This window comes from Canis lupus, chromosome 13 (assembly GCF_003254725.2).
Source record: "Canis lupus dingo isolate Sandy chromosome 13, ASM325472v2, whole genome shotgun sequence".
Classification (NCBI taxonomy): domain Eukaryota; kingdom Metazoa; phylum Chordata; class Mammalia; order Carnivora; family Canidae; genus Canis; species Canis lupus.
The window spans coordinates 4,870,399-4,922,082 of NC_064255.1; the positions used below are offsets into that span (position 1 = coordinate 4,870,399).

At 39.1% G+C, this 51,684-nt stretch overlaps 1 protein-coding gene and 1 long non-coding RNA gene across 9 annotated transcripts; one reads left to right on the forward strand and one right to left on the reverse strand.

The window, feature by feature from the left end:
- Nucleotides 1–1,350: 1,350 nt before the first annotated feature.
- LOC112662099 (uncharacterized) lies at nt 1,351–7,831 on the reverse strand. 2 transcript variants are annotated; one of them, XR_003138211.3, is made up of 2 exons: nt 7,769–7,831; nt 1,351–1,605 (listed from the first exon to the last, which is right to left on the reverse strand). It is a non-coding gene; the product is annotated as an uncharacterized LOC112662099 (long non-coding RNA). The 2 variants fall into 2 exon arrangements; XR_003138210.3 differs by lacking the exon at nt 7,769–7,831 and adding an exon at nt 6,715–7,006.
- Nucleotides 7,023–47,915, forward strand: FZD6 (frizzled class receptor 6). Of its 7 annotated transcripts, none has more exons than XM_025450425.3 (7): nt 7,023–7,202; nt 8,089–8,424; nt 37,142–37,338; nt 40,906–41,923; nt 43,232–43,380; nt 44,554–44,982; nt 46,439–47,915. In XM_025450425.3, exons 2-7 carry the CDS (start codon nt 8,248–8,250, stop codon nt 46,605–46,607), a joined length of 2,139 nt encoding a protein of 712 aa, XP_025306210.1. In that variant the 5' UTR covers nt 7,023–7,202; nt 8,089–8,247; the 3' UTR covers nt 46,608–47,915. The 7 variants fall into 7 exon arrangements, with proteins under 7 accessions (XP_025306210.1, XP_048949263.1, XP_025306212.1 ...); XM_049093306.1 differs by having other exon boundaries at nt 7,027–7,202; nt 8,113–8,424; XM_025450427.3 differs by lacking the exon at nt 7,023–7,202 and adding an exon at nt 7,428–7,751.
- The last annotated feature ends 3,769 nt before the right edge of the window (nt 47,916–51,684 follow it).

Sequence of the window (51,684 nt, forward strand, 5' to 3'; positions counted from 1 at the left end):
GACGTGGGACGCAATCCCCCGTCTCCAGGATCACACCCTGGGCTTCAGGTGGCGCTAAACCACTGCACCACTGGGGCTGCCCTGCTGGCTGTTCCTCTTAAACCACTTTTCTTACAGAGCAGAAGCAGGATGTGGCCCTACTTACCAGCAAGACTTAATACAGATCATGATCCAAAACCCACCAGTAAGCTGCCTGAGCTGCCTGCCAATTTTGACCAATTAGGAGGAGGCCCTTCCAGCCAATCAGAATGAGGCACCCCCCCCCCCTTTTTAAAGATTATTTATTTGTTTATTCATGGAAGACACACACAGAGAGGCAGAGACAAGCAGAGGGAGAAGCAGGCTCCCTGCAGGGAGCTCGATGCCAGACTCCATCCCAGGACCCTGGGATCAGGACCTGAGCAGAAGAAGGCAGCTGCTGAACCACCCAGCCACCCAGGTGCTCTTCCCCTTCCTCTTGTTAGTAATATCAGATGGTGAGAACCTGCGCTGCAGCTTTCTCTGTATAGACAGGACCCCCCTCAATTGGTGGAAGCCAGCTTGACTAGTTTTATTAGTGCTGTCTCCCTTCATCTTGAGCTGTAGCCCTAATAAAGCCTTGCCTGTGCCTTTGATATTTGGGTCCAGCCCTATGTCTATCCATGTCCAACTTTGGTAACAAGTGGATGTTGTGGATGTTGGCCTTCCTAATAGGTGTATGGTGGTAAATTGTTGCTTTTACCATTTTTATTTCATTTTTGTCCTTTGCTGTTTTATATATACTACATTGTGAAATTTTTCTTCAGAATATTTTTATAAAAGTAATATATATTCAGTAAGAGTAGCCTTTGCACATCAGCCTCTGCCTTAGACTCTATTTATTCCGATCAGTCACAAGGGACCCAATGTCAATAGTTTCTTATAGCTCCTTGGAAATATATCTTGTTATCTCTCTGCTCCATCTCTGACATTCCTCCCCACCACCCCATGCTGATCTCACCCAACTTAAATATAGACCTGCCAATTGTGTCTTTGGTTAAAACCAATTGAAATTTATTTAGGAAAACATTCTATAACTTTCATATTTGTCTTGTAACTATAATAAGCTCTGAGAACTGCTTTTATAATCTCAAGTGTCTATGGTTGTTCAACTGTCCACATAATTCTTAGTGTCATTTTTGCTAAAATAGATTTGTTAATCAAATTAAAATGCAAGTTTCTTTTATCCAAGGTTTTTACTGAAATGAAAATATTCTACTCATGAAGTTCCTGTTTAAATCATCTTTCTCTCTTTTTAATAAAATACCATCCTTAAGGTTATAATCCATTCAATTTGAGCAAAAGTAGAGTCATTTAAGCAAAAGGCATGTCTTAGCATTAAAATGAGTGACCATCCAGAATCTTATTTACAAAGAGACCAAAATTGACCCACATTTGTTGTTTGTTTTGAGGCAAAATTGGTATACAACATGAGTTTCAGGTATACAATATTGTAATCGTGGCTTTAGTTGTCCATTAGCAGCTTCATTTGGAGGCTGAATTCACCTTGAGTGTGGATTTTCACTTTTGGATATAGCAGTGAGAGAAAAAATCCAGCCCATGGGAGAAGATAATGAAGAAGACTTCCTGATGGAAAGAAATTCCTCATCATAAATGGAGAAGGGGCAGGCCAAGTACTATGGGAGAAGCATTTCTTCTTCCCGGGGACTCCCCACTTCCCACCTCCCCCCTTCTGCCTCCAGAAGGAGGCAGAAGGAGCCTCCAGGTTGGAGAAAAGCAAGGGACAGAGATGGGGAGAGCTTATACTGGCTTGAAGATGTGTGCAGTAAGGAACTTGCGTATCCATACTGCCCAGCTCTATTGCCCCTCAAATACACACCTACATACATCTACACCTACACACATAAATGTCTTGAGTTTTGTTAAAGTTATACAAACAAAAGTTAACTAGTTCTACAAAGTGTATTATTAATAAGAACACAAGTCGGCAGCCTCCCCTTCCACTGTTCCCCCTTTCTTAGTTGAAATCAGCTCTTGCGGTTGTTATTAACTGCCTCAAATTCTGAGTTATTCCATTTCCCTGGTCTCCACTATACTATTTTCCTCCTTTCAGGAAAAGTACAATTTTAGAGGTTCTTTAAAAAAAAACATAAGATTTAAAATATAGAATTAAAGCTGTAGAAAGGTCCCTCAAGTTTAAGCTTCATTAGCTTCAGGGCAAATCTCTGCCTCTGCCTTCAAGCAAAAATACACAAGATCTATTGTATTAAATTATCCCGTAGCTCCCTCTAAACATTCACATGCCATATTTGGTACGTCAAATCTCTTTATAATGTTATATTCATGTTGCTCCTCAAAGTCCACCTCTTATATAACATTTTTCTATTGAGCTGCAAAAATAATGTTTCTTTAATTCCACTTTCTGTAAAATTTAATTTATATTTTCCTTTGTCTCCCAGTAACACATACTTATCCCATTTGTTTTTAAGACAATTAAAAAGATATATTAAGTCATTAACAGCAGATAATGCACAATTAGGGGTAAAGTTAGTTTTGCATATCAAAGGAAATGAATTTAGCTATTATTTATATTACTAAATTTGAGACGGAAGTCCTTTCTCCTAGATGCTACAAGCTTTAGAGGAAAATAATCATTTCTAATATTGGACTTAATACAACTGCTTTGCTAGAAAAAAAGGATAAGATATTCAATATTAAAGGTGACCAGATGGTAGGTATTGAAGTCTCTAAAAGTAAAATCAATCACAGTAAACTCATAGGTACAAAATATAATTCAAAGTGTTAGTAGAGCTGAAGCTGTTTTTCTTTGGCATTATGAATCTTTTTATTTGCAAATGACAATACCAGAGCTCCAAAGACACAATTTTACACATCAAACTGTTATTAAAAATATGTAGCTCTTTCCTGCAGTGTCATGTTACTACTGAAATTTTTATTTCCCAGTAATATCGAAGGTAGTCATTAGAAGGTGCATTATTTCTAGCCAACCATAATGGATTCAATCACAGCAAAAGGTTAATGGCTCTGCCTACAGATGCTGCAGCAATTAGCTTTTAGAGCAGGGAGTGACAGGCCATGCACTTCAAGTGAAAGTTTTTAAATAAAGGCTATCCTCTACTTTGTGTTCATAGACTCCTCCAAATTAAGTCAGTAAGCCATCGAATTCACACGTGTTACTTGGAGGGACTGCAGCCACAGGCAGAGCAGAGCGTTCAAGGGTTAGGCAAACAAGAGTTTGGGAGGGAATTTCAGGAGGGAAGGAACCCTGAGAACCTAAGTTCCTTTCTCCTTCTGTTGCTTTCTTTGCTCGAGCTCACCCAGCCTCCTCCTGCTGGGGTCCCCCTACTGCTGTTTGCTCTCTCCACTCCTAATGCCTAGGCATCAGGTCAAGGATTACAAGTAGGTCTACCTACATGATGTGGGCAGACTCCAGGCAAGAGTACAAAGGACACCGTAATCCATGTCTACATACCAAAAAGCCCTAAAGAAAGCTAACAAAGTGTTAAATAAAATATGTTCTGCCTCCCTACCTTTATCACAAAATTAAAACAATTTTAATGTATAAAGCTATATTTTAATGAGTAGGCAAATTACCAAGTTCAAGAAATGTAATTATTATTATGTGCATCTGCTTAGCCTGGTGATGGGCCAGAGATGTTTGGATAAGTAATAAAATAAAAACTTAATGCAATTTACCAATGGTATATTTACTCTATAAAATTTATATTCTTCTCTTCATTTTAGTAACATCACCTAATTTTGTTATTAGAATCATGGTTTTCATATAATCAGTGTTCTATTAACAACAATGCTAAATTATATAACTTTTCTGAGTTGTTATAGCCCTTGGAACTTTTGAACTTAATTCAGAGAAACTTTGTCCTGCTAAGGCAGTAGCAACTGAAATATTCATCAAAGTCTTAAAGCAATACTTATTTTAGAAAATGAAGAAATAGAGTTTCTGGTCTGGGGATGGGAAAGCCTGAACTCTTAATTGCAGAATTTCTGGAGACTCGTTATGGACACGTCTAAGAGTGAAAAACCGCACGGGGACCCAGTCTTCAGGGAACTCCCACACCTTGAGCTTTACTTCCTGAAGGTCTACCAGGTTCTGACAATAACTGGTGGAGAAAAATCCCCTCACATTCCTACCAGGGGAAGGAGGAAAAATATCGTATTGAAATATGCCTGAGCATTCTGTTCTTCTTAATAAGACTTGAGAAATTATCTTGCCAAAGCTTAACCTATTGGGATTCTTTCTATCAGAGCTTAACTGACCTGAGAGAAGAAAAATACCTGACCCCTCTCAGCCCACTCCGGGGATATTGTCCCACCTGAGAGGAATATAAACTGATGAGCTCTTGTAAAATTCACAGGCTCCCTAAAAGACTGAGACCTAATCATAGATCTATGGAATGTTTCCCTACTCCACTCCCGCCCAACACCACATCACTGAAGCCTCATTTACCACTATTCTTTTTCCTGGTACATTGTGTCTGGCTTTCAACAAAAAGTTACAGGGGGTAGTACAATGCAGGAAGACTCAATCTGAAGAACCAGAGCAAGCCTCAGAACCAGACTCAGATATACAGAAATGTTGGAATTATCAGACCAGAAATCTAAAATAACTACTATTAATATGCAAAGGGCTCTAAGGGAAAAAATAGCATGTAAAAACAGATGGGTAATGTAAGCAGATACAGGCACACCTCAGAGACACTGTGGGTTGGGTTCCAGACCACTGCAATAAAGCAAGTCAAATGAATGTTTTGGTTTCCTGGTGCATATAAAAGTTATGTTTACACTATGCTGTAGTCCAGTAAATGCGCAATAGCATTATGTCTCAAGAAACAATGTACATACCTTAATTAAAAAATACTCTACTGCTAAAAAATGCTAACCTGGTCTGAGCTTTCAGTGAGTCATAATCATGGATCATAGATCACCACAACAAATATAATAATAATGAAAAAGCTTGAAATAAATGGAGAATTACCAAAATATGGCACAGAGACATGAAGTGAGCAAATGCTTTTGGAAAAATAGTACCAACAGACGTGCTCAAAACAGAGACAGGTGCTGGGGTATGGGGCAAGTCCAGGGCTGGAAGCCTGTACAAGGTGTGTATGTTGGAGGGTGCAGTTACTTTTGATCCGGGGCCCACAGTCTCCCTCGCCCAGACATTCTGTCACCGTCCTTGTCCTGCTTTGTTCACTATGAACAGAATAGAGAGTCCAGAAATATATCCATATAAATATAGCAACTCATCTTTGACAAAGGAGAAAAGACAATACATGGAGCAAAGATCATCTTTTCAACAAATAGTCCTGGAACAACTGGACATTCACATGTCAAACAATAAATCTGGTCACAAATCTTACACAAAATCTTCACAAAAAAATTAACTCAGAAGAGATTATAGACCAAAATGTGAAAAACAAAACTATAAAACTGCAGGTGCCTAGGTGGCTCTCATTGGGCTCTGTGCTAGGTGGAGAGTCTGCTTCTCTCTCTCCCTCTGCCTGCTGCTCCCCCTACTTGTGCACTCTCTCTCTCTGTCAAATAAATAAAATCTTAAAAAAAAAAACTCAACAATTATAAAACTCCTAGAAGATAACATAGGAGAAAATATAGAAGTCCTTGGGTTTGATGATGACTTTTTCTATACAACACCACAGGCATGATCCATGAAAGAAATAATTGATGGACTGGACTTCATTAAAATTTAAAACTTCTGCTCTACGAAAGACAGTGTGAAGAGATTTTGAAGATAAGCCACAGACTGGGAGAAAATATTTGCAAAAGATATATCCGATAAAGGATTGTTTTCCAAAATATACAAAGGACTCTTAAATTCCAACCATAAGAAAACAAACAGCCCACTTTAAAAACTGGCCAAAGACCTTAACAGAAACCTCATCAAAGGAGATACACAGATCACAAATAGTGTGTGAAAAGATGTTCACATCGTATGTCATCAGAGAAGTGGAAATTAAAACAGCAATGCGATTCCACTGTGCTCCTATTAGAATGGCTGAAATATAGAACATTGACATCACCAAATGGTGTTGAGGATGTGGAGCAACAGGAACTCTCGAACTTTGCCATTGGGAATGAAAAATGGTAGGACCCTTTGGAAGACATTTTGACAGTTTCTTATAAAACTGACTTGGTATTTGCCCAAAAGAGTTGAAAACTTAACATCAACACGATAACTTACTCACAGGTGTTTACAGGAGTTTTAGTCACAATCACCAAAACTTGAAACCAACCAAGGCCTCTTTCAGCAGGTGAATGGATAAATAAACGGTGGTACATCCAGACAATGGAATTTTATCCAGCACTAATGAGAAATGAGCTATGAAGCCACGAAAAGACACTGAAGAATATTACTAAGTGAAAGAGGCCCAATCTGAAAAAACTACATATTTTACAATTCCAACCATATGACATTCTAGAAAAGACAAAACAATAGAGACTAAAAAAATCCTTATGTTCCTTATGTCTTACTTAGGAAGAAAGGAGGGATTAATAATAGGTGAGATGATGTGAGGCATAGCTAGTACTAAACACTAGACTGACTTCTAAAGTAGTTCAACTATTAGGGTTCTTGTGGGACCTGCCAGAGCTAGAAGTGCACCTGTGCCTCAGGTGGGTGGCTGGACGCCCAGAATTAACAAAAGGGATTTTTTTTTGGGGGGGGGGGACAGTTACCCAGGAAGTCACCCACTTTCCAACCAACTTGGACAACTGACTTCACGGAGCAAATCTGCCCCCTTCGAGAATTCTTTTGTGTCCTGAAATCCGAAAGGGAGTGGGTTCTCTTCAGGGATCTCTCAAAGGCCCTTGGAGGCCGAAGCCCTCTGGCCCGGGACAGCGACACGCGGGGCACAGCCGTGCGGGGGCGGCCGCGCGGGGCGCACAGCGGGGCCCGCGGCCGCACACGGTCCCTCATGGGGCGCCGCCCGGCCGCAGCGCAGGCGGGGCCGGGGGAGGGCCGGGGGAGGGCCGGGGCCGCCGCCGCCGCCGCCGCCGCGAGCCCAGACCTGCCCGCCCGACCTGGCGGCGCAGTCTCGCGGGATCGCTCAGCCCTCGCTCCGCGGGCCGCTCCGAGGCAGCCGGAGTCGCGACGCCTCCCGGAGCGCTCTCCGGGCGCGGTGGGCGCGGTGGGCGCGGTGGGCGCGCGTGGCGGACGGCGGGAGGTGAGGCTCCTCGGCCGCGGGCTGGGGGCAGGTGCCCCGGGGGCGCGGCGGGCCTCGGGGCGCAGGTGCGGGGGCGGCGGGGGCGGGCGCGGGGGCGGGGGGCAGGCCCGAGTGTGCGCAGAAGTCGGGGAGCGGCTCGTGGGGACGCGGGGCAGGTGCGGGGGTGGGGCGGGTTCCCGCGCCCGGAGCTTGGCCCCGGGGGGGGGGTGGGGTTGGGGTGCGGCTGGTCGGCCTCGGGGGCCCGCAGCCCTTCCTCCCCCAGGCACCCGTCGCCCTCTCGGCCCCCCTTTGTTCCTCTTCCCTTGGGCGGGGTCGCTGCTCGCCCCAGCCCGGGAACGCGACCTTCGTCCCTCCGGGAGGAGTCCTAGACGGCTCGCTCTAGCCGGGCGCGTGGAGCCGCCAGCGTTACTGCCCGAGGCCGCCGCGAAGCCGGGCCCCTTGGAGCCCCTGAAGAGTTTAGGGACTCGCTAGGTCCTCAGGAATTTCCCGGGGACTCGGCTTTCTAGTGCGCGAGAAGATACCCGACAGGGCCCCTCGGAGTCGACCACGGTAGATGCCTCTCGTACCCGCCGCTTACTCCCGAGCCCCGCGCGCTTCTCCCCCCTTTTGCTCGCCGCCGCCCCCGCCCCCGCCCCCGCCCCCGCGGTCTCCGCGCGCTCCGGGCGGGCCCCGCGTTCTACCGCCGGTTCCCTAGAGACGGGGCTTCCTCGACCAATTAAACCTTCTGCGCGAAAGCAGGTGGGAGACTGTCAGGAGGGGACGGACTTTTCCGTCGTTTCTCCAGGGTTAGTTACCGACGGTGAAAATCTTAACTCTGCACTTCGATGTCCACGTGGGAGCTGATGACCGGGGTTGCAGAATCACTTCTCTTGGTTGTTTCTTACAGCGATTGACCCAGAACTCATTTCAGGAAAAGAGCTTCTCCTTCAAAATGGCCAAATGATGAAAGAGGAATCTGAACATTTTATTTTCGGATGGAAATCTGAGAATGAAGAGATCGAGCGATTAATCCAAGCCATGTGCTAAAACCAGGAAGTTGAAGAAAATGGAAATGTTTACATTCTTGTGGACGTGTGTTTTTCTACCCTTCGTAAGAGGGCACAGTCTTTTCACTTGTGAACCAATCACTGTGCCCCGATGTATGAAAATGGCCTACAACATGACGTTTTTCCCTAATTTGATGAGACATTATGACCAGAGTACAGCTGCTGTGAAAATGGAGGTGAGTATTTCTTCGTACATTTGTAGAGAAATAGTTTATGTTATGCCCTGGAATAAACTATAAATGTGACTTTTTTTTTTTTTTAAACGCAGTAAGGGATTTCTTTGGTTGTGCACAAGTCATATTTTGAATACATCCTTTAATTAGTTTCCCCTACTAACTTATGTTTTGTGTAGATTTGTGGCCCTTGTTAGTGGATTTGCTTAAGATACGGTTTATTTTACATGAGGTGTAGCGATGATTTTGCAATATCTTGCTCCTGGCAAATATTTTGCCTTGCTGAATCAACTGTGGTGGTTCCTCTGGAAATGTGAATTCTGAATTTTTCCTAATTCATTGAACGTATGTTCTGTATTGCCTGGATTAAAAGTGCTTGAACTACATACGTATATTTTCATAAGTAGTTATAATGTTTACCTGGCACAGTTTTTCTGAAACAAATCAATTACCGGAAGACTCGGGAGCTATAGTGTTTTTTTTGCTAAAAAGTGACTTTTGTAAAAGCATAGCACTTAAGTACTCTTTTTAGGATACCTGTAGCTTAATTAAAGTGTTTGATTTGCATTCAATTAAAAGAAACCACATCTGGGGAGGAGCAGAGTGACACTAAAGACTGCCTTAGGTATTTCTGTTACCTGCCTCTGGTTTAGAGATATGCAGATTGCCAGGGATGTGTGGGAAGAAAGTTACCTGTAGAGACAGGAACCTGCCCTACTGCACAGATCTGTTAGGTTGATAAGTGTCATGAAGGAAAGAATACAAATATTGTAGTTTTTCTTCAGAAGCAGGGTCCAGCGGTGGTAAAGGCTTTTTTCCCTCATTTTCCCTCAGAATGTTGCTAAGAGATGAAACTCCTACAATTTTAATATAGATAATAATTTAAAAGGTGAGTAGATTTAACTTTGTGCATTCAAAAGTCTTCTACTGTTGTTTAGTTGAATAGTTTTTCAACTACCCCATTGGATTCAGGTCAAAAAGAGCTGAGCATTTAAATACTAAGTACATGTACTTTAAAAGGATACTATGAATTACATTATGGTAATCTTCCAGTGGTTTTTCAAACCAATGCAAGAAATCATTTGAGCACTGAGCAAATAATGCAGCGATACTTTCATTGATTAATCAGAACCATTTTGATAGTTTAATCTGAGCAAAATAAAGTATGTAATGAGTACCTTCAAGGAATAGGAGTACCTTCAAAGAATAATTATATCATTCATCTTTTCTCTGATAATATGTTTTATAATTCATGTCTTATAGAGTTCTTTAAAATATTTTTGTTTTTAAATCTGATTTCCTTTCTGTATAGTAGCTACAGTGTTTAAATTATAACAGTGGCCTTATAAATTTACGTCATTTGGAGTTCATTATCAGTACCATTGTAGAGAGAGGGGAGAGATGCATCCTTGCTATTAAATCCTGTAATTTCAGGATGAGAAGAACTACATGTTGTCCCACATGTCTTTTAAAAAACAATTGTTTCTGATTAAAAGAAAAAGTTGTTGGGCAGCCTGGGTGGCTCAGTGGTTTAGTGCCACCTTCAGCCCAAGATGTGATCCTGGAGACCAGGATCGAGTCCCACGTCAGGCTCCCTGCATGGGGCCTGCTTCTCCCTCTGCCTGTGTCTCTGCCTCTTTCTCTCGCTCTCTCTCTCTCTCTCTCCATGTCTCTCATGAATAAATAAAATCTTAGAAAAAAGAAAAGAAAAAGAAAAAGTTGTTTTTTATTTACCTAGCTTCTTTTTTTCCCCCAGGTAGTTTTGTGTCTGAACATTATGAAGGCATTTTTGTTCTTACCACCTTTATTTGATTGCTGACATTAGCAACCTCATTATATAATCTTCCCCATATGCTAAGCGTTTTCATAGACTTTACTGTTAAGTTTTATTCTATAAAATCATGCTTCAGTAAGTTTAAGGACATAAGAGAAGGAAGCCATCAAGCAGTTGTTTAATACAGCATTAAACTACAAAACAGGAAAAGGACACGGAAAAGCAAAGAATATAAACCTTTGTCAGACTGTAAATCCCTGTGTATTCTTTTATTTTATTTTTTGTCCATGGTGTTGTGCTTTTGCTAGTGCCCCATCCATATTTGTCCTTAGCCAGAGACATTCTCTTTTAGTTCCTATAATGAATGTCCAAAATCCTATAATTTGAGAGTTGTGACATTAAATATCATGCAGAGCTGCTTAATCTTTTTTTGTACCATTGACCTCTTCTCAGAATAAGAGAATGATTTAAAATTTAATTTAGATGAGTAGCATTACAAAGGAAACCAATTATATCGAGATATACTTCTGTTTATAGCCCAGATCAAGAACCCTGAACCCTTCATCATATAGGTAAAGGAACTGAAGCTCAGAGAAGTTATAATTTGTTCAAGGTCTGAGACTAGAATCTGACAAAGTCTTCTCTGTCAACATAGACCAGATGTCTTCTTTAAGTGTTTTTTAGCCTTTGGCCTTATTGGATAAAAAAAGAAAATATTTCCTAAATTCAGAATGTGATGTGTTAATTTCGGTCTTTGCTGCTTCTTTGCAAATTTCGTTTCTACAAAAATTAAGCTGGGAATTTTTTTTTTTTAACCTCTATTCAGACCTACTTCTCTTTCTTCTTCTCATCTGTGCCATGAATGCAGAGTCTCCTCACAGTTTTCACCAATTGCTCTTCTCTGGTGATTTTATTAAAATGCAAATCCACATGGTCCATGTTGGGGGTGGCATTCTTGACCATTTCCCTAGAGCTAGAAGAATAAACCTAACTTTAGTGTGGCACTCAAGGCTCTTCATATGCAACCCTGCCTTCCTGTCCAGCTTCCCATCTTGTCCCTTCAGCTGTTACTCTCTGCTTCAGCCAAACTGACCTGTTTGTAGAAGTCACATCAATAGTACTCTCTCACTTCTGTACCTTTGTACACATAGTATCCACTGCTTCCTCGGCTCTCTACCTCTCCTTCACCTGCTCAGTTTCTGCAGCAGTGCCCAGTGAAGCCTTTTTTCACCTTCCTCCGAAACATAGGTAATCTCACTTCCTACACTTTGATGGTACTTAAAATATACAATGGTCCTTATACATATTAGTCAGTATTGCAGTTAGTTATGTGGCTCTCACTAGATTGCAAGTATGTTGAGAGGAAGGATGGTGTTTATTTTTTTTTTCAATTTTAAAAAAATTATTCATGAGAGAGACAGAGAGGCAAAGTCACAGGCAGAGGGAGAAGCAGGCTCCCTGTAGGATCATGCCCTGAACCGAAGGCAGATGCTCAACCACTGAGCCACCCAGGTGCCCCTATTCATTTTTTTCCCCCTAATTCCTAGTATAGTGCCTCAGAGCGTGGTAGATGCACAGTAAAAACTGAATAAAGAAAAAAGGTGGTGTTTCCTGTTCTAATAAATCAGCAAAGAGAATTTTACCTCCAAATCTTTATCTTCTACCTCTATCATCTGCAGTATCCAAGAGAAGGAAACTGATAGTTTTAGGTGGTTTACGTATCACCCACTCTTGTTCTACCTGAGCCTAGTTCTAATAAAGTGTGTTAGTTGACATCCTCTGTGTTCTTTCTGATATTGGCATGACGCATGTTTCTTAGAATTAACTTAAACTTTATTTTTGGGGCACCTGGGTGACTCAGTCAGTTGAGTATCCGACTTGGTTTTGGCTCAGGTCCTGATCTCAGGACCAGGGGATCGAGCCCCACATAGCTCATCGGGGAGTCTCCTTGTCTCTCTTTCTGCTCCTCCTGCTCACACAATCTCTCTCTCCCTCTAAAATAAATAAATAAATCTTTTAAAAAAAAAGATTTTTCTCTTTAACCTTATTATTATTTATTTATTTATTTATTTATTTATTTATTTATTTTAAAGATTTTATTTATTTGACAGAGAGAGTAAGAGAGCATACAAGCAGAGGGAGTGGCAGGTAGAGGAATAGGGAGAAGCAGGCTCCCAGATGAGCAGGGAGCCCAATGGTGGGGGGCCTGATCCCAGGACCTCAGGTTCACGACCTGAGCTCTGAAGGCAGATGCTTAACCGATTGAGCCACTCAGGCACCCAACCATTTATGTTTATATGGAATGAAAGAATTCATCTTTTGATTGGCACATTGTATTATAAACCATATGTCTCAGATTTTTTTTTTTCAAACGTTGTACTATAGTCAAATACTAAATCATACCTGCATATAGCCTGGCTTTTTCTTAAAAACAAAAAAGCATTTTATAACTTCTCTAAACTACAGACTGGGTTTTACACCTCCAACCCCATTGCTTTCAGTTCCTGCTGGTCCATGTTGCGTTTCCAGTGTTCACTATGAATTAATGTTAGGAAGAGGGATTGAAGAATTATCAGCTGATCATGGCAACCAATTGTGCTTTCTTAGCTGCCAAGAATTCCATACATCAACAGATCTCCCTCCTCTTTTACACCTTAGTTTTTATTTTGTGGCTATCCTGTCTTATACTACTAGAGTTCATAGCATCTGTTGTCATTGCTCATCTGTGATTATATGAGATGGTTTAGAGTAGTGATTCTCAAAGTTCAGTTCATAGACCAGCACCTCTGAGCTTGTTAGAAATGCAAGTTTATGGACCCCATCCCAACCTAATGAATCATGATCTGGGAAGTTAGAGCCTAGGTAGCTGTTTTAACAAGCTAAGTATTTCTTATGAACATTAAAGTTTGAGACCCATTGGTTTAGAGCAAGGAATGTAAACTTTCTGTAAAGGACCAAATAATGAATAGTTTTAGCTTTGCAGACCATACAGGCTGTCACAGCTATTCAACTCTGCAATTGTAGCAAAAAAGCAGCCATGAACAGTATGTAAACAAGTGAAGGTGGATGTGTTTTCAGTAAAATTTTATTCACAAAAACAGGCAATGGGCCATTTTTCCCCAGGTTTGGACAAAGTATGGTTTAAAGTATTTGAAAGTGTTCTTAAGGATTGTACACACAGAGTATTGTAATAAGTAAACATTATTGGGCATTCTTGTTAATATATTACCTGAGCTATATGTTATTTACTTCCCACATAAATTTTTCTTAGGCCAGATTTATCACAGAGCACTGACTGTGATATTCTGGTTCTTTGGTTTTGTTTCAGAGGTTGCTTGAAATGAGGGACTTCAGATTTTTCTTTTATTATCTGAAGCTGAAGTCACTTGTATTTCAAAGAGTTAATTTATAATTCTGAATAGTAACTTGGCTCGGTAATGAAAAGGATGTTGTACAGCCTAACTCTCCCAAGTAGAAAAACAAATGGCTGCTGGTTTTCCATTGTGCTCCTTTTTGTTTCATATCTAGACCATTGTTTCCCAAATTGTGAGGTTGATGTCCCATGAGAGAGTGATTTCATCCAGAAAGAGCTGAGACTGATCTAGGGAAAATGGAAACAGGAATATTGTATTTTTCTTTTTGAATTGCCTTCATTGAGGTCTACGCAAAAGCAAAGTTATGTATTGTGTTTGGAACAGCATGTGGTCTCATTCTACTTTTGAACCGTCTAAAGGGAAGTAAGCCAAAAAAACAACAACAACAAAAAAAACAAAAAATGCTTTCCTTTCCACCTGTTAATATGGAGCACTAAAATGTCTCTCTATCCAATTAAAAATAAAGGGATGGAGAAAAACTATATAAACAAACTTCTAAGGAAAAAAAAAAGACTATTTCTGCTGGGCAGTGGTTTTTAAACATTTTCACTTTCCTGCTTGTAGAAGAGTCCAGCAACCCTTTCATTTCCTCTTTATTCTCTCCTCTTATATCCCCATATGCAAGGGAAGAAAATGTTTAGTTGACTAACTTTTGTTTTTCAGGAAAGACTTTCTCAAAATAGCTGTAACTATTCTGAAAATAAGTCGAGTTATTAAAAACGAGACATATTCAAAAGTGTTCCAAGTCAGTGTGTGTATGGAGGCTGCTGTTGTGTTTTGTTTGTTGTGTAAATGTAGAACTCACAAACTTACCTTCCTTTGTGATGTAGTGTTGCAGTAATAATGTAGGAAAGATGTTAGGGTTCAAAGCTGAAAAGCCAAGAAAGAATTCCTGAGACAACTTTGGTGCAAAAAGGTGGTTTTATTAAAATATGGGGACAGGAGCTGTGGTCAGAAAGAGCTGGGGGGGGGGGGGGCGGGGGGATGGGAGGGGGCTTGAGGAGTGGCCCATTATGTACTTTCAAGTTGGGAATGGGTTAGGGAGAGCCTAAGCCTCCCAGGTATTTTGGAAACAAGGTTTCCAGGACCCTAAGGGGGCTAGCTATTGTTGGGGAAAGGTCATTTTTTACTGTTTAATACAAACTCAGTCATGAGACTCTTTAGAGGTGTATCAGTGGGTCCTATGTGTGCTCAAAGGATGATTGCCAACATGTATCTTGGGGGGCGGGTAGAGATAAAGGAAATTTCTAAAGGAATTTTTATATGTTAGAGTAGACTTACAGGATTCCTGGGGGTCGGACTAAGGTTGCCTTTTGCCCTTAGCAAAATATTAACATTGAGGCAGCTAAGTCCCTAGAGGAATGTCATTGACTATTTTAAGGACTTATCAGTGAGCTATAGGTAGTAAGGGAATTTAATAATTTCTCTTCTGCCTTTGTTTCCCACTCAGTAGTAGGAAAGTACTGAGTGTTTCTGCATCTGCAGATTCAGGGCTAGGCCGGTATGTGAAGAGAGAACAGTACTTCTCCTGGGAGGCGCTGCTGGGAGGCACAAGGTTCCTGCAGGCTATTCCTTGATATTCCACGGTCTAGGATATTACTAGTTCTGCCTGCAGGAGAGCCTGTCCACAAGGAGACATGAGAAGACTGTAGCGTTGTGGTTATTTCCTTTCCTTGAGAATGTGACGTAGTGAAACCTTAATGTGACATATAGATGATGAAGCCTTAGTACTCTGGTTTGTATATTTGTCATTAATATTTGTTGAATGTGTACCTGAATGTGTAGTTTCCCTGGAGTTAGAGTTTTTCTAAGCTACAAGTTTTAAATTAAAAAATTGACTCTTGGGGTGCCTGGATGGCTCAGTCAGTTAAGCATCTGCCTTTGGCTCAGGCCCTTGATGGAGCCCCTTGTCTGTCTCCCTGCTCAGTGGGGAGGGAGTCTGCTTCTCCCTCTCCCTCTGCTGCTCCCTCTGCTTATGTGTTCATCCTCTCTCTTTGTCAAATAAATAAATCTTTAAAAAAAATGGACTCTTTACTGGACAGATTCTTTTGTAGTGTCAACCAGTTATTGTCTAATTTCCAAAATAAACACTCTTTTGGAGAAATAATTAAAAAGTTATAATGCTAAGAACTACTTTAAAAATAACAAGCAAAAAAAAAAAATAATAACAAGCATTCCATTGTGGAAATAATGTAAATTCCCGCTTTTTATTCTCTTATGTTCCAGGCTCTACTTTGTATTATTTAAAGAAGCTCACTTGCCTAATACTGGTCACATTCATGAAAATAAGTGACGAAGTTTGCATCACTTTATTTTAATTTTTTTTTAAATTTTTTTTTAAAATTTATTTATGATAGTCACACACACAGAGAGAGAGAGAGAGGCAGAGACACAGGCAGAGGGAGAAGCAGGCTCCATGCACCGGGAGCCCGATGTGGGACTCGATCCTGGGTCTCCAGGATCGCGCCCTGGGCCAAAGGCAGGCGCCAAACCGCTGCGCCACCCAGGGATCCCGCATCACTTTATTTTATTGTAGTCCATTAACATTCTCATAGAATTTACTTGAGATCTCTGTAGCTACTTTATCAGTATTTACTCTCTGAGGTGTAAATATTGAAAGATCTCTTTAGATCTTTAGTGACTCTGTTGTCTAGGTAAGGCCTATCACTTTTTTTTTTTTTTAATCATTTTTTACACTTCACTTTCCTCCAATTCTCATTACCATCACTAGAAGTTAGCTTTGGTTTGGTGCTATTTTAAAATAAGGAGTAAAGCTTTTATCACTTCTTGAGAATTACTGTGTATTTTATCATGAGTAGAAAGCACAGATCCTGAGCTGAGAATCAGGTATTTTATGGCACTTGGTCTTGTTCAGTAATAAAGTAGCTGGCTTCCTTGCTTCCATGGGGGATTCATGTTTCAGCAAAGTGACAATTGCTTATATGTATCCACTTACTTTTAGCTTAGTAGTACAGGAGTCAAAGTATAGCTAAGATACTGGCACAGGTCCACTCTGCTTAGGGGTGGTAGCTTTATGTGTTTTTTAAAAAATCACAATATCTTTCTTCTTTTGATTGTTCTCTAGTAAAATTCTAAACCTAACTTTCTCTTCAGGATCTTTACAGTGCCACCAATTCCAGGCTTATATTATGGTTCCTTCCATCGTCATGTCATAGCTGGTATGTCATAGCATGGGAAGCTAGCTGGTATTTTTTTTTTTTTTTAGCTGGTATGTTTTAAGGAAAAAGACAGTAATATGGAAGAAGCAGGTGTTCTGAGAGTATAAGCATTTACTCATGCTACTTTCCCATGTCTTTAATAGCTGCTCAGGCCACTTAAAGATGGAATGCTATTGGGTATACCTGGTATCATGAGTGGGTGAATTAGAGAATACCCAGCTTGTGAGAGGTAGCTTCTGTGGTTATCTCTAGATGTCCCATAGTTGTGTCTAGTCCTTACCAGAAACTATTAGCAAAACCAAAATGGAAGCACCTTTTATTTATTTAGGGTTAATCTCCTCATTGGAATATATCTATGGCCTTAGCAGCTTTATGTCTTAAATATGGTGGGCCAACGTGATGTCCTATGAAGCAGGGATATGGTCAGAGTCTCTGATGATGAACTTAAGGCCCAGAGCTAATGTTACTCTGAGGTGGTGCTGCTCAAACTTTGAAATGTGCATGAGAACCATTTGAAGAGTTTGTGAAAATACAGATCACTGCTTCCACCCCCAGAATCCTTGAATCTGTAGGTCTGGGATGGAGAATTTGAATTTCTAAGAGGTCCCCTGGCTGCTGCTGCTTATTCAGGGAACATTCTTTGAGAACTACTGTTCTAAGGCAAGTTGGTAAAGATGTGTTGCTGTTCTTCCTAGATGAAAGTAAATGGCTTTGGAGGCAAAAAGTATTGACCAGATTAGCATTGGCCTGCATATGAGGTGCCTAGGCTGTACTAATTTGCTACAATAGAGATCATATCTGGAAAAAGCTTCTTAGCCATCTGTTTAAGGTTGCTTAAGACAATCTGTTAATAACACATTCAGTTGTGCTGGAGAGTCAAAATGGACAGGTGCTAAGAAGTACACCCCTAAATATGTTTTCAGTGCTGTTGCTAGTCTCTGAAAGTGCCTTCCCCTGCCCCCCACCCCCTTTATAGTTTTACTTTTGATTTTCTTTCATGGTAGAGGGAGACTTCTAGTGGTTTTTATTTGGCCCCTTCTACCATGATATTGTTTATCCACGAATCCAGTATGATGATCATGCTGTTGCTAAATACGGCTCTTTGAAGCATGCATGCATGGACTTGGGAAATTACAATGGATTGGGTTTGGGGTCCAACAAAGCCCCTGTCATAAGTCCATTTATCAGCTGACCTCCAGAAGCCCAATTTCTGAAACTAGCACATTGAATCTAGAATGAATACACCAGTATCAGCGTATCTTAGCCCTGTCTAATATTCTGTTCTTTCCTCCTCAATCCAACATACTCAGAAACCCAAATTTAAGTGAACAGTGTCTTACAAATAATGTATACTCCTCTTTTCCAGATTTGATTTTGACTTGACCTTCCCAGGGCTTGCTAGGGTAGAACTCTACTTATAGGTTGAGACATTGAAGGGTGATTGGCATGTGGTATGAAGCCATTTATTTTCTCTTACAATGTAAATCTTTCAGATGAGGAGCATCTGTCCCAACAGACAAGGGATGGGGGTGTGCTGAGGTCTTCAGGTTCAGAGAGCCTGTGTGAGTACTCTGAACCTTGTCTTGTATCCTCGCTTCAGATCTGGGGGTTCCACTGCTTCCAGATCACAATATTTCTCCATCTCATATGTAAAAGGGAAGGAAATTTAACTGATATAATTTGGCAACCTGCAAGATAAAACTGTGCATTTGGCTTTCAACTTCTTAAACTTTAAATCCTTTTAATCCTTGTATTTCATTCCACTCTTCTAACCAAGAATTGATGGATGCCAGTTTTCACTCTTTTCCTAAGGTAAACAGTACCCCTAGGAGCACTCACCTCAGCCCACAGTCCATGAATTCCTCACATTTTCCACACTTTCCGTACTTTTGGCTTCTCTGGCAGTAGCCACTCAGTTTACCTTTACTGGGCACATAATTCTAAGGCGTTCTGGGAATCTAAGTGATTTCAAGGATAATGCAATTAACTGGTATACCATGGGTTGCCAGATTTCTATCTCCAAATGCTGGCAGAGTGTTCACTGCTTTTGCCTCACTTAGGCCAGAAAACCAGTTCTGGGATTCCTCCTGTTTCACTGAGGTCACTTACAACCCATTTTTTATATAATTGCCATACCAGTCAGTCTTCTTGGTTGCAACCAGTAGAAACCAACCTGTACTAACTTAAACAGAAAATGGACGGATATTGGATAGCTTCTTGAGTCACTGGGGAGACCAGAGAACCAGATTCAGAATAGAGAGGGGAGCAAAGGGAACCGGGACACAGCTAAGATCATGCCATAGGATCAGTCTGTCACCAGTGCCAGCGCCATTGGATGCTTCTAGATCATTGTCTCTGGATACTTATTTTGACACTCTGGGCATTATTGATGAAATAATATGACTTTATCTGTTCTTTTGCATAGCCCTATCCCCAAGAATCACAACACTTGGAGCATCCAAATGGCCACTCTTAGATTACATGCCAGGTTGCATCCCTGCATCTCTTCTTAAGCTTCTGTAGCATCTCACCTACTTTAGGATTCCCCACATAGGGCTGCTGAGCAGATGGAAATGATAAGCATTCACTCCAGAGCTCAGTGTGAGACAGGATTATCTATCAACGAGAAAATTTCATTGTACCTACAGTTGTTTTGAAATTTATGTCCAACTCTGTTACTGAAGTCTTTGTTATCTTCTTCATAAACTTTTTGAGTCATAAAAATGTCCTTAGAGATTATCCACTGGTTCATCACTCTCATTGTACTGTCAAATGGCTTAAGCCTCCAACACAGAAAATGCTCTGCTAAGGTAGCACTAGTAGTTAATGGCAGAGCTAGAACTAGAATTAGAATGCTGACATTTTTTTTTCCAACAAAGGATTATATAAAATACTTTGCATATTTTGGTTCTTATCTTTTTTTATCATAATTTGACTTTGGTTGTATTTTAGAACAGAGGCATCGATTGCCTTCTTAATTACCCTCTTCTTCCTCATCTCTGCTGGTACTGATAGTAGCTACCACAGGATTTCTATGAAGGGCTAACCATTTCCTTTAAGGAGGCTACCTTTTATTTTTCTGAATGTTAAGACTATAATCAACTGGACTGTTTAGTTACTATTGAATAGTAGAATCTCAAAAGCATTGATATTTTATGTTGTGGTTAGTTACTGGATGAATTTCTGAGTCTTCTTTGAGAATGAAATTTGAAAAGAAGAAATTCATGAGTGAGACCATGAGGGCTCTGGTTTACTTACTGACACACTTGAAAGAGCTCTGTCACTAAGGGGGGAGAAAGGGAGGGGACTGATCAGACTAGAAGTTTGAATTGGTGCTCAATTCACCTATTTACATAGCACTTGTCCTGCTAAATATAAATACTAGTTTAATAATATGATGGAATTCAGAGTGTAAGATGATAGGCATAAGAAATGTCACAGTGAGCCAAGTTAGTAATTTTTCCATCTTGGGGTTTGGTTTCTGAGAAACCCAGGACATTTTATGGAAAACCATAAATGATTCAAGTTTTTGAGTTCAAATGATTTGGGGAAATCTGCTCATTCTATTTGTCTGTTTTCACCCAGTTGGGATGAGTTCAGTAACAGGCTAACTACCCATTATTTAAAGTGTTCTTATTTGGGGATCCCTGGATGGCGCAGCGGTTTGGTGCCTGCCTTTGGCCCAGGGCGCGATCCTGGAGACCCGGGATCGAATCCCACGTCGAGCTCTCGTGCATGGAGCCTGCTTCTCTCTCTGCCTCTCTCTCTCTCTCTCTCTCTCTCTCTGTGACTATCATAAATAAATAAAAGTTAAAAAAAAATAAAGTGTTCTTATTTGTTTAAAAAAAACTACCTGCCTCAGGAGGTACATGCACCATCTGATATGTGATAAACATAATTTGAGGTTTTATATGCTTTGATTATATGTCCTGTGAACATTTATTTTTCAAACTGAAGACTTTTGTTTCATGTAGATTACCAGCCCTCTTTTGATATGTTTTCCCCTTCATCCTTATTAGCCTTCTTTTTTTTAAGATTTTATTTATTTATTTATTCATGAGAGACACAGAGAGAGAGACAGAGACAGGCAGAGGGAGAAGCAGGCTCCATGCAGGGAGCCCGATGCGGGACTCGATCCCAGAACCCCAGGATCATGCCCTGAGCCAATGGCAGCTAAACCGCTGAGCCACCCTGGGATTCCCCCTTTATTAGCCTTCTTGCCAACCTTCTTGTAGTTTGGGGAAGGTAGTTGGATGAAAGTATAGTATCAGGGTTAAAGAGGACATACTCTGGAGTCGTATGGACCTAGGTTCACATCCTGGTTGTCAGTTGCTGCTTAGGGCACTCGATGAAAGCTGCTCTTAGAGCCTTGGTTTCCTTATCAGCAGAGTGGAGGTAAGAACATCTCACACAGGATTGTTGTAAAAGAATTGGCATATGAAAAACCACGATGTCTAGTTTGTGTCAAGTGCAACTCTGATTTATTATCAGTACCTATAGTATTGGTAAAAGTAACATTAGATAGCATTAGACAAGACACTTAAGTTCTAATTCAGGTTAGATTTGGGGATTTCAGTAATAACTTCAGTAAGCAGTTGGATTCTGTTTCCTCACTTTTAACCTGAACGTCTTGATTAGGTCAGTGGTTTTCAAACTCTGATCTCTGGAAGTGCTTTGAGGTCAATGGCAGGGAAGGGGAGGAGTGAGAGGTATCTCAGAGGGAGGGCTTCCTTTTCAGCTGGAGCAGCTGTGCTTTTATTTATTTAATATATTGGGCTTCTTTGTAATCTCTTTTTTAAAGAAAATCTTCCTTGGTAAAATACACACATACACACACACATTTTGAAAATAATAGACTTGAAAGTCCACTCAAAAGTCCCTTCCAAATCTAAAATTGATTTTTTAAAAAAAAGAGTGTATTTATTTGACAGAGCGATCACACAAGCAGGAGGAGGGGCAGAGGGAGAGGGAGAAGCAGATTCCCCACTGGGCAGGGAACCCGATATGGGGAGAGGATTGATCCCAGGACCCTGGGATCATGACCTGAGCTGAAGGCAGATGTTTAACCAACTGAGCCACCCAGGTATCCCCCAAATCTAAAATTCTTTATGTCTGTTAGTTTGCAACAGAACTTGAAAGTGGTCCACACTGGATCTGCCCTGAAGATGTTTTATTTGTCCTGTATGGTGTTTTAAATGTTCATTTATTAAAGTGCCAAAATTTAAAATTTGGAGATTTTACATAAAAATCTAGATCCTGTTTTCTTGTGAAAAATTGTTCTGACAAGTGTGTGCCCCCATTTTCAAATAGCAGTCTGCCAGAGTCGAATGGCAGCTGCTCCCAGTTGCTCCTACTGTCTTTTGCTCTCTGAATTTACCTGCGTAGTCTCTGAAGGTATTTGAGTGTTCAACATCTGACTTCTTGTCTGCTCATGGCATGAACACCATTATTGGATTAACCAGCGTTGGCATTCTAGAATAATTAAACAAAGGATGGGACTTGCCATATTTGCCCAGTAAGGAATTTACTTTAATGTAGCAGAAGTACATGTGTCACTTTCATTCTGCCTGCCCTTAAACTGGACAGTGAATAGTTCCTAAATGCTGACCATCAATTTATCCTAGCTAATAGAGAATGACTCCTGAGTTAGAATTTAACACAATGTATTTTAATTCTTTCTACTCTAGGATCTAATTAATAGGTACTCAAAAATTTTAGGAATAGGCTTATGTGGGGCAGTATATAGGGAAGTAAATGCTGCTAGTTGCCCATGCTTCTCCTTCTTCCACCTTAGCTCCAGAATGGATACTCATAGTCTAGACATTCTCCCCCTTGGGATAGAGAAAGTTGAAAAAAGCATTCTGTTTGTTCTCTAACAAGCCCTGTTAGGCAGCAAAGGATTAGTCTCAACATCATTCGTATAAGGGAGATATGGTACACCACCTGTGGAGGCCGTCTTTGCTCAGTCACTTGGCCCCGTCAGGACAGGGTGAACACTCCCCTGATCCAACATTCTCTAAAGCTCTTGTTCTTTAATTGCTGGGTGTGGGTTCTGTATGTGCCCTTTCAATCAGACTTGTTAATTGTAGTGTTGTAATCACATCTCATATTTACTTATTAATTTTTTCTGTTTGTCCTTTCATTTAAGAGGAAATAATGCATTGACATATCTCATTAAGATCATGGAATTTTCCATTTTCTTTGTAGTTTAGTTGCTTTTTACTTTATATATTTTATGCTATTTTATTAAGTGTATACAATGTTCAGCAATGCATTTTAAAGTCTATCTGTTGGTAATTTATCCAGATATCTGAATGGTTTTTGGTAGGAGATACTTAGTAGGTCACACTGCTGGAAAGTAGAAGTCCTCATTCTTTTGTTATTTTTTTTAATTTCTTACATTCCCTTAGTTGCTCAGTATCATGTCACATTTTTATTCTATTTTTAAAATTTTAATTCCAGTGTAGTTATCCTATAGTGTTATATTGGCTTCAGGTATACAATACACTGATTCAGCAATTCCATATGCCACTCAGTGCTCATCAAGCTAAGTGCACTTTTTAATCCCCATCACCTATTTTACCTATCCCCAACCCACCTCCCTTCTAATAACTATCTCTTTGTTCTCTATAGTTAAGAGTCTGTGTTTTTGGGGGGAGGATTGTCTTTTTTTCTTTGTTCTTTGTTTCTTTCTTAAAATTCAATTAACATGTAATGAATTATTGGTTTCAGAAGTAGAGGTCAGTGATTCATCAGTCTTATATAATACCCAGTGGTCATTACATCACATGTCCTTCTTAATTCCCATCACCAAGTTACCCCATCCCTCTACCCACCTCCCCTCCATCGATTCTCAGTTTGTTTCAAATGATTAAGGGTCTCTTATGGTTTGTCTCCATCTCTAATTTCTTGTTTTATTTTTTCTTCTCTTCCCCATGATCCTGTTTTGTTTCTTAAGTTCTACCTATGAGTGAGATCATGTAATAATTGTCTGTCTCTGATTGACTTATTTCACTTAGCATAATATCCTCTAGTTTCATCCATGTCATTACAAATAGCAAGATTTCATTTTTTTTTTTTTTGATGGCTGAGTAACATTCCATTGTATATATGTACCACATTTTTATCTATTCATCTGTCAATGGACATCTGGCTCTTTCCATAGTGGCTGTTGTGGACTTTGCTACTATAAACATTGGGGTGTAGGTGCCCCCCAGATCACTACATTTGAATCCTTAGGGTAAATCCCTAGTAGTCCAATTGCTGGGTTATAGGGATGTTTGTGAGGATATGGAGAAAGAGGAACCCTCCTACATTGTTGGTGGGAATACAAGCTGGTGCAGCCACTCTGGAAAACAGTGTGGAGGTTCCTCAAAAAGAGCTACCCTTTGTCTTGTCTTTTAAATTCCACATATGAGGAAAATCATATAGTATTTGTCTTTCACTGACTCTCTTATTTCATTTAGCATTATGCTCTCTAGATCCATCCATGTTGTTACAAATGGCAAGATTTCATTTATTTTTTATGGCTAAATACTATCCATTATATATGTAAATATATATGTGTGTGTGCATATGTATACACACGTATACCACATCTTCTTTATCCATTCATCAATCAGTGGAGACTTTGGCTGCTTCCATAATTTGGCTATCGTAAATAATGCTGCAGTAAACAAAGCAGTGTGTATTCAAATTAGTGTTTTTGTATTCTTTGAGTAAATACCCAGTAGTACAATTACTGGATCATAGGGTGGTTCTGTTTTTTATTTTTTGAGGAACCTCTATACTGTCTTCCACTGTCACTGGACCAGTTTGCATTCCCACCAACAGTGCAAAAGGATTCTGTTTTCTTCACTTGTTCTTTCTTGAGTTTTTTTATTTTAGTCATTCTGACAAATACGAGTTGATGTCTCATTATGGTTTTGATTTGCATTTCCCTAATGATGAATGATGTTGAGCATCTTTTCATGTGTCTGTTGGCCATCTGGATGTCTTCTTTGGAGAAATGTCTGTTCACGTCCTCTTCCCATTTCTTACTTGGATTGTTCTCTTGTGTTCAATTGTATCAGTTCTTTTGTATATTTGGATACTAATCCTTATTGGATATATCACTTGCAAACATGTTCTCCCACTCAGTAGGTTATCTTTTAGTTTTGTTGATTATTTCCTTTGCTGTGTAGAAGCTTTTTTTTTTTTTTAAGCTTTTTATTTATTTATTTGACACAGAGAGAGAAAGCATGAGCAGGGGGAGCAGCTGACAAAGAGAGAAGCAGGCTTTCTGCTGAGCAGGGAGGCTTACGTGGGGCTTGATCCCAGGACCCTGAGATCATGACCTGAGCTGAAGGCAGACACTTAATGACTGAGCCACCCAGGCGCCCCAGAAGCTTTTTATTTTGATATACTCCCAATAGTATATCTTTGCTTTTATTTCTTTTGCCTCAGGAGACCTATCTAGAAAGATGTTTTTATGCTGATATCAGAGAAATTACTGTCCGTACTCTCTTCTAGGATTTTTATGATTTCAGGTCTCACATTTAGGTCTTTATTTTTTTTAAAGGTTTTATTTATTTATGAGAGACAGAGAGGCGCAGAGACACAGGCAGAGGGAGAAGCAGGCTCCATGCAGGGAGCCCAACATGACTCGATCCTGGGTCTCCAGGATCAGGCCCTGGGCTGAATGAAGGCGGCGCTAAACCGCTGAGCCATCCAGGCTGCCCCCACATTTAGGCCTTTAATCAATTTTGACTTTATTTTTGTGTTTGATATAAGAAAGTGGTTCAGTTTCATTCTTTTGCATGTAGCTGTCCAGTTTTGCTAACACCATTTGTCGAAGAGACCGTCTTTTCCCTATTGTGTATTCTTGCCTCCTTTGTTAAAGATTAACAGACCATATAATTACAGTTTTATTTCTGGGCTTTCTTTTCTGTTCTTGATCTAGGTGTCCTCTATTGTACCAGTACCATACTGTTTTGATTACTACAGCTTTGTAATATAGCTTAAAGTCTGGAATTATGATACCTCCAGTTTTGTTTTTTTTTTTCAAGATTGCTTTAGCTATTCAGGGTCTTCTGTGATTCCATACAAATTTTAGAATTGTTTAGTTCTGTGAAAAATGCTCTTGGTATTTTGATAGGAATTGCATTAAATATGTAGATTGCTTTGGGTAATATAAACATTTTAACAATATTTGTTTTTCCGATCCATGAACAAGGGAATATCTTTCCATTTGTTTGAATATCTCTTCAGTTTCTTTCATCAGTGTTACAGTTTTCAAAGTACAGGTCTTTCATTTCTTTGGTTAAGTTTATTCCTAGGTATTTTCTTATTTTTCATGAACTTTTTTTTTTTTTTTTAGATTTTATTTATTTATTCATGAGAGACACAGAGAGAGAGAGAGAGGCAGAGACACAGGCAGAGGGAGAAGCAGGCTCCACGCAGGGAGCCCGATGTGGGACTCTATCCTCAGGACTCCAGGATCACGCCCTGGGCTGAAGGCAGCGTTAAACCCCTGAGCCACCCGGGCTGCCCTTTTTCATGAAATTTTAAATGGGATTGTTTTCTTAATTTCTATTTCTACTGCTTTATTATTAGTGTATAGAAATGCAGTGGATTTCTGTACATTGATTTTGTATCCTGCGACCTTGCTGAATTCATTTATCAGTTCCAGTAGTTTTTTGGTGGAGTCTTTAGGGTTTCCTATATATAATACTATGTCATCTGCAAATAGTGAAAGTTTTACATCTTCTTACCAGTTTGAATGCCTTCCATTTCTTTTTGTTGTCTGATTACTATGGCTAGGACTTCCAGTACTATGTTGAATAATCAGGTGCTAGGAGTGGACATCCTTGTCTTGTTCCTGACGTTAGGAGAAAAGTTCTCAGTTTTTCCCCATTGAGTATGATGTTAGCTGTGAGTTTTTGATATGAGACATTTATTATGTTGATGTATATTCCCCCTAAACCTATTTTTTTGAAGGTTTTTTATCACAAATGGATTTTGTACTTTGTCAGATGCTTTTTCTGCATCTTTTGAAATGATCACACAGTTTTTATCAATTCTCTTATTGATATAATGCATTATGTTGATTGATTTGTGAATATTGAACCACCCTTGCATCTAGGAATAAATTCCACTTGCTCATGGTGAATGATCTTTTTAAAGTATTGTTGGGTTCGATTTGCTAATATTTTATTGAGGATTTTTGTGTCTATGTTCATCAAAAATATTGACCTGTAGTTTTCCCTTTTTTGTGGTGCCTTTATCTGGTTTTGGTACCAGAGTAATGCTGGCCTTATAGAACAAACTTGGAAGTTTTCCTTCCTCCTTTATTTTTTAGAAAAATTTGAGAAGAGTAGGTTTTAACTCTTCTTTAAATGTGGTTAGAATTCACCTGTGAAGCTGTCTGGCTCTGAATTTTTGTTTGTTGGGAGTTTTTTTGATGATCTGTTCAATTGCATTGCTAGTAATTGGTCTGTTCAAATTTTCTATATTCCTTCCTGATTCAATTTTGGGAGGTTATCCATTTCTTCTAGGTTGTCCAATTTGTTGGCATATAATTTTTTGCATTCTCTTACAATCCTTTGTATTTCTATGGTGTTGGTTGTTACTTCTTTTCTTTCGTTTCTGATTTGGTTATTTGAGTCTTTTCTTTCTCTTTATGAATCCTGTTTGTTCACTATGATTTAGGCAATGTTTAATTATGTTTTATTAATTTATGTGTGTAATTATTAGCTTATTTACAATACAATATTCAGTCCTCAGAATAACCCTATGATACAGGACCAAATATTATCCCCATTATTATACAGCCTCCTTCCATAATAAAGTCATATCAGATCACAGTTCTCAAATTTCAGCTATTCAGAAGTGACTCTAATTTATTTAGGTTTGCCCTAGTATTCTCTGACTGAGCAGGGCATTTTAATTCTACCTGAATAATTTGTGGAGTCATTTAATTTTCATCTGTTCACTCCAATAGATTAAAAGCATTAATTACTGTAAGAGATAAATCCTGAACCCCTGAACCCTCAAAGACTCCACAAAATACTTTGTGTCCACACAGTCAGCTGTGAGCATTCAGCAGGAAGATTTCTGCAGGCCGATTCAGGAAGCAGGCTCCTTGCCTTTTGCCCTCTACCTCTCCGTGGTCTCTAATTCTTATCTCTGTTGATCTTTTCAAAGAACCAGCTTCTGGTTTCATTGATCTGTTCTATTGGGTTTTCTTGTTTCTATATCATATATTTCTGCCCTGCTCTTTATTATTTTCTTCTGTTGGTTTTGGGTTTTGTTTGTTGTTCTTCTTCTAGTTCCTTTGGATGTAAGGTTAGGTTGTTTGAGATTTTTCTTGCTTCTTGAGGTAGACCTGTATTGCTATAAACTTCCCTCTTAGAACCACTTTTGCTGCATCTCAAAGATTTTGGACCATTGTATTTATATTTCCATTTCTGTCCATGTAATTTTTTATTTCTTCTTTGATTTCTTGATTGATCTGTTTATTGCTTAGTAGCATGTTATTTAACCTCAATGTGTTCTTCCCATATTTTTTCTTGTGGTTGATTTCTAGTTTCATAGCATTGTGGTCAGAAAAGATGCATTGTATGACTTTGATCTTTTTGAATTGGTTGAGACTTGTTTTGTGACCTGATATGTCATCTGTTCTGGAGAATGTTCCATGTGCACTTGAAAAGAATATATAGTCTTCTGTTTCAGGACGGAATGATCTGAATATATCTGTTATTCAAAGTCACTGTTTCCTTGTTGATTTTCTGTTTGCATGATCCATCCGTTGATGTATGTGGAGTGTTAAAGTAATCCTGTTATTGTATTACTATCAGTTAGTTCCATTATGTTTGTTACAAATTGTTTTATGTATTTGAATGCTCTGATGTTGGGTGCATAAATATTTACAATTGTTACATCTTCTTGTTGGAATGTCCCCTTTATGATAACATAGTGTCTTTCTTTGTCTCTTGTTATAGTCTTTATTTTAAAATCTGTTTTATGGGATGCCTGGGTGGCTCAGCGGTTAAGCGCCTGCCTTCAGCTCAGGGCGTGATCCTGGAGTCTTGGGATCGAGTTCCACATCGGGCTCCCTTGCATGGAGCCTGCTTCTCCCTCTGCCCGTGTCTCTGCCCCTCTCTCTCTCTCTCTCTTTGTGTCTCTCATGAATAAATAAATAAAAATATTAAAAAATAAAATAAAATAAAATCTGTTTTATCCAATGTAAGTATGTTGTACCACAATTTTATTTTCACATATATTGCAAGATAAATGCTTTTCCATCCCTTCACTTTCAATCTGCCTAGGTCAGAAATGAGTCTCTTATAAGCAGTGTATAGATGGGTCTAGTCTTTTAATCCATTCCATCACCCTATGTCTTGTGATTGGAGTATTTAATCCATTTACATTCAAAGTAATTCTTGATAGACATGTATTTATTGCTATTTTGTAACTTGTTTTGTAGTTATTTTTGTAGTTTTCCTGTGTCCTTTCTTCTCTCGCTCTCTTCTCTCATGGTTTTCTGGCTTTATTTAGTGAAATACTTGGATATATATATATCAGTCTATATTAAGGTGATAACTTAAATTTGAACCTGTTACTTACTCTCTCCCCTGCTGCATTTAGGTAAATGGAGTCACACTTTATATTCTTTTAATTCGTGAGTCTCTTTACTGATTTTTACAGGTATACTTAATTTTACTGCTTTTGTGCTTCGTACTTTTCTTACTCATAACTTATGGTCTTTTCTTTCTACTCAGAGTCCCCTTTACCATTTCTTGTTGAACTGGCGTAGTGGTCATGAATTACTTTAACTTTTGTTGTCTGGAAAACTTTTTCTCTCTCCTTCTATTCTGAATGATAGCCTTGCTGGATAGATTATTCTTGGCTGCAAACTTTTTTTCCTTTCCGCACTTTGAATATATTATGCCACTTTCTTTTGACTGCAGAGTTTCTGCTGAAAAGTCTACCAATAGACGTATGGGGTTTCTGCTTGTATGTAACTTTCGTCTTTTCCTTTGATGCTTTTAAAATTTTTATCACTACTTTTTTGCAATTTTAATTACTGTGTGTCTTGGTTTGGACCTCCTAGGGTTGTTCTTGTTGGGGGCTCTGGTTACCTAATTCCTTCCACAGATTAAGGAAATTTTCAGCTGTTATTTATTCACATAAGTTTTCTTCCCTGTCTTCCCTCTCTTCTTCTGGGATTCCTGTAATGAGAATGTTGTGCTTGATGAAGTTGCTGAGTTCCCATAAGTCTCTTCTCATTTTGTGTATTTTTTCCTCTCACCTGCCCAGCTTGATTACTTTAAATTAGTCTGCCCTCCACGTAGTTAATTCATATTTTGCTTCCTCTAGCTTACTTTGTATCCCATCTAGTATATATATTTTTAAGTAGGTTCCATACCCAGCCAAAAGCCCAATGTGTGGCTTGAACTCATGATCCTAAGATGGAGACCTGAGCTGAAATCAAGAGTTGGACAGTAAACCGACTGAGCCACTCAGGTGCCCCTACCTCTAGTGTATTTTTAATTTCATATATTGTGTTCTTCATCTTTGATTGGTTCTTTTTTTTTTTTTAAGATTTAATTCATTCATTCATGAGAGACACACAGAGAGAGGGAGAGAGAGGCAGAGACACAGGCAGAGGGAGGAGCAGGCTCCATGCAGGGAGCCCGATGTGGGACTTGATCCCGAGTCTCCAGGATCATGCCCTGGACTGAAGGCGGCACTAAACCGCTGAGCCACCGGGGCTGCCCGATTGGTTCTCTTAATCTCTTTTTTAGGTCTCACTGATGTCCTCCACTCTTTACTCAAGGCCAGTGACTGTCTTTATGATCATTACTTTAAATTCTCTATCAGACATTATTACTTATATTTGTTTTACTTAGGTGTCTTGCTATGGTTTTGTCTTGTTCTTTTATTTGGTACATATCCCTCTGTCTCCTCATTTGATCTAACTCTCTGTGTCTGTTTCTCTGTGTTAGGAAAGTCAGCTACATCTTGAAAGTAATGGCCTTATGAAGAAGATGTCCTGTAGTGCCCTGCAGTACAGTGTTCCCTGTTCACCAGAATCTGGTCCCTCAAGGTGCCTCCTGTGGGTGTTGCATGCGCCCTACTGCTATGTGTTGGCCATGTTTGCCTTTAGTCCAGTCTTCTGCAGTGGCTCTCTTTGCCTGTTGTGGGCAGTGTTGTGGCCTGTGTTGTTAGTGGGCCAGTGTAGGATCACCTTGGGGTTGAGTTTAGTCAGACCAGGCATTTGCCTGAGATGATGTAGCACCAAACTAAAGGGTGTTTTCCCCTGAGAAGCTTTTATTAGTTGGCAGGACCTGTAGTCAGACCAACTGTCTGCCTCCAGCCCACTGTTGGTACCACTTGACTGGTGTGTGTGGTTATCTTCCCTTCACCCAAGGGCAGGAATCACTTTGGAGTGGTGTTGGCCCCTGTCATGGTTGCTTGCACACTGCCTGGTTTGTGCTAGCAGAGGGGAATTGCTGCTAATGCGGTGTGTGGCTGATGTGGCTGCTGGTATGGGGCCTGCAGTTTTGTTTGTTTGGTTTTTTTTAAAGATTTATTTATTTATTCATGATAGACACAGAGAGAGAGAGAGAGAGAGAGAGAGAGAGAGAGGCAGAGACACAGGCAGAGGGAGGAGCAGGCTCCACGCAGGGAGCATCAGGGAGCCGGATGCGGGACTTGATCCCGGGACCCCAGGATCGTGCCCTGGGCCAAAGGCAAGGGGCCTGCAGTTTTAAGGAGGCATGCTGCTCTTCAGTTGGACTCACTGCCACTGGAGGATTGAGGCTTCTCAAAGCACAGAGATTGGGAGACAAGGTGTTGGCAAGGTATATCAGTATTCTGGGGAGGGGACCCTCAGTGCTGGGACTGAGGCATTCTTGGCGAGAGGGGGCAGATCCCCTAAGTGGGCAGATGGTGGTACAAGCAAGGTAGGTAATGAGTGTTGGCTCTGGGCTAGTTCCCAGAAGTAGCCATGTGTTCATTCTGGGAGGTGGGGAAGGGAAGTGGTTCCACCTAGCTCCTTTGTTCCTGAGGGAGTCACCCAGGGATCTCTATCGCTTGGAGACACACATTGAAATTAGCAAATAACCCTCCCCGATGCCCCAGGCTGCTGCGTATATACTGTATCTCTACGGATTGTTTGTAGTGCTGCCTCTTTAAGAGTGGGGACTCAGTTGGCTCTCCCAGAAAGCAGCGTGCTGATTTTTTTAAATCCCAGGCTTTAAGTCCCACTGATTGTGAGAACTCAAAAAATTCAGACCCTCTAATTATCAAAGCCCCTCTAATTATTAAATTATCATCTTTCCCATGCAGACTCTCCTATATGACAGTCTTTCTCTCCCCTCTCTCTGTCCATGGCTCCCTCCTTTCTAAGGACTCCAGGGTTTGTTTAGCTCTGAACACATATCCACCCTTCCTACCCTCTTCACTGTGGCCTCTTTTCCACCTTTAGTGTGGAGTTTGTTCTGCCAGTCTTTTAGTTCTTTTCTGGGTGTGTGTGTGTGTGTGTGCGCGCGGTTTTTTTTTTTAAAGATTTTATTTATTTATTCATAAGAGACACAAAGGGAAAGGCAGATGGAGAAGCAAGCTCCCTGTGGGGAGCCTGATTCAGGACTTGATCCCAGGACCCCCCGGATCACAACTTGAGCTAAAGGCAGATGCTCAGCCACTGCCACTCAGGTGTCCCTCTTTTCTGGGACAAGATGTGTTATTTACACTGATATGAGCGTTAACCTAATTGTATCTGTGGGCTGAGGTGAGCTTAGGGTCCTCCCATTCCACCGTCTTACCAGATGCTACACCTCCATTCCCTTTTATCTTTCAGAAATGTCTCAGTGTTTATAGTTCATTGATAAGAACTTTTCCTGTTTTTTTTTTTTTTGTAGAGCTATAGATTTTCTTTTTTTTATCCTTAAGCCTTTTCCCATTTCAGTGGCATTTGGAGAAGAGAATATTAATATGTAAGTTCAGCCCATTCTTCTTGAATCTGAATTTTCATCTTCTCTTACTCTACATGTTCTCTAGGTAATATCATTCACATATTTCATTTACCATTTTTATAATGATGGGTTCCAAATCTATGTCCTACCTAAAGTCTCTTACCTACAGAGCTCTATTTAATTGTCAGCTAGTGGATATCCACCCTCATGTCCCATGGCACTTCAAACTGTCCCATCAACAGGTGAATGGATAAACAAATTATGGTGTAAACACACAATGCAGTACTACTTAGCAATTAAAAAGAATGAACTGTTGATACACAGAACAACATGATTGAATCTTAAAATGATGCCAAGTGAAAGAAGCCAGACAAAAAAGAATATATATTGTATTATTCCATTTATCTAAAACTCTAGGAAATACCACTCTATAATGATAGCATATCAGTGATTAACCAGGGGAGGTTACTGTCTTGGGGTAGGGGGATAGGGTAAGAGGGGAGATAGGAAGGAGGGATTGGAAGGATTTCATTGTGTGATAGATACATTTATTTCTTTGACCGTGATAATGGTTTCAAAACCCAGAAAAAAAAAAAAAAAAAACACCCAGAAAAGTTTACACTTTATACATGTTCACTTTATTGTATGCCAGTTATACCCAAATAAAGCTGGAAGAAAATTCTCAATATTAAAGGCTTTTAATAGAAAAACAGCAGTTCCTGCCCACTCTTCTTTTTCCCCATCCCAGTCCTCTTCCCCAAAGGCAGCGACTTTGAACTTTTTCAGGGATCTTCTGATACTTGGGCCATGTTCTAATATGCTTACTCTGTTACTTAGTGATTCTTTCATTTAGAACTTCAGGCAGTCTCTATTTATTCTCTTATTATGGCAGTTGATAATTTGTCTTACTCTACCTTTTTTACTTATCCGCCCAACCTTCTAACACAGCTCTTGATTAAATCAATCGTGAGTGCTAGCATTACTAGGAACATTAAATACTGTACATTACTGAGTCAAGTACTATGCTTTGATTGCTTGTATTTCTTTTTTTTTTAAGATTTTTAAAAATTTATTCATGAGAGACAACAGAGAGAGAGAGAGAGAGAGAGAGAGGCAGAGGGAGAAGCAGGCTCCATGCAGGGAGCCAACGTCGGACTCCATACTGGGTCTCCAGAATCACACCCTGGGCCAAAGGCGGCACTAAACCGCTGAGCCACTCGGGCTGCCCCTTTATTTCTTTAGTACCCTTCCTCTTTTTTAATGTAGTAACTGCATTTTTTTCCCCATTTACTTTGTTTTTATGTACCTACAGCTAATTTTTTTTTCTGATGTCCCAGCAGATTTTTAGACATGTAACAGCAGTTTTTCCAGATGCTCAAAATATCATATAACCTGTCAATTCCAGTCCCCCATTCCCATTCCCTAAGACATTCCTCCTTGCCCTGATTGCTTTCTGCAATAGATACATAGCTGCCATGCTAAGGCTTCCTCTTGCCATTCTCCAGTTTTGGATCAACTAATTCCTGAGTCCTATGTCATTTTTCTTCATGGTTTATTCATATTCCTTCAGTTGGTTTTAGGAATCCTGTGTCTTCTAGTTGCTTCAAAGTTAACATTTTTTATTCCTTACAGAGCCAAAAAGGTCATTATTTTACTGTTACCTAAATGTTTGGTTGGGTATAGAATTCCAGGTTAAAAGTAATATTCTTTGAGAATATTAGAGTTATTTTTGCACTGTCTCCTAGTATCTGATATTAGATATTCAGAAGCAAGGAATCTGCCTAAGAGTCTCTCTCTCTCCCTATCCCTTTGCCCTTCCCCCTGCTCATGCTCTCTCTCAAATAAATATATAAATCTTAAAAATAAATTGTAGTTAAAGCCCAGAAATGTTTTACTAGTAAGGTTGCAGTGTGATGCCAGCTTTTTCATTTGGTAAACTAGTACCCTTCTGTTGTGAAAAATGTTCTTATGTTCTTTGATTATCATCCATCCATACACCCCCATTTTCCCTGTTCTTTCTGAAACTCCTTTAGTCATGTGTTGGACACTTGGACTGATCCTCTGATTGGGAGGATTTTCTCTCTGATTGTCCATCTCTTCCCTCAGTTTTATCTTCTATCCTTCTGTAGTTTGTTTTATTTTTTATTCGTGCTATCTTATTTTAATTTTCTCTAGCACTCCATCCATTTTAAATGACTGCAGTAACTTCTCATTTAAGATATTAAGGTTTTTGTTTATTCTGTGATTTGTTTTCTTCTGTTCCCTATATCTCTGTTTCCTCCAAATATTCAATTATCTACTTGTTTGTTTTGGTCTCTATTTGATGTGGGAGGCTTTGTTCAAATGCCTGATGATCCTTGGCTGCCCATTTATATTTGTGTGGGGCACTAAAAAGCTCCATTTGCAAGAATGGGGGTTGTTAGTAATGGACTTCATAGTAGGGTGAATTCAAGGTCAACTGTCTTTTTCATTGTCAGAATGTAGAGCTCTTCAAGACTGTTGAATTTTTTCATAGAATGAGGATGGTGGGTATATGCCTGAGCAGAACAGGAACAGGAAGATAAGGGCTTCACGTTTCTGTAGGTAGACTGTTATTCAGTCACCCTCTTTTCACTTTGTGCTGTATTCTTGCCCTGTGCCTGATGCCCCAAGTGCACACCATCACTAGCTGCCTTTTTCCTGGAAACAACCCCGGTAGAATGCAGTAGTCCTCTGGCTACTGGGGTAAGTGTGAGGGTAGCCTCTTGTGTTACTTGGTATCTCAAAGAACTTAGATTTTCAGAGTATTTAGGGCACGTCAGCTCCTTGTCACCTGAATCCCTCCACTCCTAGTTCTTAGTCTGTCCTGTGTTCCATTATGTCACTTTCCATTCCTTTTTTTTTTTTAAAGATTTTATTTATTTATTAATGAGAGACACACAGAGAGAGAGAGAGAGAGAGGCAGAGACACAGGCAGAGGGAGAAGCAGGCTCCATGCAGGAGGCCCGACATGGGACTCGATGCCGGGTCTCCAGGATCATGCCTTGGACTGAAGGTGGCACTAAACCGCTGAGCCACCCGGGCTGCCTCTCACTTTCCATTCCTCTAATAGTTTCCTGTCTTGGAAAGGTTGGGGCTTGTTGTTTTTGTTCTCCAGAAAAGTCAGATATGCTCATGTGGTCTCTTCTGTTCACTTACCAATGGGTTAGTACCTTTTTTTTCTCTTTATTATAATTTTAGTGAGGAAGCATGAGGAGGGAAAGGGGGTCAACATCTGTGATTAGTGTGCCAGGTTTATCCAGAAGTCATCTGTATTCTCTAAAGTGTAATCATCACAATCTGATGTTTATTGAGTGCTTACTAAATGCCAAACACTATTTGAAGTGTACTACACTTATTAATTCCATTCTCATGACAGTCTTACGGAACAGGTACTACTATTATTGCCATGTTACAGATGAAAAAATTAATGCACAGAAAAGTTAATTTGACAAAGTCACACAAAGCCAATGAATGGGGTCCAGCATACCAGCTCAGCTGTCAGACTCTAGAGATACTCCCTGCTTAAAACTCTCCAATAGTATTTCATTCCTTGATTTGAAAATCCAGGCAATTTACCATTGTCATTCCTGGTCTCCAGGATCAGGCCCAGCATACCTCCAATCTCACCTCTCTTACTTGGACCCTAACACCACCTCTTTGACCTTATATTCTAGCCACTCTGAGCTTGCCCTGCATATACACATTCTAGTGATACTCATGCCTTTTCTGTGCTGTTCCTCTGCCCCAAACATTCCTTCACTCTCTAGAATGCTTAGTACAGTGTTTGGGTGTTCCAGTATATACTTATAAATGGGATATTTGCATAATTTATTTTACCTAGCAATCAATTCATGCTTTGCTTTTGATTTGACTTAGCTCATCTTCTTAAAAAATGTATAATTTAATAGAACTATAATATTCCATTGCGTATGAAGTGTTCATAAGTCTAACAGACCAACTGAAATTATCTCCTTAAAATTTGACTATATTGAGGGGCACCTGGCTGGCACAGTCAGTAGAGTACATGACTCAATTCCACATTGGGCATAGAGATTAGTTTAGAGGGGATCCCTGGGTGGCGCAGCGGTTTAGCGCCTGCCTTTGGCCCAGGGCGCGATCCTGGAGACCCGGGATCGAATCCCACATCGGGCTCCAGGTGCATGGAGCCTGCTTCTCCCTCTGCCTGTGTCTCTGCCTCTCTCTCTCTCTCTGTGACTATCATAAATAAATAAAAATTTAAAAAAAGAGAGATCAGTTTAGAAATACATAAAAGTGAAAAAAATTGACTGTATTGAGAGAGATAAAGATTCTTTTGGAGTGTAAGTGAAAAGGCGTATGAATAGTAAATTAATTTCATTCATTTGTTATTAAAATGTTTTCTAACCTTACTTATCTTGCTGTTTTTCTTAATAGCCCTTTCTTCCCCTTGCAAATTTGGAATGTTCACCAAACATTGAAACTTTCCTTTGCAAAGCTTTCGTACCAGCGTGCACAGACCAAATTAATGTGGTTCCACCTTGTCGTAAGTTTTGTGAGAAAGTATATTCTGATTGCAAAAAACTAATCGACACTTTTGGTATGCGATGGCCTGAGGAACTTGAATGTGACAGGTAAATTATGTTTTCAACTAAAAGCTACCAATAATCTTTTATTTTTTTTTATTTTTTTTTACCAATAATCTTTTAATGCTGGTGTTAGTTTTCCAGAACATTTGTGACAGGGTTTCATTATTTCATTCAACAAATGTTTATTGTACACTTAACATATGCCAGCCACTGGGGTGATAAGCTTTTGGACATAATGGTGAGCAAAAACAGATTTGCAGTGAGAACTTTGCAGTGATATGGGGAAGAACAAATAGTAATCAAATAATTATAATAATAAATGTAAAATTTTAACCATGCTAGATACAACAAAAGAGAAGTACACAGTTCTCTGAGAACATGTAATGGTGCCTTTGACCCAAACTGGGGGGAAATGAACTTATCAATTCACTGACCTTTTTGCACATTGACCTTGATTAATAACTTTTGTCTCCTATTCTCTAGACATTAGGGGATTGTAATTTGAGTTATTCTGCTGATATAATGAGACTTTACACGATAAACCTGGGAAAGAAGCTGTGTCTACCTTTCTGTTTCTTTATATATAGACTAAAGGAAGTATATAGATGCTTTGTGGAAGTCATACACTTCTGGTGAACACATACTTGTTTTTAGGAACAATTGGTAATATATAGTAAAGTTGAGCATACTCATACCTTACATTCTAGGCAATCCCCCTCTATAGAAACTTTTACACAAACAGTGGATCATACATAAGAATACTGATTGTTGGGATCCCTGGGTGGCGCAGCGGTTTGGCGCCTGCCTTTGGCCCAGGGCGTGATCCTGGAGACCCAGGATCGAATCCCACATCGGGCTCCCGGTGCATGGAGCCTGCTTCTCCCTCTGCCTGTGTCTCTGCGCCTCTCTCTCTCTCTGTGACTATCATAAATAAATAAAAATTAAAAAAAAAATACTGATTGCTAATTATTCGTAATTTTTTTTAAAAATGGAAAAACTGAAAGTCCATTGTAGAAGAATGACTAGTAAATTGTGATGTACTTATACACTAGAATACTACCATATAGTTGATAAAATTAATGTAGTTGATCCACATCTATAAGCATGGATAAATCTAAAAATTAAGTAAAAATAGGATGCTATAGGATGATATATATAGTACGGTGTCATTTATATAAAATTCAAAACCTGTGAAACAATACTATATAATATTATGGTTAGAAAATCACATAAGAAAGATTTTTTTTAAATGCATAAGGAGAATAAAAACTGAACGTATGGTAATGAGTATTTCTGGGGAGAGAGAAAAAGAGAGTAAAACCAGAAAGGGGTCCCACCTGAGATCTAATGTTATATTGTTTTATTTTAAAAGATATAAAGCAAAACTGACATAATATTAAGTTTTTAAAATGTTGGTAGATACATAATGTTCTTTATCTGGGCATGTATTTTATTATTTGCTACTCTTATCTATATCTAAAGCATGTTTTTTTTTTATTTTTTTATTTTATTTTATTTTATTTTTTATGATAGTCACAGAGAGAGAGAGAGAGAGAAGCAGAGACATAGGCAGAGGGAGAAGCAGGCTCCATGCACCGGAAGCCCGATGTGGGATTCAATCCCGGGTTTCCAGGATCGCGCCCTGGGCCAAAGGCAGGCGCCAAACCGCTGCGCCACCCAGGGATCCCTCGCATGTTTTATTTTTTTTTTATTTTTATTTTTTTTTTCCTCGCATGTTTTAAACGTTTTCTTTTTGCTGCACCTGGCTGGCTCAGCTGGTGTAGCATGCGACTCTTGATGCTGGGGTTATGAGTTTGAATCCCACATTGGGTGTAGAGATTACTTAAAAATAAAATCTTTTAAAAAATTAAATAAATTTTTAAAAATTTAAATAAATAAATATTTAAGTAAAATAAATGTTTTCTTGTTAAAAACTCCCACTAATTTATTTAAATTTTTTTAAAGATTTTATTTATTTTAGAGAGAGAGCGAGAGAGCACAGTGTGGGGAGGGACAGAGGAAGAGAGAGAAGCAGACTTCCTGGTGAGTAGGGAGCCCAGTGTAGGTTGCAGTCCCAGGACAACGAGATCATGACCTGAGCTGAAGTCAGACACTTAACCGACTGAGCCACCCAGGTGCCCTAAAGCTCCCACTAATTTTTAAACCATACAGATCCTCCAAATTAATATTGGTGTGTAGAAATTTAACTGAGTAGACAGATGAATGGATGAAGAAGATGTGGTCTATATATACAATGGGATATTACTCAGCCATCAGAAAAGACAAATACCCACCATTTACTTCAACATGGTATTACGCTGAGTGAAATAAGTCAATCAGAGAAGAACAGTCATCATATGGTTTCACTCATAAGGGAAATATAAGAAATAGTGAAAGGGATTATAAGAGAAAGGAGGGGAACTGAGTTGGAAAAATTAGATAGGGAAACAAACCATGAGAGACTCCTAACTCTGGAAAACAGATAAAGGGTTGTGGAAGAGGTGGTGAGGGGGGGATGGGGTGACTGGGTGACGGGCACTGAGAAGGGCACTTGATGGGGTGACCATTGGGTGTTATACTATATGTTGGCAAATTTAATTTAAGTTTAAAACTGTAAAAAAAAAAATTTAACTGAGTAGTAGTTTTTCACAAAATAGAAATATACTTCACTCTGCTATGCCGTAAACAAGGGAGGCAAGAAGTACAAACTTCCAGTTATGTCATGAGGATATAGTGTATGGTTAATAACATTATATTAGTTTTGTGACAGATGGTGATTAGATTTACCTGGGACCATTTCTCAATGTATATAAATGTCAAATCACTATGTTGTACACCTACCTAAAACTCAAATAATACGGTATGCCAACTATATCTCAATTAAAAAAAACAGCCAAACAAACAGAATAGTGATGTGAATTAAGCTGGTCTGAGTCTACCTCTTGGTGATCTTCTGTAGAGATCACCTAACCCAATCCAGGAAAGGGAAGGGTCTCATTTCAGTCAATTTTAGCTGTTAACACCTTAGTCATATGATTGAGCCGCTTTACTTGGGGGCATTAGAAAACAAGTGAATTTCCCCATGGCTTATATTTCTAATACTGTAAACAGACAAGCCAGCACTTATTTGTCTGGAGACTACTAATTAAGATAAATTTTTTCTTTCTTTCTTTTTTTTTTAGGATGAATTCTTTCTTAGATATTTAGTCTTGGAAACAGAAATTATTTAAAAGTTATTAATTGGGGCACTTGACTGGCTCAGTCAGTGGAGCATGCAACTCTTTGATCTCGAGGTTGTGAGTTTAAGCCCCACCTAGGGTGTAGAGCCTACTTGAAAAAAAGTTTACAAAATAAAAATTATTAAATTGATAATTTTCTGAGTAAGGAAATTTTCATATTCACTTGCCTTGTATTAAACATATGTTAGCGTGTTGGGGCCTCACTAATAACTACAAGTTTTTAGTTAACTTCAAAGCTCTAACCTATAATCTATCAGGTTGTGTGTCCTCCCATCAATTATGAATGCATAAGGTAGCACTTTATAGCTGGAAAGCATACATTAAAATAGTGAATCAATAAAAATGTTGACTTCAGTTTTTATCATTTTTACAGATTGCAGTACTGTGATGAGACTGTTCCTGTAACTTTTGATCCACACACACAGTTTCTTGGTCCTCAGAAGAACACAGAGCAAGTCCAGAGAGACATTGGATTTTGGTGTCCAAGGCATCTTAAGACTTCTGGGGGACAAGGCTATAAGTTTCTGGGGATTGACCAGTGCGCGCCTCCATGCCCTAACATGTATTTTAAAAGCGATGAGCTAGAGTTTGCAAAAAGTTTTATTGGAATAGTTTCAATATTTTGTCTCTGTGCAACTCTTTTCACATTCCTTACTTTCTTAATTGATGTTAAAAGATTCAGATACCCAGAGAGACCAATTATATATTACTCCGTCTGCTACAGCATTGTGTCCCTGATGTACTTTATCGGATTCTTGTTAGGCGATCGCACAGCCTGCAACAAGGCAGATGAGAAGCTAGAACTAGGTGACACAGTAGTTCTGGGTTCTCAGAATAAGGCTTGCACTGTTCTGTTTATGTTTCTGTATTTTTTCACAATGGCTGGCACCGTGTGGTGGGTGATTCTTACCATTACGTGGTTCTTAGCTGCAGGAAGAAAATGGAGTTGTGAAGCCATTGAACAAAAAGCAGTGTGGTTTCATGCTGTTGCATGGGGAATACCAGGTTTTCTGACTGTTATGCTTCTTGCTATGAACAAAGTTGAAGGAGACAACATTAGTGGCGTTTGCTTTGTTGGCCTTTATGACCTGGATGCTTCTCGCTACTTTGTACTCTTGCCACTGTGCCTTTGTGTGTTTGTCGGGCTGTCTCTTCTTTTAGCTGGCATTATTTCCTTAAATCATGTTCGACAAGTTATACAACATGATGGCCGGAACCAAGAGAAACTAAAGAAATTTATGATTCGAATTGGAGTCTTTAGTGGCCTGTATCTTGTGCCACTGGTGACACTTCTGGGATGTTACGTCTATGAGCAGGTGAATAGGATCACCTGGGAGATAACCTGGGTCTCTGACCACTGTCGTCAGTACCATATCCCGTGTCCTTATCAGGTAAAGAGCGTTTGTATTAGTTCATTACACTATTTCTTTTTTAAAGATTTTATTTATTTGAGAGAGCTCACAAGCGGGGGGTGGGGAGTGCAGAAGGAGAAGCAGGCTTCTCGCTGAACTAGATCCCAGGACCCTGAGGGCATGACCTGAGCCAAAGGCAGATAGTTAACTGAGCCCCCCAGGTACCCCTGTATTAGTTCACTATTTAGCTTTAATCTGGAGAATGTTCCCTGGAAGTACACTTGAACTAGTCATGACCATAACATTTGATCTCCTGTAAGAAAGTCCAGCAGATAGAGGAAATGATTCTTCATGCATTAGATGAAACTGGGATCCATGCCTCCAGAGCTGCTCTGTCCTCAAGTTTTGGCTTTGGTTACAGGTTGGAGTGCCTCCTGTAGCTCTTCTTTTAAAATTAAATTCAGTTTCAAAGGCAGATAATAATGAGGAACAGAAACAGAAGAACAGGTCTGTCAACTTCTGCTGAATTGGGAGTTGTTTTTCATTCTTCTTCCGTAGTAGGAAGAGACCTTATTTGGGTATATTTAATTTGATCATATTATCTTATAATTTTTGGTTTTGTATATGCTTATAAAAGCAGAACTTATTTTACTGTATTGTATTGATACTTATTTCACCCTAACCAACCAAATTTTTTATAACATAAACAACAATGTGTAAAGACTCTAAAATAGTATGTTGTTCCAATGAGTTTAAGTGTGATTTTTTGGTTGATTATAATGAGGGAAAGTAGATGAATTCTTAGAACCAAATATTTTGGCAATTATAAGAGGCTGCTATACTTACAGGAAAAAATGCTGGGAAATCAAGCCAAGATTTAGGATGTTCTTCCTAAATATATTTCCCCTTTCTAATTATATATTTTGATAAACAGATAAAAGTTCTTCATTCAGAACTTTAATAAAGAATGCACTTAAAAAAAAAAGAAAAGAAAAAAAAAGGGGGGGTGGATCCCTGGGTGGCGCAGCGGTTTAGCGCCTGCCTTTGGCACAGGGCACGATCCTGGAGACCCGGGATCGAATCCCACGTCGGGCTCCCAGTGCATGGAGCCTGTTTCTCCCTCTGCCTATGTCTCTGCCTCTCTCTCACTGTGTGCCTACCATAAATTAAAAAAAAAAAAAATGCACTTAAAGCAGCACCATTCATTATATTACGTTATGTCAAACATTTTATAATAAAACAGACTGGAGATTTATACTTTTTGTATGAGTTTTACATTGACTATATAGATTTCTCTCCACTTTAAATGCACCACTGAAATTTTTATTCACTTTTTTTTTTTTGTAGGCTAAAACAGAAACTCGACCAGAATTGGCTTTATTTATGATAAAATATCTGATGACATTAATTGTTGGCATCTCTGCTGTCTTCTGGGTTGGAAGCAAAAAGACATGCACAGAATGGGCTGGGTTTTTTAAACGAAATCGTAAGAGAGAGTAAGAATCTATTTAATTATCTGATGTTGTTTTAATTAAGTAGAACAAATACCAAGGAACTATTTAAGTCCTCACTCAGTGGAGTTTCATTATGTCAGCTATTATGTCAAATTTGGAATTCTTTTTCCTGGAGCCTGGAGAAACATACTTTATTTTGTTTGGCACTCATTAAAATAGTCTTTGACCTACACTATTCTATTGAAATATGAATGAAAGATTTGTAAAGTGTGCATTTTCTTTCCACAGCTTATATTCAAGATTATTACTGTTGTCACTGGATTCATTATTTGGTGCAGCATTTTAAATTTAAATTTTTCTTATCAGTGATAAGAGAATAAATGGGATCAAATATATGTAAGGGAATCTATAAAGTAGGATTCAAATATATTGTATGATCATTGTTTAATACCTTGAAATTTTATTATACATAGTGCTGACTTAAAATGTCACTTATTTGCCTTGCTTAAGATGGTAACATTTTAAACTTACATAGCATGTTATAACAATATAGTAGATTTACAAGTAAATAGTTCATTTTGGTTATTTATATACATTGTATGCTCTATACGGTCAACAGTGTAGTATAGTTGTTTTAACTATTCCCCATTAGTTTGATTAATAAACTCTTTTGTGGTAAAAATCTCAGAAGTATAGATCTTTTCTAAGTTTTTGAAGTCTGAAGAATTGCATTTAACTGGACTTTGATTTTTTTGCACTATTATTATATATCTATCCCATATTTATATATTCACTTCAGTATAACTTGCTAACTTTAATGTTAGCAAATAATTAAATTTAACAACCAGCCACTCTCTGTCCTTTTTCTTCAGGTTTACTTTTATATTTGATGTATTTACATATAATTTGCAGATAGTCCCCTACTTTATGCCGCTTTGAGTTTCCTCATCCTTTGGTTTCACTTCTTAAATTTCTCACCAACTTGTTTATGTTGACAAAGGCAACTAATGGTGTCTGCAAAAAAAGATTTCACTTCATGACAGTCTACTTATATCTCATAGTATTTATAATCCCAGATTTCATAACCATAAGTCATTTCAAATTTTTAACTTTATTGACTAAGGATTTTTGGCATAAGATATATTATGTGCTTTTTGGCTTCTTCATAACACTTAACATTTGCCAAGTAAACCCTCTCTTTGGTTTCTCTTACAGTCCAATCAGTGAAAGTAGAAGAGTACTACAGGAGTCATGTGAGTTCTTCTTAAAGCACAATTCTAAAGTTAAGCACAAAAAGAAGCACTACAAACCAAGTTCGCACAAGCTGAAGGTCATTTCCAAATCCATGGGAACCAGCACAGGTGCTACAGCCAATCATGGCACTTCTGCAGTGGCAGTCACTAACCACGATTACTTAGGACAAGAAACTTTGACAGAAATACAAACCTCCCCTGAAACATCAGTGAGAGAGGTGAGAGCAGATGGAGCGAGCACCCCCAGATCAAGAGAACAGGACTGTGGGGAGCCAGCCTCCCCAGCAGCATCCAGCTCCCGACTCTGTGAGGAACAGGCTGACAGGAAAGGCCGGGCAGGCAATGGGACTGATAAGATCAGCATATCTGAAAGTACACGGAGTGAAGGAAGGTGAGCTTTGATTTTTGTTATCTTAAATCAGGACTCCTTTGAATTCTGCATTATACTTTTTTTTAATTATTATTAAAGCATAGCATACCTGGAAAGAAAATGTTCTAGATGACATGTCCATACACTTAGTCCAAGGAAGTTTGGGTTTAGGAAGTTTGGCTTCAGCCTATAAATGTGCTATTTGGTAGTTTAATTCTTAGCTTTGAAAAGAGCCTTCATGAATGTTGTTCAAGTAGGAAAGTAACAGTCATTCCTATGGTAATTGTTCAAGGTTGCATGTATATTTGGGTAAATATTTGAGATCCTTCTGAAATACAGGCTATTAAGTTTTAGTACTGTGTCGTAGTGCTAAAAGGCATTTGTCATTTTATATGAAGATGATTATAAAATGTTTCTTATTTTCTTTTTTTTTTTTTTTTTTTTTTTAATATTTTATTTATTTATTTAGGATAGTCACAGAGAGAGAGAGAGAGAGAGAGGCAGAGACACAGGCAGAGGGAGAAGCAGGCTCCATGCACCGGGAGCCTGACATGGGATTCGATCCTGGGTCTCCAGGATCGCGCCCTGGGCCAAAGGCAGGCGCCAAACCGCTGCGCCACCCAGGGATCCCTGTTTCTTATTTTCTGAACATGAAAGGATATTGACATTATCTTTAATGAAATTTTTCCAAATGGTCATAAGTGATCCAAACACAGGTAAACATCGAATGAGCCAGAATGCTGATAGTGAAGTACTTTTAGGTCTCTAGGTTGTCTCACCTCTGTCCTCCCAAACTAGACCAAATGCTCCTTCTTTGTGTTCCCATAACAGTTTTTGCAGACCAGATTCTAATTAGACACGTGCCTTTAAACCTCCACTAAATTTGCAGAGCTGTGGTCTGATGCATCTTTGTATTTCCATCTTTGTGTTGGAATTACACAACATCGCATCCTTGGTGGGAAATGAATAAAATATTTACTAAACCAAGGGCAGGAATCCTGTCTTATTAATTGTTTTCCCCATGCCACACCATGTTCAGCCCATGCATGGAGGGTGCTTAATGCAGTTTCTGAAGTTAGCATTGTATTTGAAAATAAAGTATTTGAGGGCACTTGGGTGGCTCAGTCAGTTAGGCGGCTGCCTTCAGCTCAGGTCATGATCTCTGGGGTCCTGAGATAGAGCCCTGCATTGGGCTCACTGCTCAGCTGGGAGCTTGTTTCTCCCTCTGCCCCCACTCATGTGCTCTCTTTGTCTCTGTCTCTCAAATAAATAAATAAAATCTTTTAAAAATTAAAATAAGTATTTGCATTTTGAAGTGTTAGGGTACACATAAGGAGTTTTAGTTAATCATGCTCTGATAAAAGTGGAAACTGGTTGGGAGTAAAACTCATGAGAAGTAGATAGCATTTGTAAGGACATTTGGCATCACATTTGTGCTTTGGTCTGTATGTATGTTGACTTTCATCTTTTTACCTAGGGTAACTCCAAAAAGTGATGTCACTGAAACCGGCCCAATGCAGAGCAGCAGCTTGCAGGTCCCAGGCTCTTCAGAGCCCGGCAGCCTGAAAGGCTCCACATCACTGCTCGTTCACTCAGCTTCAGGAGGTAGAAAAGAGCATGGCACTGGAAGTCACTCTGATACGTGAGAAGCAGGTTGTCCCGATGCTGAGGAGTGGGTTCATGTTACACTGGAGGTGACAGTACGCTGTCTTGTCCATGTCACTGTTGTATTCTTCTGCACTGACAGCTGCATTGCCTACTGTTACGCTGGACACAATAGATTCCGAAAATAATAGAATTAATTTCACTCAGAGGTCAATGATGACAGTATACCCAGAAAGCAGAAATATGCAGGTTAATATTTTTTTAAGTTGCGTGGGAGAAGGGATTAGAGGAATCTTCCTTTTCTATTTATGAAGATTCTATTCTTGTTAAAAGTATTTTAAGATGTACTATATGTTATTTCACTTTTATGGCATAAAATCAAGATATTTCCTTGCTAAAGTATTTAAAACTTATCTTTGTATCTTTTTTATATATTTGAAAATAAGTTTATATGTATTTGAACTTTTTTTTTAGAATTCCTGGAAAAGCTATTCAAATATTTTTATGTTATTCTGATATTTTAGCACTACTTTGGTAGCTTTTACACTGAGTTTCTAAGAAAATTGAAAAATAGTATTCTTTTATAGTATAAAAAATAACTGGCACCTGACACACTGGAAAGTGTTATAACAGAAATTCAACTTTAAAAATCCATTTATTCCACTTCATCATCTTCCTTGTGTGAATTTTGTAAAGTCTTGTTTTAGGAATTTTATACATCTGTTATGCCACTAAAATAAGGTGCTTGATGTCCAGTGTTGATTGTATTATGCTGCTCATTGATCGTTCTACATTTTTAAATAATATGTCCTGAAGGATTAGATGAAATGTTACTCTTTTAAGCCAAGTGCAATTGATTTCCTTAAAAAAAAAAAACTTGTTTTATGACCACTCAAGATTGTATTTGTAAGATTTATAGTTGCTATCCCTTTAACTATTTTTTTAACATTTAGAATACTAAAATTTATACAGTCTCTTTCTCAGACATTATGTGGAATTCATTTCTGCACTTAAATAGGGTTTGCTGAACATTTAAAAGTGTGTTAAAAAATATGTTAGCAATATTAGTGCCAGCCAAATGGGGAAAAAATGTAGTCCTGATAAACAAAATGTATTTTATATAACATACTTTAAAATATTAAAGAATTTTCTTAATTTTATTTCCAATTAAGTGTTATACCTTGAAGAATGGTTTCTAATGCTTTGGGTTTTTTTCCTCTATTTAGCATAAGAAGAAGATTATCATGTACTGTATGGAAAATGTAAATACTAAGTTTTCGGCATTTTTGAACTTTGTATACAAAAACATTGTATGAGCTTTCCAGTAATAAAATTCTCACTGTGTAAGAGATTGTGGAGAATTCTGTGCTTAGTGGTCCTGACCCAGGAGGTGGTAGGATTTTTCAGATCAGTGGCTCCGTGACTAATAAGTCAGAAGCTTTTTTCTTTTTTAAACTGGAAAAGGAGAAGACAAGACTCTTATTTTTCATTTGTTACAATTTCTTCCCAGACTATATATCTTATACAGCCATATTTACCATACTTATTAAAGCCAGCGGGAGACCTGAAGGATGGGGTAAAGCAAAGGGAGCCCAGGACGCTGCTTTCACTCTTGGCAGTGGGAAATAAAATGATATCAAATTAAAACATTCTAAAAAACAAATAAGATAGTGAGGAATTGCCAGGGTAAGATCTGGGAGAAGAAAGAAATTCACTCTGCCAGGCCCAACAATTGGAGCTTCTTTTGCTCAAGGAGCATTTAATGGTTGGGAAAAAGTGGTTGAGAGGTTGAATTAGCCTCAGAGGGCTGGGGTTCAAGAGAAGGAGTATCCACACACCACCCTGCACTTAGAATTGTGACCTCCAAAGGGATGCATCCTAGGAGCAAGGGTGAAGTATAAGGAAAGCAGCCCTGCTTCAAGTTACCTGGGTGGACTAGAAAAATCTCTTACTTTGGAATTAGAATAAGGTAGTTCTGGGTTAGTAGTAGGCAGAAGCATATGGAAATCTTGTCTAGAGGAAGAAAATGTCATTCTCTGTATTCTACAAATACTTTTTCAAATACAATATTCATCATATAATCAAATGTAGGCAGACACGCAAAAACAACACATGAATAAGAATTGGCACACACATCAGACCAATAGGAAAAGATCCAGAGGTACTCCTGAATTATGAGGCATGGATTTGTTAAACTCCTGTAACTTAAAAACATCAGCAAGGACAAACAAGGAGACACCACTACATCTATTAGAATGGTTACAATTTAAAAAATAACTGACAGTATCAATTTCTGGTAAGGATGCAGAGCAGCAACAGGAACTCTTGTTCATTACTAATGGGAATGCAAAATGTTGCAGCCACTTTGGAAAACAGGCAGTTTCTCAACACAGCCCAACTTGGTCTTACCACCATCCAACAGTCACGCTCCTAAAGTATTTCTTGGAAGTGATTTATGTAGCTACTTCATCCTTGAGGTGCAGTGGAACTCTTCACTCCAACATGGTTAGTGGCTTCCTTCCAAAGAACACAGTAGGGAACGGGGCTGGGGAAGAATAACTTTCACGGTAGAGAAACTTGACAAAACACCACCTAGGTCAGGTGACATCGGTCATCAGTAGAGCACTTGTGGGGAGTAGGTGCCCTTCATATGATGTGATGAAGGTGGCACCTGACCTCTGTGATCTTCCTCCCCCAAATCCATAACCTCAGTCTAGTTGTGAAAAAAGCAGACAAATCTCAGCAGATGGACGTTTTACAAATACCTGACCAGTCCTCAAAGCTCTCAAGATCATCAAAAATAAAGTCAGAAACTGTCACAGCTAAGGGATGCCTACGGAGCCGTGGTGAATGTATTGTAGTATCCTAGAAAAGAAAGAGTACATTAGATAAAAATGAAGGGAATCTGAAAAAAGTACGAGCTTTAGACATTCAATGCAGTGAAATGGTCTTTGTGTGTGGTGTGTATGTGTGATAATTTCCTCCCTTCTGCTTTGCTCTTTTTTACGGGAATTCCTTTTAATCTGATCATGGACATCCTAGGCAGATCCTCCAGTTTTCTCATCTTTCCTCTGTTTCGGTTCATCTCTTTGAGTTTTGGTTCTCTAAGACTATTTCTCAAGCTTATCTTCTAGATTTCTATTGAATCCTTATTTGGGCTGTCATATTTTTAATTTCACAGAGCGTTTTTCTCACTGTTATTTTAAATAGTATCTTCCTGTCTTATGATTCTCTTACGTATATTTGCAGACACGTAACTTGCTTTTTAAAGATCATGTAGAGGAATCCCTGGGTGGCTCAGTGGTTTAGAGCCTGCCTTCAGCCCAGGGTGTGATCCTGGAGACCTGGGATCGAGTCCCACATCAGGCTCCCTGCATGGAGCCTGCTTCTCCCTCTGCCTGTGTCTCTGCCTGCCTCTCTGTGTCTCTCATGAATAAATAAATAAAATCTTTAAAAATAAAAAAATAAAGATCATGTAGAAAACATGGATTTTTAATATTTATTTTAGGTCTTCTATTCATTCTAATGATTTCACAGTTGACTTTTCCTGGATTTTCAATGTAGATGGTCTTTTTGTCTCAAATCATGGTAATTTTATTTCTCATCTGTTAGCTTGACCTGAGAACCTTTAATTGTTAAGAGCAGTAGCAACAGATGTCCTGGTCTTGTTTAAAGGGAATTTCTATGGTATTTCATCATTAAGAACAAGGTTGGCATTTGATAGAAAATAGATCTTTTTTTAATGAGTTAGTAACGAATCCTATCTTGACAATTAATGTATCATGTGTCTCATTTAATATATTGCTGGATTAGATTTGTTAGCAATTTATTTAAGGTAAAAATGTACATCTATACCTACCTGTATTCTAAATGATTCGCCAACCAGGAACAGAGCATTTGTATTCAGTAAACTTAAATTTTTTATATATTCTATTTCTAGTAGCAAACTTCAAAACTATCCTCTAATTCAAAAGAAAATAGCAGTTTCTCTTTTTCATGAGACCAGAGTCTGTGATGCAAAAAGAGCCTACCATTTCATTAATTTTTATAAGAATTACATAGCATTTTTTGACCAAGAAAGTGGACCTCAATTACATATTTACATGTACAGTAACAATATTGCCATGAGGAAAGTGCAGCTAAATGCAAAGCAGAAAAGATTCAATAAAGCAGCATTTCATCTTGTAAGTCACCCACAAATCCTCAATAGAATTTTATGGAATATCGTCTTTCAAAAAGAGTACATCCATTAGAATCCATCTGCTAGGCTATTTATAGCAGTGAAAGAATCTTTCCTAGACTTTCCTCAAAAAACTAGACCAAAAACAGCTTGTCATTGCCACTCATCATCACAATCACAGCTTTAGTGCTTTCTGGCTTCCTAGAAATATGCCAGTGGTGGGCTCTTCCTGTTACGACTGCTGGAAAGTTTTAGCATTGCCAAAGCAGGCACTGGTACTCTCAAGAAAGGAAAGATATAATTTTGAATAACTAGAAGAAGCCTTGCTACAACTCTTCTGCAGGGAAAGCATAACACTTATCACCTCACTGCCCCCAGCACAAGTCAAAGACTTTCCAGATGCTGAAGGCTTTTTAACAGTGGCCATTGTGATCTGTACGTGCAGAAGAATCAAACTTTCATTAACTCCTTTGCAGCAACACAGAGAGCAAGCAAGGAAAGATTAAGAGTCTAATTTAGACTTCTCCAAAGACATTGGCACCCAGAGCTGGACAGCGGGGGAAAGTCACCTAGGAAAGTCTGCTGTGGACACTGCTCCGGGAGGGAAAGCAAAAGGGAGCCATATGGAAAGAAATAGAGAAAAGGACAAGAAGGACAGGCTGGGAGTGGTAAACACTAGTTAGAAATGAAAAAAAAGGATGCTAAAATGAATAGATTTTACCAGCCAAATCCAAGGCTTTTATTTTCCATCCCTAGAAGGAAAATGAGAAAACCAGAAGAAACTTCGAAGGATTTCCACCACAAAAGGTGGGGTGAGAGAGAGAGAGAGAGAGAGAGAGAGGGAGAATCTACTTAAGTTTCCACAGAAACACCTTAAAGTTTTTTGAATAAACCATTTTCTCCAAACTCATGCCATAGTTCATCTTTATTAACAGTGT

Coding starts and splice junctions, on each gene's coding strand:
- FZD6 (XM_025450425.3), top strand. CDS start 8,248: ATGGAAATGTTTACATTCTTGTGGACGTGTGTTTTTCTACCCTTCGTA. Junction 8,425..37,141: donor CAGCTGCTGTGAAAATGGAG/GTGAGTATTTCT, acceptor TTTTCTTAATAG/CCCTTTCTTCCCCTTGCAAA. Junction 37,339..40,905: donor GAGGAACTTGAATGTGACAG/GTAAATTATGTT, acceptor TCATTTTTACAG/ATTGCAGTACTGTGATGAGA.